Source organism: Papaver somniferum, chromosome 6 (genome assembly GCF_003573695.1).
Source record: "Papaver somniferum cultivar HN1 chromosome 6, ASM357369v1, whole genome shotgun sequence".
Taxonomy (NCBI): Eukaryota; Viridiplantae; Streptophyta; class Magnoliopsida; order Ranunculales; family Papaveraceae; genus Papaver; species Papaver somniferum.
The window spans coordinates 59,491,038-59,563,126 of NC_039363.1; the positions used below are offsets into that span (position 1 = coordinate 59,491,038).

General features: G+C 37.0%; 2 protein-coding genes and 2 pseudogenes across 3 annotated transcripts; 3 read left to right on the forward strand and 1 right to left on the reverse strand.

The window, feature by feature from the left end:
* The first annotated feature begins 24,059 nt into the window (after window positions 1-24,059).
* Window positions 24,060-34,230, forward strand: LOC113290835 (annotated as a pseudogene).
* Window positions 34,231-34,356: 126 nt separating this feature from the next.
* Window positions 34,357-39,260, forward strand: LOC113287694 (MLO-like protein 11). Of its 2 annotated transcripts, XM_026536516.1 has the most exons (16): window positions 34,357-34,788; window positions 34,989-35,046; window positions 35,229-35,461; window positions 35,635-35,751; window positions 35,956-36,016; window positions 36,495-36,589; window positions 36,795-36,869; window positions 37,073-37,158; window positions 37,543-37,592; window positions 37,729-37,769; window positions 37,864-38,034; window positions 38,140-38,175; window positions 38,268-38,335; window positions 38,441-38,501; window positions 38,619-38,781; window positions 38,881-39,260. In XM_026536516.1, the coding sequence occupies exons 1-16, from the start codon at window positions 34,663-34,665 to the stop codon at window positions 39,009-39,011; spliced, it is 1,572 nt and encodes a 523-aa protein (XP_026392301.1). In that variant the 5' UTR covers window positions 34,357-34,662; the 3' UTR covers window positions 39,012-39,260. The 2 variants fall into 2 exon arrangements, with proteins under 2 accessions (XP_026392301.1, XP_026392300.1); XM_026536515.1 differs by having other exon boundaries at window positions 38,619-39,260.
* Window positions 39,261-39,862: 602 nt separating this feature from the next.
* On the reverse strand, window positions 39,863-40,507 carry LOC113290836. Its single transcript, XM_026540428.1, has one exon. It carries the CDS (start codon window positions 40,505-40,507, stop codon window positions 39,863-39,865), a length of 645 nt encoding a protein of 214 aa, XP_026396213.1.
* A 16,339-nt stretch (window positions 40,508-56,846) lies between these two features.
* On the forward strand, window positions 56,847-58,822 carry LOC113290837 (annotated as a pseudogene).
* The last annotated feature ends 13,267 nt before the right edge of the window (window positions 58,823-72,089 follow it).

The window sequence follows — 72,089 nt, forward strand, 5'->3', positions numbered from 1 at the left end:
GGAAAATTACAGAATTAGTAATGTGTATTTACTAATTAGGTTTTCCGAGAGATTTCGGTCGTTATTTTTGGACAGAGCATTTCCAGGAATTATGGAAACTGAATTTGTGCTTTAATGAATATCTTGAGAATATTTTCGGTTTTGTAAATTCCTTGGTGTCCAAACTTCCTTGTCTATAAATACACGAAGTTTGCCTTTCTAGCAAACTAATCCTTCGTAACAACAGATTTACTCTTTTGTTGTTGTTACTGGTGTAGCCGCCTATCAGAGAGGAGAGTAATCTAATTAGGTTAAATCTCTTACGGCCGCTCAGTTTAAAATCTTCTTTGGGATTGATAAGCTCTAGCGCGACCCGTTAGTGGGAAACTAGATAATTGCGGTTTACTTTTGTTTTTGATTGGTTTGATTGACTAACGGTGGTTGAAATCTGATTGCACCTTGTTTGTTTATTCTTGAGAATCTTCTCTTCTGATATAAGATTCACTCAAACTAGTTCAGAGTTTCGACAGGGATCTTTAGACTGTAGTTAGTTCTAAAGACGATCTTGTGATAATCCATCCTTAACAGACTTCGTTCTGTGCGTGATTGATCACAAGAGATTCAAGTGATTGTGTGCAGGTTTTTATTGAAGATTTAAGAAGATTTGAAGACAGAGAAGATATTGAAGATCTGACTTGGGTTTTACAATCTTTGGTGTGCACAATACTTGTTTCGCTAAAAGAGGATCCAATTAACAATCGGTTTATCCTTGTGGTAGATTGGATTAATTGATTGAGTAGATCGGCATCAGCACGGTTCTTCGAATTAAAGGTGTTGTTGGCTTAATCTTAATCGATTACCTTTGGGTGATTGAACATAAGATAGATCTAGACCTGACGAAGGAGTTTATGTTGAGATAAACGGAAGAGCCTTTGTCCGACTCATATCACTTGGTTGAATAGAGTTGATACCAATCATATTTCTTTTTCCTTTACTGTTTGGAATACAAACTAAAGGGATTGATCCAAGTACGTGACTTATTAATAAGTTGGAGGCGTGGGAATACAAACGAAACTAGGTGAACTATAGGGTTATTTACTTAGTCTCAACTATACGAAGTTAGTGTAATTTTGTGTAGCGGCTTAATCCTGAGAGTATTCAATTTTGGACTAGGTCCCGGGGTTTTTCTGCATTTGCAGTTTTCCTCGTCAACAAAATCTTGCTGTGTCATTTACTTTTATTTTCCGCATTATAATTGTTTTATTATAATTAAAGTAAATGACACAAACGTTAATTCATATTTACTTGATAAGAAATCCTATTGTGTTTGGTTAAGTCCAAACCTTTGTATCAAGTAAACATACTTCGTTGTTGTATTGTCTCGATCTGGTATCCATAGACGATCACATGAAGTGTGAACCGATTAGTTGTATTGTCTCGACTCAGTCCATAGAAAATCACTTTTGGAGAAAGGACTTATAGGTAGGAAAAGTTTTAGCTTGAGGTATATTTGGGTACCCTCGCCTTTTCAAATTGAGTTACACACACATCCATACAAAAATAATGGAATAAACATCAATTGTGCCAAACTATTATTTTAAGCAAAAGCAATAGAGATATAAGATAAAAACATGGCTTTTCTTAAACAGGAAAACAATTAACTAACAAGATTGTTACCTCAAATTCCGCTTCCTCATCTCCCCTCAAGATATGTCATTAAGCGCAAGTTCACAAAAAACTCTGCCCCATTGAAGTTGTCATCCTCCCGCTAAAACAAAAGAACAACAACAAGGACCAACCTTTACCAGAGAAAGGTTGAAAACCGGTTTTAACTTTGCAAAGCAAAAGTTAGAACCTCGAAACACATATGCTTTTATGCTAAACCGAAATTCAACATATTATGACTTTTTCACATATTGTTTCTACAGAACCCCTCATGATCCTTTGACAAATCCTACCAACATGGGCTAGAACTTAATCCCTCTTAATCAAAAAGTCACCCAAACCACAAAGGTTAACACAATATGAGATCGAATATCAAGGTAATAAAACCGAAATCAAACATCTCATAAACATACACACCAATAATAAAAAGCATTTAAGGACATGCTATGTAATCGAAAACTATCACAAGAATTTTTTTAAAATAATAATTTTATTCATAATAAAGATAGTTTTATTCATATTAGACTTTACAATTATTGAAAACAATCAAAAACTGAAGTCTATTCTCTTTGGATTAAGTTTTTCAGCATATGACTTAATCTTCAGTGGCGCTCTTATAGTTTACTGAAGTTTCATCAGTATTCATACTATTATAGTATGTGTCAATGACTTTGTTGGCAGCCACTATTTGATTTCCAAGATCTTCAAGTTGAAGCTTTAAGTTGGCTAGCTCTCTTTTTGCTTCTTCTAATCTTTCTCTTAGACTATCTCTTTCTTGGATCCAAGAACAGAGATTTCTTATGAGTTCTTGGAACCCATGCACAGTTTCATGCATACCTTCTGTGGGAAACCACTTTGGAGAATCTGAGTCATCGATCGCAAAGAGACTTATTAAATCTTCAGATCTATCAGAGTTGTGATCAGGCATGATTCGTGAGACAATCTTCCTGATTCTTTGTCTTGAGATAAAACCTTGACAGTTTCTAACTTTTCGAGCTTCACTTTTATTAACTCTTGTAACACTACGAGTTATTGGAGACATGTTTTTCACCCACAAAAACTAGTCTGGGAAGACTTTAAACTTAAGAGAAGATTTTCTTTTTATTATAAGAATCTACTCGGTTCATGAAAACAGGGTTTTTGAAAACTATTTTACCGAACTTCTCCTTTTTAAAAATATATATATATATATATTTCCAAATCATGGAAACTAACACTAGCCTTGTGCTCTTTGTTTTATGTACCTTTCTCATCCAAGATTATGAGCACAAAGATGGATGAGATTGCACAATCTCCATACAACTAGATTGTAATGGAGTAAGCCTTTTCTGGCTTACATTGATCATCAGAAACATAGTTCATGTTTTTCTTTGGGAATTTTTTCCTAATATATTTTTCCTGAGAAGGTGATCCTTCCTTGATCTAAAGTCATGATCAAATGGATAACCTTTGCTGATGTGAGAATCTTCAGAGATAGACCAATCTCTCTTAATTCTATCAATGAGATTTTCATAAGATTTTCTCATTCTAAGGATTTCCTTATCAGCAAGATTATTTGAAACAATTATCGGAAACTCCTGATTGTTTCCTTTGACAGAGAATTTCCCTTCCCCCTTTTTCTAGAATCGTCATTCATCAAAACAGTTGTTTTGATATGGGTGAGGAGGAACCTTTTTCCAGAAATGATTATTAACTCTTGCACTTGATTCCTTTGAATTGATCTTATCGGGGTTAAATAAAATCTGTTTTTCTACTGAGAGTGATTTTGCAGTTTTTTAAGACAAGAAACTTCTTTCAATACTTTTACCATTATTCTTTAAAGAAGTATGAATTTCATGTCATGTGACTGAAAATTATATTCCTTAGGATCACTATTACAGAATCGGTTCAAAGTTTCCTTTGCACATGATTTCGTTTGATCATCAGTAGATTTAGAAGTGGGTTTCTCATCCTCTTCTGACTTGATGTAGTTGGGTAGAGTACCATCATCACGATATATTTCAGTTGTGACAAGATTATCACAATCTATAAAAGTCGAGCTAGGACTTTTTGTTTCCTCATTATCATAAGAAATTAAAACAACACCATTAGTCAGAATCATAGTTAGAGTTTCTTTATCAACAGTAAAAGATTTACCTAACGCTTCCAATTTGACAGTAAGATCCATATTCTCTTTGGATAAGAGATTAAGTTGAATATCTTCATCTCTGATCTCATGTTTAAGAATATCTGACTCTGTCTTTAATATCATCACTTTAGCAGACAGAGATTTTATGGGCTTTAGGAGTTTTATCAACTCTTTATCAACATCTTCTTTTTCATCAGAGATAGATTCAGATGTTCTCTTACTTGTTGTGTCTCCTTGATCACGAGTAACAATATAGGAACATCTTCAACTTTTGAGTATTCATACTCTTGCATAACGTTAACTTAATCAGACATGGATTCAATTTCTTATAGGTCGGATCGCACCAAACACAAATTGTTAGATCTTTTCGGGTTTGCTTGCTCTGATACTAATTGAAAAGACGAGGGTACCTAAATATACCTCAATCTTAAACTTTTACACTTATAAGTCCCTTCTTTCTGAAAGTGATTGTCTAATGGACTGTGTCGAGACAATACAACTAATCGGTTGCACACTTGGTGTGATTGTATATGGATACGGGATCGAGACAATACAACAATGAAGTATTTTACTTGATAATAAGTTCAGACTTAACCAAACACTATAGGATTATCTATAAAGTAAATGGGAATTAACGTTGGTGTATTTTACTTCTATTTATAATAAAGACAATTATAATTGCGATATAGAAAGTAAAAAACACGACAAGATTTTGTTAACGAGAAAACCGCAAATGCAGAAAAACCTCGGGACCTAGTCCAGATTGAATACTCTCAGAGTTAAGCCGCTATAAAAAATCTAAACCAACTTCGTATAGTTGAGACCAAGCAACTAAACCTATAGTTCACCTAGTTTCCTCAGTATCCCTGAGCCTCCAACTTGTAATAAGGCACGCACTTGGAAAAATTCCTTTGGTTCGTATTCCAAACAGTAAAGGAACAACAAATCTATTCGGTAACAACTCTTTTAAAAAAACGTGATATGAGTTTGACAAAGGCTCTCTCGTTTAACTAATAAACACCTTTCTCGGGTCCTTAGATATCATTTTTACCAATCACCAAAGTGATTGTAAGACTTAAGCGATCAATACTATTAATCACAAAGAAGTGTATTGATGCCGATATACACAACTAATCAATCACGATTATCACAGGGATAAATCTGATTATATTTGGATCCCTTTCCAGCCGAAACAAGTATTGTGCACACCAAAGATTATGAACCCAAAAAGTCTTCTTGTCTTCAAATCTTCTTTGATCTTCAATAAATAACTTCACACAATCAACTTGAATCTCTTGTGATCAATCACACACAGAACGGAGTCTGTTAATGTTGGATTATCACAAGACGTATTTAGATCTACAAACAGTCTAAAGATCCCCGCCGAAACTTCGATCTAGTTTGAGTGAATCTTATATCAGAAGAGAAGATTCTCAAGCATAAACAAACTAGGTGCAATCAAAGTTCAACAGCCGTTAGTCAATCAAATCAATCGAAAACTAATAATAAACTGCAATTATCTAGTTTCCCACCAACGGTACTAATAGAGCTTCTCAATCCCAAAGAAGTCTTTAAACTGAGCGGTCGTAAGAGATTTCTCCTAATTAGGGTACTTTCCTCTCCGAATATGCGGCTCCACCACTAACAACACAACTGAGGTAGTTTTGCTGGCTCTGAGGATTAGTTTGCTAGAATTGCAAACTTCGGTATTTATAGACAAGGAAGTTTGGACACCAAGGAATTTCCAAAACCGAATATTCTCAAAGATATGCAATAAATACAAAATCGGTGTTTATAATTCCTGGAAATGCTCTGTCCAAATATTGACCGAAATTCCAATATAAAAACCAAAATCGGTGTTTAAATGCATATTATTAATTATTATTTTCTAAAGATATGTATTTAATTGCTGGAATTTAAATACCATATAAAAACCAAGAAACCTTTAATAAAAACGATTCACAATTAATTTTGATCTTGGGATTCTCCTTAGCTATCAAGGAATATCTTTGAACAATTAATGATAAGAGTTACAACCCGTGTTCAAAGAATGACGACATCCTTACTTTGTAAGTCCTATTTCATACTTACAATCTTGGAAACGAAATGCATTCGAATTCCAAGAACCATGTGATTGATTATCCTATCAAATCACCAATCATGGGTATCACGGTTCTACCAAAACAAGTTTCGGTTCTACCTCCATGTGAGTACTGTGCATAGTCACACTAGTTACAGAACTCGGTTGACTAGGTACTAGGATCTGTTCCCCACATACTTATGGTAACTACCTGTAATTTGGTGCACATGTGCATAGGATCGGTTCCGCTCACTTCTAAGAACTTGTTGCACATGTTTATAGGATCGGTTACCCTCACATTAATAACTTGTGGCACCTCTTACAGGGATCAATTCCCCTCATGCAAATTTACCTGCACCTCTTACTAGGATCCGTTCCCCTTTCACTAATAAAAGTTGTTATTTACAAGGTATCTACCATACCATCTTGAGTGATTGCTTAAGATCAGTTTTACTAATAAAAGTTATACCAATAACTTAAGTCAGGCATCCGTGAATAGTTTTACCATCCACACAAACAAGTTTATGATAGGTTATACACATCACGCATATTGGTAGTTCAAAATAGATTTGCAATGAATAACATTACCAATAAGCCTAGCGATCTCCCTTTCGATCTACAAACAAGTTTGTGAACTTACTTCCTTTAAACTAATGTAAAAACATTGTTTCGTAGGATGAATCTTCACTCACACCCATACATAATCACAATGGAATTTAAATGATTATGTTGATGTCTTATATACAAAGTTTAATGGTTAAGCAATAAACCTCGTATTGTATTCCTTAATACTATGTTTATATAGAGTTTCATATACAGCTTCGCAGTTTCGTTTTCAATATGCACGACTTGAAAGATATGTTAGGGAATGAAACAGTTCAAGTCAAATATTACTAACCTCAAGAGGAAGGATGATTGTTGTCATTGTAGCTCCATATTTCTTCACATCTTCAAGTCTTCATGTCATACTTGTAAGTCTCGAATCCCAATACTTTCAAGCTAACCTATACGAAGTTGACTCTAGTAAATAATCAAGCGACTCTTTAAATGAGTTTTGATTCACTAAAATATGACAACCAAACTTGACATACCAACGCTTGGTGGGTTCAACCGAGCAATGCTCTAACAGTCATTTCATGGTTAAATCAGGAATTGTGTTAGGACACACCGTATCTTCAAAGGGTATAGAGGTATACAAATCAAAGTTGACCTTATTAAGACTTTACAGGTCCCAAAAACCATAAAAGATTTTTGAGTCATTTCTAGGGCATGCAGGTTTTTATCGTCGATTGATTAAGGATTTTAGCTTGATTTCTAGACCTCTTTGCGATTTGCTTGCAAAATATGTTAAGTTTGTCTTTGATGATGCTTGTTTAGAGGCTTTTGAGAATCTTTAGACTTTACTCACTACCGCCACTATAGTCCATGCACCTAACTGTAAACTACACTTTGAGATTATGTGCGATGCTTTAAATTATGCTATAGGCATTTTGTTAGAACAGCGAGAAAACAAATTACTTCATGTGATTTACTATGCTAGCAAAACTCTGAATGATGCCCAACTGAACTATACAACTCCCGAGAAGGAACGGTTAGCCATCGTGTTTGCCTTTGATAAGTTTAGATCCTACCTATTAGGTTCTAAGGCCGTAATCTATACTGATCATGCTGCTTTGAAATACCTTTTGTCTAAGAAGGACACGAAACCTAGATTGATTAGATGGATCTTTTTTTTGCAAGAATTTTCTATAGATATTAGAGACAAAAAGGATGCAAAAAATGTATTAGCAGACCACTTGTCTAGGCTAGTTGTTGATTCCCTTGATGCTTCCCTTCCTATAAGGGATAAATTTCCTGATGAATAATTATTCTTTGTTTCCCAATCACCTTGGTATGTGAATATAGTGAATTATCTTGTTACTGTTCGAATGCCTCAACATTCGGGTAAACAAGATCGTTCTAGGTTTTTAGCCTAGGTTAAGCATTTTTTGGGATGATCCTTATCTGTTTAAGTATTGTCCATACCAAATTATTAGGAGATTTATACCTGAGAGTGACCAGTTCAGTATTATTTCCTTTTGTCATGATCATGCTTATGGGGGTCATTTTAGTGCTAAGAATACTGTTGCTAAGTTATTGCAATGTGGATTCTATTGGCCTTTGTTGTTTAAAGACTCCCATAGTTACTGTGTTTCTTGTGAGCGTTGTCAGAAGTTAGAAACCATTTCCCGTAGAAATATGATTCCTTTGAACCCTATTTTAGTGACTGGGGTCTTTGATATATGGGGCATTGATTTTATGGGTCCATTTCCTAATTCTTTGGGTTATCTTTACATACTTGTCGTTGTAGACTATGTGTATAAGTGGGTTGAGGTGGTTCTGTGTAAAACAAATAACCATAAGGTTGTAGTCCAGTTTTTAAAAGAGAATATACTTACACGTTTTGGTACACCGCAAGCTATAATTATACTTATAGAGGTTCATACTTTTGTAATAAATCGTTTTCTCTTTTAATGAAACAATATGGTATCACCCACAAAGTAGCTACCCCATATCACCCATACACTAGTGGTCAGGTAGAGGTTCCAATAGGGAAATTAAGAGCATTTTAGAGAAAACAGATAATCCCAATAGGAAGAACTGGTCGTCGAGGATTACTGATGCCTTATGGGTTTATCGTACTGCGTTTAAGTCACCCATTAGAATGTCACCTTATTGTTTAGTATTTGGCAAGGCATGACACCTGCATGTTGAGTAGATCCTATGGGGATATTAAGAAGCTAAACTTTTCACTTGACAAGGAAGGAGCTCATAGAAATCTCCAGCTCAATGAGTTGGAAGAGATCTGTAGAGATGCATACGATAGTGCTAAGGAGTATCAGAAAAAAATTAAACTTGTGCATGATGAGAATATTTTACGAAAGTCAATTTTCTCTAGGTCAAAAAGTTCTTCTGTATGACACTCGTTGCATCTATTTCCCGGGAAGTTGCACTCTTGGTGGACCGATCCTTTTGTGGTATGCACTGTTTTTCCTCATGGCGTTGTTGATATTGAGACACCAGATGGTACTAGTTCTTCAAAGGTTAACGGTCAGATATTGAAACCCTTTTTAGAGCCTTTTCCTACAAGTGATGGTGAGAAGGTGGTCAACATCATTGAGAACCATCTCTTATTTCCATATCCATCTTCTTAATCCATTCACATGTGACTGTGATTTGTTGACTCCAGATATTGATGTCCATAGTGTGACTACCTGATTAGAGATCTGTCACTCGAATCAGGGTACTTCCTCCTGCAATCAATGAGAGCATGCCAACCAAGGAGGTTCTTTATGTTCCTTCCAAGGTTCTGCATAGGTAGCTAGGGTCTGAAGTAAAGGTATTGCGGGTACACCTCTTGTAAACCCTCTTGAGACTATAACTCGGCCACTAGGGACACCTAGGGGTTAAAAGGCTTGTTGAACACGCTATATGCAATCGCGATGCCTACGACAGTGAGTTAGGATTTTATTTTCTATATTATATTTGCTTGAGGACTAGCAAATACTAAGTTTGGGGGTATTTGATAGACACATTTTTGTGTCTGATTTGTCTCGATTCTATATATTGATAATGCTCATTTTTGTATTTATTATGGTGTTTTATGTGTGCAGGTATTTTTGGCCAATAAACATTTTTGGAATAATCGACTCGAAAAGTTGTTAAAAGGCACCTGGAAGATTTGTCATTGGCACCCACATTTTGGATAAGGGGCACCCCAAGATAACTGCTATCGGCACCCCTACTCAGGATAGGGGGATCCTCTTCTTCTTCACGCTTTGAATTTAATTTTTGGTGAGCAAATCTGACCTTTCACTAGAAGATTAGAGTTCGAGATTTAAGGGAGATTTAGATAGATTCAACAACAGATTTTTATTGGAATGGACCTGTTAGAGAATAACAGGGTTGTTGTGTGTGTTTCGATCAATCAGATTGGGCTTAATAATCATGTAGGAGCAAAACAGGGAAGAACACCGATGGGATTTGCTAGAGAAGATTTGGTCCATATGTATGGTGATTCCTTATTGGATTTGGTTTGGGATACGCATGTTTTGATAAAATAGGAAAGTTATGCCACTTAGATTCAAAAAAATGGAGTTTCCGTCGAGTTTAGACAAAACAGGGGCTTGGAGAGATTTTGGTTGAATATTTGGAAATTTTCGGATGGATATTAGGGAAGAGTGATTAGGGAAGAGTGGTATCTGTTCGGTTCCATACCATCCTTGAGAATGTCTGGGACGTTAGATTTAACTTGCAGGAGGAGCAAACAAGATTTGGAAGAGAAAATCCAGCACCGTGGAAGCGAAGAAAAGAAGAGGATTTCTCGAGATATTTTAGACCCTGCTGGCTATAAAAGGGTTGCTAGGAGTCACAAAGGGTATCATGTATGCTTTGGGGTAATTGCAGAGAGCTTAGGAACACAACAGAGAAGAGAGAAAATTTTCAGAGAATAAGAAAAGCTAAGCTGCAGTAGAGAGGAAGAAGAAGACCAGAACCGTCACCTTTTCTTTCAAACTTCCAACAGTTTTGCAACAATTATTTTTGCGAGGTTTGTCTATAACCGTGCATTTTGTAACAATGCGTTATGTAACAATTATATCAGCTATAAACACACTGCTTTATATATTTTCTTCGTTTTAATCAACTTTTGAGCGATAAACATGTATTTTGAGCAAGTGATTAATATGATGAGCTAAACCCCATTGCTGAGGCGACAGAGGAAGCTATCTTTTCAACAAAAAGTGGTATATTCTTATTGATTTAATTATTGCAATTATTTTTATGATTATTTGCCTTGATTGAATAATTTTTGTTAATCAGTTGTAATTTCTTTTGATAGAGAATACTTAACCCTAGGTTTTTGATGTTCTGTGCTTTGGATTTACACTTGTTATTTTGAAAATTTACATGTTGCAAAACTTTTAGAATCAAATTAAACGCAAAAATTGCATAAATAGATTCAACCACTTTGAACTCGGAAAATAATTGAATCTTGGCCTCAGTGTTCTTTTAATATTGATATCATCTTTGTCCGAGTTTGCTATATTTTTTAGTGAGTTTTCTATTTTAGTTTTAGAATTTAAGTCTAAAGATCATCCTTCACAAGTCTAGGAAACAAATCTATTATTATCACTTTTTACAACCACATCACTCCACCTTAGTATGGCGTTTAGCTTAGCCGAGAGATTTACTTATGTAGTAGATGGGTTTTTCCTCCTGCTCATGAGTCCGTAATAAGACTGCACTTACAATTTTGTTGGTTGCTGCAAGATATAAGGTCAATATCTCCCCTGGCTACGGTTTTTGTATGATGGGTACAAAGGAAAGGTACTCTTTGATTTTCTGGAAGGAATGTTCGCATTCCGTAGTTCACGGGAATCAACTCTCTAAGTATGTCGAAGAAAGCATTGCATTTGCTGGATGATCTTGAAATGGATTTTCCCATGGAAGTTAATATCCCTTTTACCTTTTGTGCTCCTTTCAAAGTTGTCGGAGAAGGCATCTCCATTGCTGCTACGACCTTCTCTGGATCCACTTTTATCCCTCTCTTAGTTACCAGGTACCTTAAGAACTTTCGAGAGGTTACCCCGAATGTGAATTTCTCAAGTTTGACTTTCATATGACAACTTGTTATTGTTTAAAAAATTTCCCACAGATCTGATAGGTGGTTCTTTGCTTGTTTGCTTTTTACGAGCATGTCGTCTATCTAAACCTCTAAGATTTTACCCATTGCTTGAATATTTTGTCGACTAGTCGTTAGTATGTTTCCCCCACGTTCTTTAACCCAAATGGCATTCTGGTGTAGCAATAAAGGCCGCATGGGGTGAAGAACGCAGTGTGCTCATGATCTTCCTCTGCTAACGCAATTTGGTTATAGACGGAGTAGTCATCCATGGAAGATAGCCGCTCATGCCATTAAGTAGCGTTGACAAGTTGGTCGATGATGGGTAATGGATAGCTATCCTAGGGACATTGTTCAGATTGTTGAAGTCGATGCAGATACGTACCCATCAATTTTTTTGGGGTACTATGACCATGTTATCCACCCAAGTAGGGTACTTCACTTCCTTGACGAATCCTGCTTTTAAAATTTTCTGCAGCTCCTTTACTACCGCATCGTGGTAGACATCTGCAACTTTCCTTATGCGTTGCTTGAAGGGTGTTGTTTCTGGTTTTATGCGAAGGTGATGGGAGGCCACCCAGGATCAATTCCTGACATATCTTCCATAGACCATGCGAAGATATCCACGTATTCCTTGAGTAGCTGTTATAGATTCAGTTCATCTTCCTCTTATATTAATGTACCAATGCTTAATAGCTTTGGTTCTGCTTCGGATCCTATGTTGACCTTTTTTGTTGGCTCTACTGGTGTGAAGGTTGGTGTTGAAGGTTGTATAGGAGTGATCTTCTTTAATTTCTATTCGGCGGAAGCTTCGGGGACTGGGCCAGCTGGGGTTCTGGCTATTTTTGCCGGAGAGACCTCCGTTCCGTTTTCGGACTGAACCTAACTACAAAGAGAGTTTTTAGACGGTACCAAAGACCAATGTCCAAGGATCAATCAAGTATTATCCAACAAATAAGGTCAGACCTATCTACTATCATTGATCAACGCACAACCTGTGATATTTCAATTATAAAGATAATAATATAATGCGGAAAAAGAAATAACATAGATATCAGAAATTTTGTTAACGAGGAAACCGCAAATGCAGAAAACCCCGGGACCTAGTCCAGATTGAACACCAAACTGTATTAAGTCGCTACAAACACTAGCCTACTATCATTTAACTTTGCTATGGAATATAGTTGAGTCCGAACTCAGTCTCTCACTGATTCATGTATAGTCGCGCTCCTTTCGCCTCTTTAATCCTAGCAGGACTCTGTGCAATTGATTCCCTTAGACGGTCTCACACCAACTAAGAGTCGCTTCAGCTCAATTGAAGAATTTAAACCAAATTTGCCTCCCACGGATTAAGCCTGTGATTGATTTCCTGATTTAAGATCTAAACGGATGATGAGATCAAAAGATAAATCAAGGTGATGGAAATCGATAGCAACTTGACAACAGTTTGGCTATCCTCAAAATCTGTACTTATGAAACCTGAAGTGCAGCCTATATTATTATTCACCTCACAAGTATATAACTTGCGGAATCAACAAAGTATGAGACTAAGAGACTTTGTTGAAAACTATCTATCTTGATCGTTGGAGCAAGGCTTAACAAATAATCAAGATCAGGATGCTTGAGTTATCAAGATAAAAGATAACTAATACTGGATTCACGAATCCCAATATCGCTAAAATAAACGGGTTTCCGGAGAGGACGATTCTAGATATAACTAGGATAGGACACACCAAAAGGTAGTGTCGAGATTCAAAAATCCCAGTTGTCAAGAGTTCCCCTTATACAGACTTCAAAGTCTGGGTTGCTTTAGGTTTAAGCTAAGATAGCTTTGGAACCAAGCAAACAATATCCACCGTTAGATGAAAGCTTTGAATCTTGTTCACATATACAAGATACAAATATATACTCTGGTTAGGTAAACCGTAACTGAACCGTGTATAAAGACTATGTTCAACATGGTTAGCCGAACTAGCCAGTTTGAACTTAAAACCTTAACAATCATTTTCGTGTTCATTAAGACATTAATCTTGAGTCACAATTATGTGATCAAATGAGTCTAGTGTTAATTAGAGAATTTATCAAATGCAAATTACTTCATAGAAATAATTTAATCGCAATTGAATCAGAATCGACATAGTTTGTAAATGTATAAGGTACAAATACTTGAATCGTTCGTGAGTCGGATGAGTCACAGTATGCGGACCAGTTTGAAAATCCATATGCAATTACCGAGTTCCGGAGTCTACAGAACTTTTCAGTTCATGTATCGGTTTGCAAACTTATTCAATTAGCGATTTCCATACTATACAGAACTTTTCAGTTCACGTGCCGGTTTGCAAACTTTGAACCAAATCAAAGTTCCGGAGTCTACAGAACTTTTTAGTTCACGTACCGGTTTGCAAACTTAAGACCTTTCTCGGTTCTGAAATTCACAGAACGATTCAGTTTGTGTACCAGGTTTGGGTACTAAACTGGTTCTATAACGTAGAATTGTATTGGCTCGCATACCGGTTTGATCCTTTAACCCGGTTTTCTTACCACAGTTCCAAAATGGTTTGTATACGAATATACGTACCTATCCGGATCACGAAACAATTAGATTTTCCATGATATGAATACGAATATCCTTATCACACAAATCTGAAAATCGATTTATAGCTACTCCACTACATATACAAGTACATGTATTACAACTTCAGACATATAATATTTTTGTAAGACTGATAACACTGTCTTGTATTCCAAATATAGTAATTCTATATTTCTCTAAATCAATTCGAAATATTCTTGAATATCATCAATGACACATATCACTGTTCCATACTATTTTCGAATGATAAGCTTGAATTATGATTTGGTTCAGAATAATAAATTGTTCTCCACCGAAATTTGATCAAGTATGAACAAATGTTCATTAAGCTTAGTCATTATATTTCGAGAAATTCGTAAACTAAATAATTATTTCTCGACTCAAAATTCTTGTCTATGCATGCTAGTCTAATTAGTTATGAAACAATCGTCCCAATGATAGAAAGGTGAATATAACTTGAGAAATAGGTGGTCCAGTCTTTACTTACCTTTTGTTGATGAAGTTCTCCAGAAGCTTCGGTTGATATTCACCTTCAAATTGTAGAACGCAAATGATGACTGGCTCGTTTCTCAACTACCTCTATCCTATACCGAGACTTAACTAATTGTAAACTAGAAATCAAGATATAATTTTGACAACTAAATTTGACAACAAGCTTGATATAGAAACATTTGTGAGTTCGACCGGGCAATGCTCTAATACTCTGGTTGCGGGATAACTCGAAGATATCTTCGGGTAATAAGGCAGGCGTGTTATCCAAATAGGTGATCTTTTTCAGGTATTTGCTATCCTCCGGGAATTGGACCCTTTTTTGTGGTGCTGCCTCCGCACCAGCGGTTGGTATCTGAACATACTCCATTAGTTTTCCTGCATCAATGAGCCGTTGACTGGTGTGCCTTAGGTGTTTGCAGTTGTCGGTGGTATGTCCATAGTACTGGTGATACTCGCAGTTGAAAAAGCGGGGGTCTAACAACACCACCCAATATTTCGCTTAGCAATCTGTATGGACTAACTCCAATATACTTTCTAGAGAATCAACTAGACAGTCAGACTCAATCTAGATAGAAGTATATCGAGGAGTTAATATCTCTCTATTGTTTTGATTTATTCAAGCAAAATCTGCGAGTCCTAATCAAATACAAGGAATAACTTGGATGGTACCAAAGACCAATATCCAAGTGTCAATCAATGTAAATCAACAACCAAAGGTTGAATATTCTAATTGATTGATCTTCAACGCACAACCTGTATTATTTCAATTATAAAGATAAACAATATAATGCGGAAATAGAAATAACACAGACACCAGAATTTTGTTAACGAGGAACCGCAGATGCAGAAAAAACCCCGGGACTTAGTCCAGATTGAACACACATTGTATTAAGCCGCTACAGACACTAGCCTACTCCAAGCTAACTTCGGACTGGACTGTAGTTGAACCCCAATCAGTCTCCCACTGATCCAAGGTACAGTTGTACTCCATAAACCTCTGATCCCAGCAGGATACTGCGCATTTGATTCCCTTAGCTTATCTCACCCACAACTAAGAGTTGCTACGACCCAAAGTCGAAGACCTGGCAATAAACAAATCTGTCTCGCACAGACAAGTCTATCAAAGGATCAATCTGTCTCCCACATATAAACCCTAAAGGTTTTTGTTCCATCTTTTGATAAATCAAGGTGAACATGAACCAATTGATAATCCGGTCTTATATTCCCGAAGAACAGCCTAGAGTTATCAATCACCTCACAACAATCTTAATCGTATGGTAGCGAAACAAGATGTTGCGGAATCACAGACAATGAGACGAAGGTGTTTGTGATTACTTTTTAAATCTTGCCTATAAGAGATATCAATCTCAAGCCAATCAATCTGATTGTACTCGTACGATAGAAGATGCAAGATCAGATCACACAACTACGATAAAAGTAGTATCGGTCTGGCTTCACAATCCCAGTGAAGTCTTTAAGTCGTTAACCTGGTTTTATAATAATTAAAGGACAATCGACTCTAGCAAACAAACTAGTATCACACGTAAGGTTAACTTGGTAACAAAGAAATCAATATCCACCGTTCGATGAAAACCTGATTTAGATTGAAGCTAATATTTCTCAACCGTTAGATCGAAAACTTAGCTTGTTACACACGCTTGACAATGCACGCTTCTAGGTTTGTTAACCGTACCCAAACATATGCACTTGTTGGTTCAACAATAGTTAACCAAAAGGTTAGCCATATGAGAATTCCATATCAACCACGTTCTTCTTCACCATAACTAGTTCAAATGAATTTAAATGAACTAGTTAGAGAGTTGTTCAATTTCAAGAAAATCTCATGTACTACACAAGACACAATTGAAGCAAAGATGATTTGATTCGCTTGAATCGGTTCATGAAATTTTATAGCCACGGTTTGCAAACTGCATTCCTTAGTCTTTTTTAAGTCTAAGTTTAGAATCATCTTCAGATATATAACCTTCTCAAGTTCCCAGACTAGGTTCGCGGACTTAAGTTACCGGGTAGAGTTTACAAACTCCAGCAGAAATTCTCGGGTATGAGAACTTTGCCGGTTCGCGGACTGGGTTCGTGGACTGAGTTCGCAGACTTAGTTTCACGCAAGTAGTTTGTCAACTCCAGCAGAAATTCTCGGGTTTGAGAACTTCGGCAGTTCGCGGACTGAGTTCGCGGACTTGGCTCACCCCATTCTTCCGGTTCTCTTGATCAATAAAGTTCGCAAACTTTGGTTCAAGGAATAGGAATTATACATAAATGTGTTTCCACAACAATGCTTATGTCCACCATTGGTAATGTAATCTAAACTCTTATTTCAATCATTGAAACATTCTTAGAGGACGTTATATAGTTGTTACACCATTTATCGTCAAAGCAATTTTCAAGATGATTGAAAATATCATGACTTTCGTCACATGGTAAATATAAACTTGGTTAAAGAGAAAAGCTTACCAACTCATATTTCGAGATATAGATAGGCGAGGTATACTCGGCTCGAAATACCAGATGTGTATAATCAAAGTCTATATACCTGTCTCAAAGAGTAGGAGATAGAGTAGATAGACTTTTGAGTGATAGATAAGTTCAAGTCTTCACATACCTTTTTTTCGAGAAGTTCCACCGGTTCCTTGAGTAGTTCTTCTACTTGTATGATGAATCTCCATGAAGTCCTTGAGTTTAACTACACATTCTATCCTAGTACGACACTTAGCTATAATAGACTAGAAATCAAGACTTATAGCTTTGATCACTAGCATTGACAAACATGCTTGAGATAGCAACGCATGCGAGTTCGACCGAGCAATGCTCTAACATCAGTATTCTTTCGAGTCTTTTTTTTTCTCCGATTGCTTGCCTCTAGTGCTGGGGTAAGGAAAGTCGAGCTTTGTTCCTTATTGCCTCGGGATTTGAGTCACTGGTGTGTTGAGATTTGTGAAGACTTTTTCTAAGAAGTTCTCTCTTCCCCTTCGCTTTCCATGTCCATCTCCGAACTTTGATATTTTTCCCCTGGAATCTGGTCTGCTCCCACCTTAAATTTGCCTCTTGGTTGATTATAGAATTTGTTCCATCAAATTGGTTCTTTGTGGTGTGGCACCTCCTTTCGCATGCTCCCTTAGATCATCTTTTTTAGATCTCTTCACGTCTGATGAAACGATCTTGAATGACGCGAAGCTCCCCTTCAGATTCTAGGTCATGTTGTGGACTTCTACAAAGATGGTTGATGTTCTGTCGAGGCCATACTTGTAACAGTTGATGCTGATTTCTGGATTGCCTTTCCCGATTGCTTGGAAGACATGTTGCCACCTCTCTCTATATTGCGTTAGTGTTTCCCTTTCTCCGAAAGCTAAAGCGAATAGCCTATCCAACCCAGCCTTTGTAACTTTGTTGTACATGAAAAAAGTAGTTAATATCGTGTATCGGTATCGTATCGGTCGGGTCTGTTACACCTATACAAAATATTATATCGGTTTTTTTCGGTGATACATCATTGAGACTAAAATTTTAAATAGATATAATGTTTCAATATAAAAAAATTGGTGCCATATGATGCATTGATTCTCAAGATCAAAAGCTTCACAGTACAAATTCAATTCCATCTCATTATCTATTCCCAGTAATTTGCCCTTAATTGTCACCATTGTTTCAGCTAATTATAGCCCGCATTGGAATAGCTTGCTGCTGTAAATTACTTCTTACACTTAAATTATACCTTATCAGTTGATATAGACCCACATGATTCACAGTTAGAAAGGTTCTCATGCATAGATAATGGATTCTTGGAGATTAAAGAGTACAAAACACGTAATCTTCCCATTAGGATAAAAAACTTATTAGGAAAAATGAAATAGTTAGAAATTTCTTTAATGAATCGGATTGAGTTTTCAAGGATACAAAAGAAGAAGATGATTAGGAGGAAGGGCTATATCTACAATTTTTGAGATCTAAACAATTTATTTTACCAAATTACCCTTATCGAGATTGTCAGTGTATAGATGAACCCGATATATCGGTTTGTATCGGAAGATATGAGCATTTTATCGTTCAATCCTTGTATCGTTGATACTTTATATATCCTAAAGGTTTTTTCCGATACACGTTAAAAACCCGTAATATCGGTCTATGCAAACGATATTGACTACCTTGTATACATGTAAGTTTCCAAGAACATAGTTGATAGCTGCTCGAATGAGTCTATGGAGTTGGATGGTAAGTTGTCGTACCACGTCAGTGAGGATCCTGCTAAGCTCACAGGAAAGTACATGCATAACACCACCTCATTCGTTTCCCAATGGGCTTGGACACGATTGTAGTACCTTAGGTGCGCATCCGGGTCCGTAGTGCCATTGTACGTTTGAAACGTAGGTACTTGACATTTCAGAGGGATTGGTTTTCTCATAAGGTATGTCGTCAACGAATATGTGGTGGCCTCCTTCAGGACTTCTTCTAATCGCTCCCCTGCGCATCCCGTCTTTAAACGTTGAATTTCTTTCTGCATCTTCTCCATTTGCTCCATTACCAGCTCTACTCTGTTGGTACCCCTTGAGAGTGTCTCCAAATAATAAATTGACTGGGCTTGTATCTGAATTCTTTTTCCCGAGGGTCACGCCCGACGCCCCTCTTTTCTCTTGTCGGATTAAACCTTAGGTTGTGGAGGGTCCTTCTGTGGTTTCTTGAGATGGATTCTTGGTTATCTCTTTCTTGAAGTGGGTTAGCATGGGAACCTTCGATCTGACCATCTAGAAGATCCTTAAGGTTTTGATTTTCCTGATCCACGGCATGCATTTCATCATCATGCTCATTTTTTTTTATTCCAACAGAGCCATTACTTGAGCTATCATTTGATCTTTTTTAGAGGTTTCTCTCCTTGTGGCGTCATATTTGCTGGGTTCTGAGGATCATCAACCTTGTCATATATGATGGGAGAGTCCGGATCCACAGGTAGAGGTGTGAGATTTCCTATCCCTCTTAAGGGATGTGCCAAGGCAAAATTCCGCCCTTTGTTGCGAACAAGAGGACGAGTAACATAAGCTGGTTCATGCAGCGGTATTCCACAAGGTGGTTTTGCTCCTAATGTTTGCTCCGTTCCTTCGACACGAACAGGTGGTCGGTCTCCCGCTAACCTTCTTGATGCTTCGCTTTGAACATCCTCGGCTTCATTCATCTAGTTCATTTGTGTCAGGGTTTGAGATTTTTCCTGTGTGAGGGCAGGTCTCGAGCTGGACGACACATCACTTAGCTTCTTCGTACCTTCGTTTTGGTCATGAAATCAGAGAGTAAATTGGTAGGGTATGTTTTGTAAGCACATTCGTTAAAAACATCAGTTAATGCCATATTCACAAAGGCATATGTGAATTGTTTTTCTGAGGTCAATTTTAATGGAGCTGTCCAATAGTTAGAACTTAGTTCTTAAATAACCCCCAGGTTAAAAAGGCAACAAAATATGTCGGTAATGGTATTAAAATAAAACATGTCAGTTTTAATAAAGACTCTTGGTACATAAATGAGTCAAAGGTTTAATCTTCTTTACTTTTCACTGAAATTCCCTAGTAGTCAGAGATACTCAGATCCAGAGGATACCCGATAAAATGAATATTTATGCTTTTGTGAAAAAGTTTTCAAAGTTTTTTATAGATCTATGGTTTTACGAGCATCTTGAGATTTAAAACTCTAAAAGCTTGGGAAAGGAATGATGAACTTGTCATTAGAAAGTGAGATCCACCATTCTTGAACTTAGATCTGAATTTTTAAAGAAGATTTCTAATAAAGTGAAGTGATTAAATACTGAAAACTCAAGTTGCGAAGCCCATTTATAACGCCAAACGGTGACTAATAATTTTTCTTTAGTCTACGTAATATGTACAGCTCAGGGGATCATATACTAAGTAGTAAATATACCTCAATTGAACTCATATTGCTTAGTAAATAAAATGTATTCAAGAATTAAGTTGCAATAATGATAAATATGATATGAAAGTACGTACAACTAAATTACCATGAACACAAGAGATTTATGTGGTTCAAGAATCGTCTACGTCCACGGGATAATGAGTAGTTGAGTTTATTAAGTTTTGAGTGAGGTTACAAGGTATTCAATGCTCTCAAAGGTATTAAATAGAATTAGAAGTTAAGAAATTGAACTCTAACTCCTTGCATTCAATAAGTATAAGCTCTCTCTACATCTATCTCAGGAATTGTGTACTCCTTCTTTGGAAGTGAAGCTCAGAATTTATAGTGCCTTCCTCATTAGGGACATCTTTGACATCTTCAGGTTTATCGATATCTGATACTCCTCCGTACATATTAGTACCTTCATCGACCGCAGACCTTCCCAAGTCAGACCATGCCACATTGGCTTGCTCCATGTTATCTTCTGGTCCCTCGAGATCTGCGACACCTCTGTACATAATGTACTTTCGCCGACCATGGACCTTCCCCAGTTAGACTATGCCACCTTTATTCCATGTGCTTGGAGACCACGCGCCTTGATAGATAATCTTTGCATTTAATGCTGAGTGGACTCCTTAGATGTCTCTGACTTACTGACAACATCCATGTCCCTAGGATATGGCCTAGTCCTTCATCTCCATTATTGATTTCGACTTCCTCGTGATGAGATAAAGCAATTAGAGGAGAGATCCCCTACTTCTCAGGCACCTAAGCGTCGTTGGGAGCATTGAGTTAACTTGCTCACGCCCATTTGGATGGTTACACATGTAGGGAAGTTAAATGATATCTACAGTTAATGTTCTCACGAGGGATCCATGCAGTAGTAAAAATGGTGTAGATCAATTAAATGTTTGGCCATCAAAAATCAAAATATTTAGTCATTGTGGTATTCATTTTACAGATATCAATGCTGGTTTCCATTAGTATATGGACTTTTCTGGTGGTGATTGTAGTAGTAGAGGTGAAAGTTAAGACGGTTTTGAAGCAAGTGGCGATGATCGACAAAAGCGGCAGCAACAACAGTGGAGGAGGTGAAATTGATAGCAAACTGTAATTGAAAATTTTGAGATCTAAATGTTTGTTACGGTTTCTCTCTCGTGGGCTTCTTAACCGGGTTTACTTATGGACTTATATCCATGGAATATTTGGGTTTTTCACGGTGTTTCTAATTAGTATTTGTTTGAGTTTGGTCTTTCCGAGTTTTCTTAAGGTATGACTTTTGGCTAGGCTTTTATCCGATTTGGTCTTTTGTAACATGTTTTCCATTTTGGACTTTACTTTGAAATGCCATTAATGGGTTTGTAACTTGTACTTGGGTTTCGTACAACACTTTTTTTATATGTTACCAGGCCCGTACCTAATGCTTAGGCGACATAGGAAGCCGACATAGAGAGTGTAAGAGCAATACGATTACAACTTCTTGAAATATGGGAGGCTTTGCTAGAATTGTCGGAATCCATTGATTTCAGTGTGAAAACAAGGCCAGAAGGTGATCCCTTATTGACACGCGAGACAGATAATTTTGAATTTATATATGGGATGGTTATTTGGCATCGTTTTCTGCTTGCAGTTAACTCAATCAGCAAATCGTTACAAAAAGAGGATATGCATATTGTTGTTGCCATGGACTTGAGTAAAAGATCTTCTTTCTTTTTTTGAAAAGTGCAGGGATACTGGATTTAAAGAGTTATTAGAAGAGGCTACCGATTTGGCAGCAACAATTGGAATATAACCTACTTTCTAGGAGTCACTGATCATCAGAAAGAAAAAGACATTTTGACGAGATTGTGATCGAAGAAGAAGCACTATTATCAGGTAAACAATCATTTGAAGTTAACTATTTTAATTATATAATGGACCAAGCTAAATCCTCACCGACAAGTAGGTTCGAAAAATTCCAAGAGTTCGACGAAATTTTCGGGTTCTTGTTTCATGTAAAGAAGTTATATTCTCTTGATGAATAACACTTTAAAGACATCTTGTATCAAGCTTCAAAATTATCTGAAGCATGGCGTGGGTTCTGATATTGATGGACATGACTTGTATGCCGAAATAAAAGTTCCAAAAATTGCCGGAAGAAACTGAAAGGGAAATTAAAGTGTTGAATTTCTTGAAAGATATGGAAGGTTGCTACCAAAATGCAGAAATCGCATACAAGATTTTATTGACAATTCTAGTTTCAGTTGCCTCTGTAGAAAGAAGTTTTTCAAAATTAAAGTTGACCAAGTCTTATCTCCGGTCAACAATATCACAAGAAAGATTGAATGACTTAGAAATGTTATCCATCGAGGTAGATATGATGAACAACGTTGATTACGATGCTATAATTGATGAGTTTGCATCGAGGATGCGAGTAACGTAAATGTTTAGTAAATTTGCTATTTTTTTGTAGTTTCTATTTGAAAATTTTATCTTATTCTACTTATGTTATCATTTTATTTTTAATAATTGGCAAAAAAATTTTAAGGTCCTTTTTCTTGATTTTTCCTAGGACCCTTAAATAGTTTGGTTCGACTGTGTGTGTTTCGTTTCTAATATAAATCTATTTACCGATAAAAAAAAAAGACAAAAAAAAAAAACGTAACTTCATTCTTTTACTGCAGGATCATCACTAATATGAGTCAAGTGCGAAGCAAAGAGATTTTATGCACCAAGTGACCATGTCTAAGACCTCACGTACCCCATATCATGCATGTCACGTTCAGAAAGCATGGAAATATTTACCTTATCCTATGTATCTGACTAGGCGCACATTAAGTTTCTCTTTCGTTTTTTATTCTTTCAAGATCCAGTATAAAAGATTTTCAGATCGTGGCTTACATGGGATTTCCATCAGATGAATTATAAAATTTCCAAAGATATTACTGTACATGCCCTAATTCACTTTGTGCGGTACATCATAATCTGTCTGTATTCACGTGAAGTTCATGAACAAGAAACAAATTGCGTTATTTCCCCCAACTTTCCACCGCAATCGGAATGCTTAACTTTCTGAATCCCCAGTTCCCAAAGAAGCCAATCCAATTACATGGGAGGCTGAACCCCATATTGGCCTCATTGGCTCATTCCGTGTTGGCTGCCTAATGCCATTAGCAATTACTCAATGCTTACACATAGTCGCAGCTCACAGGCCACAGCTCATATGACGTTTTCAGAATATTTCCAACAGCGACAAAGACGAAAATACCCCCAAAATACTTTAATCGCAAAATAAACAAACCGGTCTGGTAAAAAGACCCAATTGGTTGAAAGAATCTGATTGGGAATCTCATTCCTGCAACTCCAACTTTAATATAAAGACAATTTTTCATGAGCTGGAAATGAAAAGACATTATGATTTCCGCATGCACACCATAAACCCTAACTCAATACCGTTAGATCCGTAATACATCAAATACATCGTGCGGAGACTGAACATTCTGGAAACTGGAGTGTACGTGCAGCGGAGTACCGTCCGACCTTAGGTGGTTAAATAAAGAAATTCAACCCCCACCCAGTAACTTACTAGGGACTGCCGTATTCCTATTGGCTTGTTATTTCCCCCGCTTATTCCGGTAAATCAGAAACAGGGGAGAGATAAGAGAGATTCCACAATGTATAGAGAGTACTAGATAGATAGCACTCATAGCAGAGAGGGTACTAGTAGTGTGTGTGTGATAGAGATAGAGAGAGGGAGTGAGTTTCAGGAGACATGGACTTCCTGCTGGGATGGAGAGTATTTCCTCTTCTAACACTTCTCGCATCTTTCTTATTCTTCTTCTACATGAAAACCTCTTCTAAGGTTTCTCCCAATCTTGAGTCTGTTTTGTTATTAGTTCCCAATTCAATTTTTTATATTTTTCTTTTGATCTGGTGAAACTATATCTGTTTTAATTTCTATTTTTCTTAGTTTAATTTTAAAATTTTCTGAAATTCCGTTAATTTTTTTTTTTTGGTAAAAATTCAAATATTTATAAAGTGTTTTAGAATTTTGATATGTTTTTCTATGTATCTATTATGTTTGCATGATTCATGCATGTGTACAGTGCTCACATAATATGCGTTTGTGTTCTAAATTTTGTTATCTTCTGTTGTTTTGCAGCCCTCAAACAGTGAGTGTAGTCTTCTCCCTCATGATCGGTTCTGGATATTAAGTAATAACATAGTTACACCGACTGGTGTAATTTCTGGAGCAGGTTAGTCCAAAATAAGAAATCAATCTTATACGGAAAAGAGTACTAATTTTAGATTTAAATTTCTTCTTCTTCTTTCAGATTAGTAATAATATTCATTGTTTTGGCAATTGACAGTTGAAGTTAGTGGTGGGAACATTATATCCGTAGTTAAAGAAAATCAACAGTGGAAAATCAAAAGCAATGTGGTCGATTATGGGGATGCCGTTGTCATGCCAGGCTTAATAGATGTGTGAGAATGAAAAACCTAATCCGTTATGTTTCACTTGTAAATGATAAATTCATACACCAGGACTTGTTGTTTGTTTGAATTAATGACTTCACTGAGAGTATTTTCTAGATGGAAGTCTCATGAATGAACCATATCTCTAAATAAAAAAAGGACACTGAAAGAGGTGCATGGTTGTACCTTCAAAAACAACTCAACTTCTCACTGTAAGGACAAAATCGGATTTATGTATTGATTTATACTGATTAAAAGTATTTATCCATTGCAGGCATGCACATATTGATGAGCCGGGAAGGACTGAATGGGAAGGATTTTCTTCAGGGACTAAAGCAGCTGCTGCTGGTAAATGTTGAGCCATTTTACCCATATTTTGCTTTGAAAATCCAACTTGGATTGTGGATAATTCCTTATGATGGAGGCAGAAACTGATTAAGTAATATTTTTAATGTCGTGGAATACAGAGTCTTAAGAAGTTACTCTTATGTATGCAGTGTCTCTTCTCTGTTCACCCTAACTAACTTTCAATCTGAATAAAAATTGACTGTGATTTTTGCTTGCACAGGAGGTGTAACAACTTTGATTGACATGCCTCTCAATAGTTATCCCTCAACCGTGTCCGAAGAAACTCTAAAACTCAAGGTTTGGATGCTTAATTTAGCTAATTAATCACCATTTTGTTCCTATTTTCCAATCCGTATTTTTCTGAGCTTTCCTCATCTTTGAAATTGAAATTGATTCTAATGTACTTTTCTTGTTATTTTGGGCAATTTTGAATCAAGTCATATTTTCACTTTCTGCTGTCTCATTGGATTAGGTGGATGCTGCAGAAGACAAAATTTACGTTGATGTTGGTAAGCTCTTCAAAACTGAAAGTTATGCATCATACGTGGCATGCAATAGTGGTAACTAGTTTTAATTTGGTATAAGCAGGTTTCTGGGGTGGTCTAGTTCCCGACAATGCATTTAATAAAAGTGCTCTTGAGGGCCTTTTGAAGGCTGGTGTTCTCGGCTTAAAGGTAACTATGCTAAAGAGTTATCGACATTGTTAAACTTAAATCATATGCTTTGGCTGTAATTTCAGATTGCTGTTCCCTTTGGCACAGAGATTACAGATTTCATATTGGCATGATAAGGCTCATAGATAACCTGCATTTCATATTACTTGCTGGATTCTGAAAAAATTGTTTTTTTATATTCGTTTCAGAATTTCTCCAGATATGTCACTGATCTCTTTTTCTTCTCTGTTGCTGTTTGTGTGCAGTCATTCATGTGCCCATCAGGAATAAATGACTTCCCCATGACAAATGCAAGCCATATCAAGGTAAACCATTTTTACACCGGATTCAATTTCAGTATCTTAAACTTAAAGTGACTTGTTGGTGTTGTATTCTTCCCCTAATAATCATAATCAAACCCATTCTTGATTCTATTACTTCCTGCGTTTTTTCTTCTTTTCAATTTTTGATGTATATCGAACTGATCTTTTTTCTTTCCCTTCGTTTTATGCTTTACTTAATTGTAACTGTAGGAGGGATTGAATGTTCTGGCAAAGTACAAAAGACCTTTACTTGTACATGCTGAGGTTGAGCTGGATTCTGAAAGTGATTCCGAAGCAAGTGATGATATCAATGATGCTCGATCTTATTCCACATATCTTAAAACTAGGCCCCCATCATGGTGAGATACTGCTCAAATTTCAAAGTTCACTATGACAAACATCTAGATACTCAATACAAATAAAAGAATAAAAAGGATTTAGGTTCACGTCAGAGGTAAAGTAGCTCAGTTACCCCCTTGAACGAGCTAGTCATCACATTAACAGAGATGCCGTTTATTATTATTATCTCGTGTTTTACCAAACAAGGGTTATACCACCATCCTCTATTATCTTTCAGAAAAGTGACTCTAATTTAAACAAACTTCGGGCGTATAAGGATTATAGTATTCCAACTTTACCTTACTGTCAGCACTTATCTTCAGACTTCAGTTAATTAAGCATTTATTATTTTTCTGATCAGGGAAGCGGCAGCAATTAGGGAACTATTAGCAGTGACAAAGGACACAAGGACTGGAGGTCCTTCAGAAGGGTCTCACGTTCACATTGTTCATCTCTCAGATACAAGAGCTTCTTTAGATATGATTAAGGTATATGCCGCATCCCTTAAGAATTTAGCTCCTGATTCTATTCACCTATAGAAAGAAGACATTAATCCGAAACTATTACTCTCTGTAAAAAGACATTAATCCCATAGTATTAGATGTGGCCATTAATTTTTCTTCTTCAATCTACAATTTAATGCAGGGGGCAAAAAGCAGTGGTGATAGCTTAAGTGTAGAAACTTGCCCTCATTATTTAGCATTTTCTTCTGAAGAGATTCAAGATGGAGATACCCGTATGAAATGTTCTCCTCCTATTCGTGATTCGGCCAACAGAGAAAGATTATGGGATGCTTTAACGGTACACTTTTCGGTTGGATATGTTAACTGATAAAATTTTTACTTAGTAAAGCCTACTAATACTGATGGATGTTATTTCAGGAAGGGCATATTGACATGTTAAGTTCTGATCACTCACCAACAGTTCCTGAACTGAAACGTTTCGACGAAGGTGACTTTTTGAAAGCATGGGGTGGCATATCATCTTTGCAGGTAAGGAATAAGCAGTACATACATATAATTTTCATTTATTGGATTTGTTGCACAATGAACTTTCATATGTAATTTTATAAGGTACATGATTTATAAAGGGGATACCAGTTCTAGTAAGCGTTAATACCTTTTCATATAGGACAAAAAGATCCCACCGATCCTGGCCGTTGGATCGATGAAATGGTATCAGCACTTAGTAGGACTGGTATCCCCTTTATAAATTATGATTAGGTAAGTCCGACTAGTACAGTCACTAATAATACTAATTATTTTACTGTTGGAGTGAATGCAGTATGTTCTTCCAGTGACATGGTCGTATGGGAGAAAATATGGAATCACTTTGAATCAGCTAGCTTCATGGTGGAGTGAACGACCTGCTAAACTTGCAGGCCAGGACTTGAAGGTAATATTGTCGATTAGGTTTATTGATCAATGTAAAACATAGAGAAAAGCTTTCGAACAATTGCACCAGAAAAATGAATATGCAACACTGTTGTTGCAAACCTCGACAATGTCTTCTTTTTGTGTGACATAAAAAGATTTTTGCATGCTAATTCACCACCATATAATTGAAAATTGTGTGGAAAGCCATATATTTTGTACCAGTTTTATCACCCCAAACTTATTAAGCTGGGTTCGATGCAGGGGTCTATTGTAAGTGGAAATCATGCAGACATTGTCGTGTGGGAACCAGATACAGAATTTGAGCTCGATGACAACCATACTGCATACCATAAGAATCCAGTATGATTTTGTACTTGCTAAGCTTTCCTTAAACTTTGAATTTGATATGGTTCTTGGAGTAGCTTTGGCACTATCTTATCTTTCTCATTTTATCTGGATTCTGAAAATACATATACAGTGCTTCAAAAGCCCACGCCTGTACACTAAAATGGAACTACTTTGGTTTTGCTTGTTTATCTCAAAGATCATACTTATCTTACTTTACCGAACCTCTTTTTGTTGATAAATTTGTGTTTCTTTTTCTTTTTTTCTTTTTCTTCTGTGAATAGAGTATCTCGGCTTATATGGGGAAAAGATTATCAGGAAAAGTTTTGGCAACTTTTGTGAGAGGAAACCTTGTGTATAAAGAAGGGCAACATGCTCCTGTTGCATGTGGTGTTCCAATATTAGCAAAATAAATAAAAGTTTCATTAGGTGAGTCAGAACGCTTTAATTGGTAAATCATTTCTATTGTGGGTTTTGGGATTTATCTTTGTGTTTAATAACAAGATTGTAATTGAGATGTATTGTTTGTTTTGTTATGCAAATAGGTGGGCCGAAGTTTGCATGGATGGAATGTGTGCTAAGTATGCCTCCTTTCTCCAAATGATGTTGCCGTGTCTATGCATATTAGTAACTAGATTTCACAGATTTCTGTAGCACTATATGGATTACACCAATAGGCCAATACTTGTAAACCAGTATTATGATTGTAGTACTGGAAGTGTGCATAAAACTAGGGCATGAGGAGCAGTTGACATCTGGGTCTGTATCATAATTCATTGCCTCCAGAAAGAATTTAGAACTGGCTTCTCAAGCGTTATTGTTGAAACTTATAGATATTACCGATTTCAAAAGATAAATGTGTAAGTGAATAGTTACCGTTATTCTTGAATTACTTCACAGAATAGTTACCGTTATTCTTGATAAATGTGTAATTTAGACCATCCCGGAAGGTTCTAGCGATAAACATCTTGTCACTGGGTTCTGTTGGCAACAAATTTGCAACACGAATAGCATCTAAGCCCTCGTTATCATCAGGCATTCAGGCGGGCCATCTCCTGAAAGTTCCCCAACACCAAATCAAACAAAGAGGACGTTTGACATTGTTGTACCTCAGGGAAGATACGGCATATCGCTCACAAGCTCCGCCCAATTCATCACGCCTACCTCTGCGGTAGTAACACTTTGGTTGGTGTACACACACGCTGTAAAGATATAGTGGCATTGGCAACTCCTTTTCTTCCCTCCAATGGACCGGATAATGATAGAAAAATCAGAAACAAAGTAAACACTAAACAGAGCGAAATTCAAATCCACGAAATGCGTACCAAACCCTGACAAAACCCTAATTTTCATATTTTGCTAATGGAAAACTGCAATTGCTTCATTTCTTTCAAACCATCATTAAATTTCTTCCACTCGAGTCAAATTACTCTCAGAAACTCAAATTTCAGCTTCGAATGCTACCACAAAAATTGGAGTCAAGAAGATATCAGAGGATTTACAGAAAGAATCAGAGAAAATTCTAGAATGGATATCTGTTTGTTCTGAAGTTTCTACTTTCACTTCAACAAGTATGGGTAAATCCGTTGCTCTTAAAGGAGATATTCGTTTTGGTAAAAGTTTAGAAGAGAGCCAAAAACTATTGAATCAAACAACAGCTGCAGTTCTTCTTCCTCAGACATTGGATTTCTCTGGAATTGAATATATAACGGAAATTGTGAAGTCTTCTGTTGAACGTGAACGGAGAACTATCAGTGAACTTTGTTCCGTGAAACGAACTCTTCGTTCTGCCAGAGAGCTATTGGGACAGTTGGAGATAGTTTCATGCGATGAGGATTCTTCTATTAGGTATTTGGCAACTTAATTTATATATTGGATTTTAATGAAGGTTTTGTATTAGGTGGTTCTTGAATTTATTTTTCATTTTTTCATGTAACAATTCACAATGGGTTTTTTGTCAGTAGAATTAGTGGATGGATTAAGATTTTAATCTTGTTATAATGATCAGTTATCATGTCTTGGCAATAGTTTGTAGTGAAATGCATTGTTCGGTTCGATTCGCAATGACTAGTAGTTTATATATTCTTAGCTATTTCTTAAACCAAGAGGTATTTGCTTCTTTCTTGGTATAGGAATTTGAATTGTTAGTGTGTGATTTTCTGTCAGGTACTCTCTGCTTCTTAATATACTTGAGAACTGTAATTTCCTGAATGAATTGGAGCAGAAAATTGAATACTGTATAGATTGTAATCTGTCAGTGATCCTTGATCGAGCTAGTGAAGATTTGGGTAACATTAGGTCAGAAAGGAAGAGGAATATGGACAACCTGGAATCTTTGTTGAAGGATGTATCAAATATGATTTATCGTGCTGGGGCTATTGATAGTCCCTTGGTTACTAAGAGAAGATCAAGAATGTGTGTCGGTATTAGGGCAGCCTACAAGTCCATGCTTCCAGAGGGGTTAGTTTTGAACACTAGTAGCAGTGGAGCAACTTACTTTGTGGAACCCAGAGATGCAGTGGAGTTAAACAACATGGAAGTGCGTCTCTCAAATTCCGAGAGATATGAGGAGCTTGCCATATTGAGCTTTCTTACTTTAGAAATAGCGGAATCAGAATCAGATATCATGTATTTATTGGATAGAGTTCTTGAATTAGATCTTGCTTCTGCTAGAGCAGCATATGCTCGATGGATAAATGGGGTCTGCCCAATATTAGGCCAGACGAGAGAATCAGATAAAACAGGTGATTCGTTTTCAGTAGATATCGAAGGTATACGGCATCCTGTGTTCCTTGAATCTTCTCTTAGAGGTTCTTCTTCGGAAGCATCTAATTTCCCCGTGCCAATAGACATCAAGATTGGGTGTACGAGGAAGGTGGTTGTGATCTCAGGACCCAGTCTGGAGGTAAAACAGCTTCCATGAAGACTCTGGGATTAGCGTCTCTCATGTCCAAGGCCGGAATGTATTTGCCAGCTAGGAACGAGCCGAAGCTTCCTTGGTTTGATCTTGTTCTTGCAGATATCGGAGATCAACAGGTAGTAAATTATATTGTTTGAGGAAGAGAACATATATAACATATTTTGGATTTCTGAGGCTAATTTGGTATTATTCTGAAACTCTTCTTTTTTGGATTGAAGTCATTAGAACAAAGCCTCTCCACCTTTAGCGGACACATTTCACGTATCAGTAATATTTTGGAAGTGGCCTCAAAAGAATCACTGGTTCTTATTGATGAAATTGGTTGTGGCACTGATCCTTCTGAAGGAGTTGCTCTTTCTGCTAGCATCTTGATGTATATCAAAGATCGAGTGAATCTGGCTGTATTGACTACACATTATGCAGACTTAAGTAATCTAAAAGATAAGGATGCCCGGTTTGAGAATGCTGCAATGGAGTTTTGTTTGGAGACATTAAAACCAACTTATCGTGTACTTTGGGGAAGCATTGGAAATTCCAAGGCCTTGAGTATTGCTAAATCTATTGGTTTTGACCGGAAAGTGCTTGAACGTGCAAATATATGGGTTGATAAATTAATGCCGGACAAGCAGAAGAAAAGGAAAGGTTTGTTATACCAGTCATTGGCGGAAGAGAGAAATATATTGGAAGCCGAGGCCACAAAAGCTGCATCTCTTCATTCAGAAGTAATGAAAATTTATCACGAGGTATGCTTTAAAACTGTTGACCACACCCCTAGTATTTCGTCACTTTAGATTCACAAGTCTATAACTGTACCTACAATCAGTTTCGCCCTCCCTTTGTGAATTCTTATCTTTATTTTATTCCTTTAAAACTGTGGGTTGATAAATTAATGCCGGACAAGCAGAAGAAAAGGAAAGGTTTGTTATACCAGTCATTGGCGGAAGAGAGAAATATATTGGAAGCCGAGGCCACAAAAGCTGCATCTCTTCATTCAGAAGTAATGAAAATTTATCACGAGGTATGCTTTAAAACTGTTGACCACACCCCTAGTATTTCGTCACTTTAGATTCACAAGTCTATAACTGTACCTACAATCAGTTTCGCCCTCCCTTTGTGAATTCTTATCTTTATTTTATTCCTTTATTGGTGAAGATCCAAGAAGAAGCACGAGATCTTGTTAGGCGTGAGGCAACTCTAAAAGCAAACGAAATAAAAAAAGCGCAGCACGAGCTAAAAGCAGCTATGTCTCAGATAGAAGCTGTTGTTAGGGACTTCGACAACCAACTAAGTGCTGGCGAACCTGATGAGTTTAACTCAATGATCCGCAAATCAGAAGCTGCAATTGCATCAATTGCTGAAGCTCACCGTCCCACTGGGGATTACTCAATCACTGAAATTGAGGATACTTCTTATGTACCTCAAGTTGGAGAGCAAGTCCATGTAAAGGGACTAGGAAATAAGTTGGCTACTATAATTGAGGCACCCGGACATGATGGGATGGCTTTAGTGCAGTATGGGAAAATTAGAATTCGTGTGAAAAAAAGCAATATAAGAGCTCTTCCATCTGATAAGAGTGAAACGGCTACTGTTGCACTTCCGAAAAGACTAGTAAGTTTTAAAATTGTTCTTGATGAACTTCCTGTTCTCACCGGCTTCTCATTTTCTAGTTTTAGTATCTTAGTTCGTACTTTAACTTCTCTCATTGTCCAAAGGGTTTACTATGTAACCAGTATTTTTTAGCACTACCATTGTAGAACATATAGTGTTGCTGTTTTATAAGTGTATTTACAAGTGTTAGGGTTGTAAGGCCCTATACTCTGGAAAAGGTGGTATATCGAAGTACCATTACCCAAGCAGAAACCTCTTATCTTCAAATTAGTATATGCTGCATAGATTATAATCCATTTGAATTCTAATGCAATTTGCAGGGACAGTTGCATAGAAAATCTGCTCCAATCAAAATCAACCAAAATGGGGAGGTACCTTATGGACCGGCAATACAGACGTCGAAGAACACTGTGGACCTACGTGGTATGAGAGTTGAGGAAGCTTTGAGAGAACTCAGCATGGCATTATCAGCAACTAGGCCAATGGAGGTACTCTTTGTTATTCATGGGATGGGGACTGGGGTCGTTAAGGAACGGGCGCTCGAGTTGATGAGTAAACATCCTCGTGTAGCTAAATTTGAACAGGAAAGTCCTATGAATTATGGCTGTACAGTTGCTTATATAAAATGAAAATGAAAATGAAAATATTGTTTCTTTATGCTTACCAACTTTGGCTGTTGAGTCCATGAACTAGGTTGCTGTCGGAAAAGATTGCATCCTGCAGTTTCACTTTGGCTGTTGAGTCCATCAACTAGTTTGCTATCAGGAAAGATTGCATCCTGCAGTTACCACTTTAGGCAATACTGTCTACAAGGGCAATACTAGAGCAACCACCTTTTCTCTGGTTTATGCTCAGCTGCTTTGTAGGTGGTGATTTGAAGCGAACTGTAAGCAATTTGACCTTTCATTTTCCGGGTGTGAAAGAAGTGTAAGAAAAATTTGGCAGGGGTGTATGAAGAAGAAACTGGGTGGAAGTAAAAACATTCTGTGGAAATAGAAACTAGACAACTACATAAATCTGAGATTTTCCCGGGAAATGAAACATCAAGACAAAAGAAATGCTGCTAAAAGGGAAGAACTGAGGAAGGCAACATTGGATTTTTGTCCTGCCAGGTGACTCTGTCTTTGAGATGAAGAAAAGAGAATCTTCAACGACAAAAATCAAAACCCCAAATTTTTATTATATCCAGAGGCAGAGATCTAGATACTGTTGAGTTTTTATTTGGAAACCATTTTTCTTATTATTATATGCAATTTGTGTTTATATCTCTGTTTTGGTTTCTTAGGTTAAATGTAAAATAGTAGACATGTTTGCACGTGAAGACAATTTCCAAGTTATTTATTTTGTTTTTATGTTTCTTGAAGGTCTAAACTCTAGAATTTGCTCATTTAGATAGAAAAATTTACTGGTTGAAGATGATCTGTATCACCAAGGCGAATAATCTGCAGCAAGGTCGTTCTTTTAAATGGAGATTTCTTTTTAAAGTTTCTCGGATTTGTTCTGGAAAGCCTCATTACTTTGGATATTGAAAATTTCAGAGTAAATGATGGATACAATGTTCAATGACTGAAAACTGGTACTTAGTTCTGTACAGGTTTTGTGAGCGTCAATGTATATTTACTCATTGTGGCCATGTCGAAATAAGGTTTAAGTAACGATTTGAAGGGGTTTTCTATTGTTAAGCAGAAGCTTTATATCTGTACTAGTGGTGTTTCAAAGGTATTTCTGGTTGAATCTTAGAGTAATAGATACTACATCCAATTGGGATTACGAAAATTGTCAGTTCACGATGGACGAAGACAACGAGGAAATGCGATCCTTGTATTTTACACCAACTTGGTCTGTTGCCACCGTATTGACGGTTTTTATAGCTGTTTCATTGCTTTTGGAGCGGGCAATTCACCATTTAAGTTCTGTAAGTAAAAATTTGCTTTTAGCATCATCGTGTGCCTTATCTTTATGTGAAGAGCATCAAACATTTAGTTGTAATGAACCTCTACTGCTGCACTTTCTTAGGTTTTCTGAGTTCAATGTCATTGATCCTTAATGTTTTCATCTTTGAAACTCTAGGATGCTTTAGTATTTGCCATCCTTAACCAATGTTCATGATTTCAGTGGCTGCAGAAAACCAACCGGAAACCTTTATACGAGGCTTTAGAGAAAATGAAAGAAGGTAAGTTATCCAGTGTGGAAATGCATTATTCTCGAGACACTTTATCTTGAGGCATCCCTCAGTGATGCTGTTTTATGTATTACAAGTGCAAATAGATACCATTCATGTGTAATTTCTGTAGATAGGGGTGCTTTTCATCCTAGCGTTCTGCTAGCCTCATTTTTTCAGGTTCTTTCCTACAGAGTTGATGTTGCTCGGATTTATGTCACTCCTCCTTACAGCGACCTCGAGATTGATTTCAAGTATTTGCATTCATACTAAGTACTACGAGGGCACCTTCTCTCCATGCAGCAGAGCTGAAATTGAAAAAGCGGATGGAGATTCTCATGAAGGCCGTAAGCTATTTATGGGTTCTGTTCTTCACCACTCCCTTCGGAGAGGGTTGAGTGAGTCGAAAGGAAATACCTGTGAAAAGGCATGTCATTAGGCCCCTTAAAAGTTATTTTATTGAAGTTCTTTGGTCATCTCAGTGTATTTCGACTTGTTTGTGGCACTGCATATGGCAGAAAACTATTTCTCTCAGTAAGCTTTCTTCTCAGTTCTTCTTTAACCTTTGTTTACTATTTTGGAATGTCATCTTTTATCCAGAACTATGAGCCCTTTGTTTCATACGAAGGTTTGGAGCAGCTGCACCGCTTTATCTTTATCATGGCAGTAACGCATATATTATATAGTTGCTTAACAATGTTGCTAGCAATTGTAAAGGTGAACTCTTAACGTCAAGTAAAGCTATCTACTTTCTAACCCTGCTTTGGATTTGTAGGAACTGTTTTATGTTTTGCTTGGCTTAGGGTACTTGAGTCCTGCACTTAACAGATATGAATATTTTCAATGTGGTCAAGTGCATTATACTGATAAAATGGTTATCTGATTAATAATATACGGTTTTGCTTCTGTAATCTGTACCAGATACATAGCTGGAGGACATGGGAGGATGAGGCCCATCAGTTAGACACTGATGCATTTCCTGGTAAGCTCTTTAGGTATGTTAAGTGTAAAACAATTGCTTCGATAAAGCATAACTACTTATTGTACATAGCTGGCGTAGATTATCGCCCGAAACTCATTAACTCAGCTAATCCCACAATCTCTTGTTTACTTCATGCATTATTTATACAGAAATAATGATTGGCATACGAATAAAAGATCATGTGATATTACAATCCACTTTCCAGTTATGCAAACTTTAATTAGGAAAATTAATGTGAATTTGGTGAATCATACAATTCAAAATATCTTCTTTTAATTTATATATAATTACTGGTTAATATTTTCTTCTTTTCCTATAGTTTGATAAAATTGCGAATTTGCAGCACTCTGTTAGCTAGTAGTTTTTGTTTTCTTCCAATTTATGTTTATGCGCATAAAGTGAATGGGGAATCCACTTAGGCTTCATTGGTGAGTGGGGTTATAAATGACAAGCATTTTCTGTTCCTGTTTCTTTACAGAAACTGCTACAGAATCAACAATGAGAAGGCAATCAAATCTTGTGAAATTTCATTCGTCAAACCCTTGGAGTAGAAATGGACTTCTTGTTTGGTTGGTGAGTAAGCCTTTAGTTGAATACTTCAATCCCGATATTTAGCTGCGCTAGTATTCACATTTCCAAGTTCAGCTAGGGCCTGTTGATTCTGATTTTGCTCATTTCAGTCCCACCTGTAAGCACAACCTTTAGAGATGGCAGTAGTATGTCATAATTAAAGTTATATTGTTCTACAACTTCTTATTTGTGGTTGATTATGGTGCAGGTTTGTTTTTTCCGACTATTTGGCCAATCCGTTCGTCGGACTGATTACCTTACTCTTCGTTCAGGATTCATCGTGGTACGAAATACCTTTTTGCTGGTAGATTTATGTCACCTATCTAGACCATGGGTTCTTTGCAGATGACTTGGTTGCATGTTAAGCACTTGTTACGTAGTCGGATGGGTAGAATTTCATTCCACCGTAGCGCATTTCTATTACTATATTATTTAATGTAATAGACTGTATCCTTTTCTCATTTATTCTGGTTTCTGTAATTGCAGAATCACAATCTTGCATCGAGATATGACTTTCACAGCTATATGGTTCGTTCTATGGAAGAAGAATTCCAAAGGATAGTTGGTGTAAGGTGAGCTACAATTCCATACTATTTCTTGGAAGTATCTGACAATAACTCAAGTGCATCCGTATGACATGATGGGATATGAACTCACTTGGAAAATTGCAGAAATTGTTCTGCTCCAGTTGAATGATTCAACATTGTATTTTGGAGTAGTATCGGTTATTCGTTTTCCTGTCAGGTCAAAGCTGGTAGCTTGTTCTTCTGATAACGCTGGACCACACAGGTCGAGCCACCCAAATACAACAAAACCCTAATGCACTTGTAACCTGCCAGTTTGGGTGCAAGATCCATAGCCGCTTTAAGTCCAACCTACAGGGCACTTGTACTTCATGCCCATTTGTAGTCCTTATAAACTTCTAGCTAGCTAACCTCTTCTTGATTTTATGGCAGTGTACCGCTATGGGGATTTGTTGTTGCTTTCATGCTTTTTGATGTCGATGGTACGCAGTTTTTTGTGGTTTTCTTACTACCACTATTACAAACCTTGGCTGATTTGTTAGTGGCTTTTATGTATTCCAAGATAGATAAAAGTTATAGTTGACGAACAATCCGTCTATTTTTACATCTTCTATGCAGGGGCTGATCTTTATTTCTGGTTAGCCATCATACCCATAGCTGTAAGAACTTATTCCCCTCCAAAGCTTGGCGGTGTACGGCAACATACACTACATATAACTAAATACACAGTACTGAAGGTTTAGTCTTGTGCAGCTTGTTCTGGTGTTGGGTACAAAGCTTCAACAGATTATTGCAACCTTGGTATGGGAAAATGCTGGTGTAACTGGATTCTTCTCAGACACACGGTTGAGGCCTCGGGATGAACTTTTTTGGTTTAAGAAACCAAGGTTTATCTTGTCCTTGATCCATTTTGTTCTATTCCAGGTTGGCTTTTTCAGAATCCACAACTTGACTTTATTATTATAAGTCATTCAAATATAATAAATTGGCAAAATTTGACTGGCTCGATCCTTCTCTTTTTAAATGCAGAATGCGTTTGAGCTGGCTACATTTTTGTGGTTCTGGGTACTTTCTTTTCGCTGTTAAGTAAGTTACATTCCTGTGTGAGACTAGATGTGATTTGTGCTGATATTTTTGTTGCTTGATTGATTGTACAGTGGCAATTTGGATATCACTCCTGCTTCACTGAAAATCAAGGGTTTGTATACACACGCCTCGTTTTGGGGTATGCATTTACCACTGTTATAATGTTGCTTTTATAGGTCTTTTATTTTGTAAGAATTTACTGGAACGTATTGTACACTTACTCTTCTCGTTGGCATCTGGTTAGGTTTGTTGGACAGATCTTTTGTAGCTACAGCACTTTGCCACTATATGCACTAGTTACTCAGGTAATCCTTTCTCTTCAACATGTTATTCTAACCATTTACGTCCTTCAAAAGTTAGCAAAAGTGATATCTTCAGTCACATACGTTACTTTTATTTGTGTTTTTTTTTTTTTTTTGCAGATGGGAACAAATTACAAGGCAGCATTGATTCCGGATAAAATAAGAGAGACAATACATGGATGGAACAAGGAAACAAAGAAGAGAAGGCGGCGTGGTATCCTCCACGATGACAGTACTGTGCACACAGATACTAGCACAGTAATTTCCATTGACGATGTTGATGGTGAGTTTCAGAGTCCTTCCCCTGGAAGACATCACACTATCGAGTTAAAACCTATCTCTACTACTGTTAGAATCAAGCATTCTGCATTTGTTGATGAAGGTTCGAGCAGAGTTGGTACACCTCTTCTTAGAACCTCAACATCTATTTGTTCTCCATCTTACTCTGAGATGCCAAATGAAGAAATTTCAAGGTCCCCGTCAATGCCACATCAAAGAAGAGGATCAATGTAACAGATAGCATTTCAGTAGGATATTTCAATTTGTTGAGTTGTTCTGTCTAGACTCTAGAGAGTTAATTGCGGAAATCCGATAGTACTACCATCGTTAGTTCACAGGTGCAATAGATATTCAAAGTAATTGTTGTATGATGCCTTCAAGTTTTAAGTGGCTATAGAGAATCAAAAATAAACTATTCACAGTCTGATCAGTACGTACAGCAGGAAAAACTGAATATTATAAATTTTTTGATGCCATTAAATCATCCGGAGTTCGGACATCAACAACAGGATTCCCAAAACAAAAACAAAAAAGTTAAAGTTTTGAATGGACTGGTTTTTGAATCGTTATTCTTTTCTTAGCTCATCAATAAAATAAAAGTTGCCCTCTTTCTTATACCAGCAGTGAGTGCTAATGGGTTCCTGAAAACCTTAGTTAATTCGGAGTTGCCTTTTTATACGTTTGATTATTGTTGCTCGAAACATTGAATTACACGCCTTGATAAGATTATATGGGAATTAGATGCCAGGAATGAGCATAGCTGCATAGGTATATTCACCTTGAACACGGTAGGAACTATTTTTTTTTTCTTGCGTTAAAAATGTGTGAAAAGCAGCAAAATTTCTTCTCCCCTCAAAATTTTCCAACATGGAAAAAGAGTCATCCACTGTTTCATCAGCTTTACTGCTAGGTTTGTGTTCGACCTTTTTAATGAATTGGTAAGTTTATACTATTTTATTAGTGGAAATGTTATAAATATCCTCCATTTTGGTCGATCTTATACAAATCCTATCAAGGAGTAAAAAATAATTTTTTTTGAAATCAACTTGAGAAAGTTGCTTCATTTTTTTTTGAAGCAACTTGTACTAGTTTATCTCCTTCCACAACATCCAGCAGATCGCATAGTGAATTATTTTCCAAATCTCTCTAGCTCTACCATTCATAACGCTTGTTTTCCAAGCATCAAAAAGTTGCAGTGACGTGGCTGGCAATGGCCAAGAAATCTTGAAGGTTATGATAAAGTAGTCCCAAATCTCGAAAAAATAGGCACAATGCATGAACATATGCTCAGCTGATTCCTTTTCAGTGTTACATAGAGGACACAGGTCATTCTCGATATCCATATCTCTGTGAATCAACATATCTCTAGTGGGAAGAGAGTTATGAAAGGTTGCCCATAAGATAAAGCTAACCTTGTGTGGAACATTGCTCTTCCAAAGATTTTGCTCAAAATTGCACGCCTCATAATCACCAGCTAAGATCTCGTAGCATCTTTGTGTGTTGAAATTCTCCATGATGGTCATCTCATCTTCTGCATCCACTAGAGTTGGTAGAAAAGAGAGATCTCGTTTGAGCAAATCCCACTCGAGTTGTTCACTCGCATCCAAAGTTTTCTTAAAAGCAGAATTCCAACAAGTTGCACCAAGCATGTCAGAAATAGAAGCATCCTTGTCTTTAACAGCTTGAAACACTATTGGAATAACTCTAGCAAACAACCTCTGTTCAACCATATATATCCTTCCAGACGAATACCCTTCCCGTTTCTAACAGTAAAGCTAGCAATTTTCTGCACTTCTGGAACAAGGTTAACCACATTTTTCAAAGGCTTCTACATTGAGGATGATTATCAACATCTGGAACCGGTAACTCACTATTTCTTTTAAACTTTTGATGAATAATCTTGCTCCATATAGTGTGCTTAGATTTAGAATATCTCTAAATCCATTTGGTATGCAATGCATGGTTTGTTGTTCTTAAATTCCTCACACCCAAACCCCCATTCTCCTTAGGCATGCAAATCTTAGACCAAGCCACCCATACTAGCTTTCTTCTACCTTCTACATCCCCACAGAAGAAATTCCTCATTATCTTGATCATTCTCTTTTCCACACTAATATGAAGGTGAAATAAAGAAAGATAGTAGATTGGAAAACTTTCAAGACAACTTTTGATAAGAGTAATTCTTCCTGCTTTATTTAATTTCCTATTCTTCCATGTAGCAAGCTTTTGCTCCATTCTCACCAAAACATACTCCCAAACATAAGTACTTCTCCAGTGAGCTCCAATTGGCATTCCTAAATAAGTAAAAGGTAATTTCTTAGTTTTGCAACCAAGTTCCTTAGAAAGAGCACCAATAACATTGTCAGCACCAACACTAATCATAGTGCTTTTCTCCAGGTTTAACTTCAAGCCTATGTAGACTCAAAAACAACCAAAATAATGAGAAGTCTTCTAACCTCATCAACACTTGCATATAAGAAGATAAGAGTATCATCTGCAAACTACAAATGAGATATCATAGTTCCATGATCCATGACATTAAAACCAGTTAACTGACCTCTAACAACTGTATCATTAATAAGCTTGGAAATAATCTCCACAACTAGCAAGAAAAGATATGGAGATAAGGAGTCTCCTTGTCTTAAACCTTTGCTAGATTTAAACTTCTCTGAAGAGCTATCATTCACCAAAACATACAAGTGTGTATAAGTAAATACAGTAGAAGAATTTTGGCAAATACAGTAAAAAAAAGTTAAACAAAAAAAAAGATATCCACAAGAAAAGTATGTTAAAAAGGTGAAAATTAAATACCCAAACTCAGTTTCCACAAAATACTTTTTTTTTCCTACAGAAGCTCAGTTTCCATCACTCATCTCTTAGCTATAATGAGGAACACATCTGTTCCACTCGCTCGTCAAGTCAAGCGAATTTGCCATATTTAAACTAAGCTAGTCGTCTTGCGTTATATCAAGCCAAAACACCTAGCATAGTGCTCGATGTTAGAACGCGAATGTAGGTTGTTTTTTTTAATAAGAAAAGATAATTCATTAATAACTTTTAAGAAATGTTTACACTCAGTTCATCTCTAAGAAGAGATTTCAGCCAAGTTGAAAACGTTGTAAGCCAACATTCATCATTCCTAAAAATTCCATCCCTTCTTGCTAGGCTATTAGCCACCTCATTAGATTCTCTATGCACAAATGTGCATTTCCAATCTCTAAAACTGACTAAAAGATTTCTACAATCTTGAATTACATTATTATTAGTCCATTGGACACTTCCTACACTACCATTTATAGCATTAACTACGTTGATGAAATCTCCATCCAGGTGTAACTTCTCAACAGCAGAAGCTTTTGCCGACTTTATGGCTTCCAGTGCTGCTAGAGCTTCCGCATGTTCCTCATCTTGAGCTAACCCCGAGATTGACTGCGCACCTCCACAATGCCTTACATCAGAGAACAACAGTAGTCATATACCCATGTGTTTGTTACCTTTCAAAAATGAAGCATCAAAATTTAATTTGTGAAACCCATTTTCTGATAATTGCCACAGTTCTATTCTGTCTAGAGCTTGGTCTTCCACTCCTAGAATTCATGAAATTTAAATTCCAATCATTTAGCTCCTTAGTTACTTGAGCTACTAGTTGAGATATTTGAACTGATGCATTATCAAAGACAACTGAACATCTAAGCTTACATATCTGCCAAATGGAAAAACTAGCAAACTTTACAAATTTCTCTTGTTCATCTTCTGATTCATTACTACTTTGAAACTAACTTTTAATCCACTCATGCAGATTAACATTTAAAATTCTTCCTGCAATGTTAGTATCAAGAGCAAACCATGTTCTTTTAGTGACTTCACAATCAATGAAAATATGGTTGATTGTTTCATCTTCATGTGCACATAAGGGACAAAGACTACTTATTGAGTTCACATACCTAGCAAGTTTGCTCCTCAAAGTAACATAATCATTCATACATTTCCATAGAAGGTGTTTAATCTTATGTGGAATGTCTAATTTCCATAAAGATTTCCAGGGAAAATTACTAGTTTCACCATTATAAATTTCATGCATAAGACATTTGTATGCTGATTTCACACTAAACTGACCATTATGGGTTGGAGACCACCTTAAGACATCCTTACCAGAGAGAGGAATTCTGACATTACATATGTCATTAACAGTAGCTGTGTCAAAAAGACAATTTAAAGTAGCTACATCCCACTTACCTGTTACCTGCACAATCAGTTGGTTAACAGTTTTCATGTTACTAGAAGCAAAAGAAGCATTAAGTAGAGAATTCTCATTTGGTATCCATTTGTCTTTCCAAATCTCAATAGAACTACTGTCCCCAACTTCCCAACAATAGTGCTTTCTAACCAGTTCTAGACCCCTACATATGCCTTTCAAGAACCAATACATTGACTCAGAGTACTCTGCATGAATATAATTAGAATTTATAAAGTATTTATGTTTGAGGATCTGCACCCATAAGGCACTAGGCTCATTAAACATCCTCCAAGATAAATTAAAGAGCAATGTTGAGATGTTCAGTTTTTCTTATGTTTAAGCCACCTAGTTCTATAGGTTTATTCACAGTGTCCCAACTCCTAGGATAGTAACCCTTGGCAGTACCTTTTTACTCCAAAAGAACTTCATATGGATAGTATCTAATCTATCAGTAATTTTTTTAGGCATAGGGAAAACAGAGAGATGATGAGCAGCAAGAGTTCCTAGAGTAGATTTAATTAAGACAGTTCTACCTAGTTGGTTAAGATATTTACCTTGACAAGTTTCTAGTATACTTTCACAAAATTCCTCAATATGTTTAAAAGTTACCATTTTATCCCTCTGAAGCAGCAAAGGCATACCTGGGTACTTATCAACTAATCCTAAGTTTTTAATTTTAAGAATATCAAGGATTTGAGACTTAACTCTAGGTTCAGTTTTGGGACTAAAAGAAATTCGTGACTTATCAAAATTTATGACTTGGATAGAATGCTTACTGAAATTTTCAAGCATCAACTCTAAGTTTTTAGCACCTTGGACTGAGGCACTGGGAAACACAAGACAATCATCAGCACTGGTAATCCCCTGAATATTGTTTTTATGTTCAACACCAATGAGCAATTTAGATAGCACATCCATACAAATAATGAAGAAATAAGGGGACAATGGGTCGCCCTGTCTAAGACCCCTTGTGGGATAATAAACATCTTCAGGTGCACCATTCAGTAGAATAGAAGTTGACACAGTTGAAACACATTGTTCAATAAGATTACATCAATGATCATGAAATCCCAGTTTTCTTAAAATATCAATTACGAATTTCCATTCTATCCTACCAAAGGCCTTGGAAATGTCAAGTTTAATAGCCATTAACCCAGATTTAGTTCTTTTTTTCCTCATTGTATCAACCATTTCATGAGCTATAAAAATGTTATCTATTATTTTCCTTGAAGAAAGGAAGGAAGATTGGTAAGGAATAATGAACTTATCCATTATAGTTTTAAGTCTACTATCTAAGAGTTTAGTGATTATTCTATAACTCACATTACTTAAACTTATAGGCCTAAAATCTGCAGGTGTCTTAGGAGCATTGTTTTTAGGAATAAAAGACACAAAATTATGATTCATCTGTTTTAGAAGATGTCCCGAATGGAAAAAAGCTCTTAACCATAACTATAGTATCAGCACCAACTGTATCCCATATTTGCTGGTAGAATCCAGGTAGGTATCCATCAGGTCCTGGACTAGTCCAAGGTTGCATTTGCCAAATAATAGCTTTTATCTCTTCATCATAGGGGGTGAATCAAAAACTCATTCTCCTCTGTGGTAATACATGACTCTAAGATATCAAGAAAGCTACTGTCCCTAAGAGGATTTGTAGTTCTACTCATCTTACTAAAATGGTCTCTTAATTCATTAGCTATCATGCTTTTATCAGTCAACCAAATGCCAATGCTACTTTTCGGACAATCAAGTTCTATTTTTTCCTAAATTTGACTTTATCATGAAAACATTTTGTATTTCATCATCAAATGTCAATACATTTTCTTTAGCTCTTTGCATATAATTTTCCTGTCTCACACTATACCGGTATTTTAAAGATTCCTCTAAGCTAGCTTTGAGGTTAACACTAGTAGAGTCTAACATGTTACTAGAAACACCCTCTATATGTTTCTGTATTTCATTTATGTGGGTCTGAAAGATGCCAAAATAATTCAGATTCCAATTCCTAAGTGCCACCTTAACATTAGACAGACATTTAGTATGTTTGTAAGCATTGGACCCATTTTCATTAGTTCTCCAATTTGCAATTATAACATCTTTACAAGTGTGCTATCTTTTGTAAACGAGTTTCTCCTTGAGCTCTGCTCCGTCATTGTGACGTAGAAAAAAAATTCTTTCTCCTGATGCAATTCAACGTTCATATTAGCAAGCTCAAATCTATCATTTTTACCTATCTCTTCTTAACAATATTTGGGATTCTAGTGCCTATCACTAAGAACATCACAGTGTTCATATTTACTCTTCCCATTCTATTGTTACTGAAATCAAAAGAACAATAAAAATAGACAATCAACTTCAAACAAAACAAACCAACACCAAGCACAAGTCTAGTACTACAGAAATTCCAAACATTTACAAGGTCATAACCAGGGTAATTACATTCAAGGAAAGAAAAACAAGCAAAAAATTAATCTCACACATCCTAAAGTCCTTCAATTTCATCACAACCCCCTTTATACAATCAAAAATCAAGGTTGCAACTTTTCCATCTGCTAAGAAAAGTTCTACTATTACTTCTACTTCAACTCTTCAAGCTGCCTTCCGACCCATGCATTTGTCATCAACAGTATCCCAAAATAACAATATGCATTACAAAATAGAAACCCCTAATACCCATCAAACAAAAAACCACAAAAGATCTTTCCACCAAATGATAGCCATTGAAACTCCCTTCTCCAGCACTTCTTTAGCAACAGTAAATACCATCATTTTCCTCACAAATTTTCACGAAGATGTTCAAGAGAATTTTTGACTGATAAGTCTAAATATTCTAGTTCAAGGGGAATTGATAGTACCTTCCGGACAATCATTCAGAATCGTCCTCATCATCCTCACTGTCACTGGTGTAGTTCAACTCATCAAAGACATAATAAAGACCCTTACCATCATCACTGTCTGAAGTTGTATAAGTCCCGTGGATATCTTCATCCTTATCTTCCTCATCATCATTGTCATCAATGCAGGGCTCCACCGCACCAGAAAAAACAGGTTCTCCATCATTATCCAATCCAGGAATTTCATCTCCGTCAGAATCAACATTAAGCGGTTCTGACATGGTCCGAGAAAACCTACGGGGATTGTGTGCCTTTTTTGCAAGATAACGCTTATACATTTCCTCCTCACATTCATGCCTTTTCCTCTTCTTTTTCTCTAATTTCCTTGCTCTCTTTTCCGTTTTCTTGGAATCATCACTACTCTACTCCATTGCTTCTTCCTCGTAGATTTTCTCTCCTTCATCTTCACTGTCACTCTCAGTCATACTTCGAGTTTTTCCGAATGATACCTTCGATTCTACTCTTCGCTGGAGCCTCCTCCTATGTCATCGTGCATCAATAACATCCAATTTCCTTAACTATAGTTGAAACTCCTCATCATTCTATATTCTCTGTCTCTCATATTCTTCTCTCTTTTCTTGCTATTTCTTCTTGGTCTTCTCTATATTCAGATGAGAAATCAATTCCTCCATCTCTAAACTGGTTAAAGCCTTAAATTCTCTCTTTGCATGTCGCATTGCATCTGAATTAGGTGGTAAGCCTGGATTCCCTCCGCTGGTGGAACTGTATGCAACATTGTCCATTTTCTTCTCCCTTAATATCTTCCCCTCTATGGTCCTCTCTTTGCTTAATTTGGAATAATATATTTAAAACTGTTCGCATACTGGTATACAAACTTGGTTTCCGGACCGAATCATACCAACACAGTTTGTACGCTAAGTACGCATACTATGATGTTTTCCAGACATGGGTTTTAGTTCTGAACTCCCATTTCAATCATTGAAACATTCTTAGAATACGACAATGGATGTCTCACACAAACCATTAGCTTATAAGCAATTTTCAAGTGATCGAATGATCAATACGAAACTTTCTAAGTCGACGACTGTCCCACACAAATCATATAAGATGTTTTAAGGCAATTTCCACATGATTATCTTTTGACTTATTATTTAGTTTCCAGCAAATATATTTTTTCCAACTAAACTCGTTAAGAATCATGATGAATGTAGCTAAAGCAAAAAGATATCAACACATATTTCGGGAAATAGATAAGCTAGTTATATACTCAACTCGAAATAACAAATGTGTATGATATGAAAGTCTATATCACTATACGACTTTTGTCTCAATAGAAGATAAAATATAATAGAACACACTTTTGAGTGATAGATAAGTTTTAGTCTCCACATACCTTTTGTTGATGAAGTTCCTCCGAGTTCTTCAGTAGATCTTCGTCTTCAGTTGGAAGCGCCGTGAAGTCTAAAGCTCAACTACACAATCTATCCTAGTCCGAAACTCCTATAAGTAGAGTAGAAATCAAGACTATAGTTTTAATCAACTAAACTTGACAAACAAGCTTGAGATAGCAACGCTTGCGAGTTCAACTGAGCAGTGCTCTGACATTTATAAAATAAATTCTTTAATCAATTCAAATTAGAACATCCAGAGTATACAAGTTTATTAAAAAGCCTTCTCTCAATCATATACAGAGAATTTTTCAAATTCAGTCGTACACAACCATCACACCTTACAAGAGCCTACCATTATGATATTGACACTTACTTTGCTTCCATCTCTAAGACCAACACATCTCCTTCTTTTGTGACCAAATTGAATCTAGAACGACGATTTCTTGGTCCCTTTTGGGTTTGTTTGAGTTCGGAATTAGGGTGTGCCAGATAGGAAAGTTCTAGATGTCGACATGATTTGAACTGTTGCATAGTTATTATCATTGATTGTTCAAAGATATTCCTTGATACTCAAGGTGATCCAAAACCGAAATATTGAAGAATCTTTTAATAAAGATTTTTGAATTTATATGTTTTGATTTTTCAACAATTAAAACATATATCTAGAAAGACTATATTAGTCAAGTGCCAAGCTACTATTGGATATTTTCTAAGAGAGATTCCAGAATTACATGTTGAGTATTAATTGGAAGTATGAATACTTAAAATTAGGTACTTTATTGCATGTCTTGAGAATCTTTCGGTTTTGGAATTTCCTTGTAGATTAAACATCCTTGGTCTATAAATAGTGAACTTTGTTCTTATTACAAACCATCCTTAGCTAGGTAAACTTCATCTTTGTTGTTTCTGATAGAGCCGACTAATAATATTACTTGTAATTCTATTTCGGAGAGGAGAGTACTCTAATTAGGCAAAATCTCTTACGTCCGCTCATTTAAAAGACTTATATGGGATCAAAAAGCTCTAGAAAGTATAGTTGGTGGGAAGAATTGAATAGAACTTAGAGATTTTCCTCTAAATAGGTTTTTCGTGAGAGATCAGTGAAAATTAAGGAGTATCAGAAGACATGGAATACCACTAACAAAGAACCGTCTATTGGGAACCACCCTTTTTTGGTGGGGGACCATCATGTGATAAGAATATCTACCGTATAGTTATAAGGGATGTCCTAATGTGTGGACATGACTAAATTATCCTTTACCCTAATTAAGGTTATAATTAATCTAAACAACTACCTAATTTAATCTAATAATCATTAGAATTCACTGAGCATATTCTCTCTAATTACCGAAAATCCTATAATAGTAATTGATTACTTATAGATTTTTCTCATTTTCCTTCGGAAGAAGATAAAATGCAAAATCAACAAATAAGATTTTACTTTCTCGTTATCTCAAATTTTCGATGTCAATTTATTTTATTTTTGTGAAAATAAGATAAATAAAATTGAAGCTAATATTGCAGTAACATACTTTTCATGCGAAACCTTACATTTTAGCCATCGGTTAGTGCATCCAGGAACGTATAATATCACTGCCTAACACTTTAAAAACCGTCCATTAAAAATTCACAATTAAAATAAAAATGGGAGACGATGATATTTCGTATCTTGTGACACACTAATTTTCGATAGGCATATAAAATCTTCTATCATCAAAACTGTGAACACCATTAATTTGGTAGCACAACCAATTGAAACACATGATAAAGTACTGACTATAACAAGATATAGACTCAAATCATGAACGAAATTAAGTGCAGTGAAATGAAATAGAAATCAACACAAGCATATACGTGGTTCGACAACGGAGTGTCTACATCCACGGGTGAAAAAGAGTTAAGGTGTTTATTAAGATTGTTGGGTTACATTGAAGGAGCTTCGTCAATTTCTCTGTGAGTAATTGATAGCAAGAATAGAAAAGAGAAATGAAAAAGAAACATAAGCCTCCTCTCTCTTCTTCCGACCAATCCCCCTTCTCTAGACCTAATCGTTTTGGTTTATAAAGGGAAAATATCTTCTGGAGAATTACTCTTCTATCCTTAGCTTAGGATTGAAGCTGTGTTGGGGTTGATATGGTGTGTGCTGCTGTAGTCTTGTGTCCAGCTGCAGCTTCTAATCATCCTCCATGTGTCCATACAGATTATGGTATCTACAATTTGCCCCTTTTCTTGAGGGTTGTTGGTGAACGATCCTTGAGAAAAATCACTTCCACCTTGTTTGTCATTGCATCGGTTGTTGTTTTCTTCAAATGCTCCCTGTTGATAAGCGCGCATTCTCTTGAACTATTATCTTCATTACTCGTACTACAGCCCCTACGTAATTCTTATGGCCCATGGAACCTGCAGGGATTAACACCATCGCCGACTTGGTACCCTCGTCACAAGGTTGCACCCTCGTGACATGGCTTCGCATCGTCGTCGGCCATGCCCCTTCGTGACATGGCTTTGCATTGTCGGCGGCCATGCCCCTTTGTGACATGGCTTCGCATTTTCGTGGGCTATGCCCCTTTGTGACATGGTTTTGAATCATCATCGACCATGCCCCTTCGTGACATGGCTTTGTCTTCTTTATGGAAGAACTTCGGTGAAGGATATACTACGACAAAGTATTAATACTTGCCCCTACTCTTCACCGAAGTTCCGGGACACCTTGAGACAAAGAGATTCTTGCATACCTTGATTTAATTTTCATCGGGTTATGATTAGCAGTATTTGGTCGTTTGTTTGCCCCATGCAATCTTCGAGTTAAAAGCACTTTGTAGGCTCTTTGAGCATAAGATTTGGGTATACCTCTACAACCATAGGTATACAACTTTCCAACGCAGTTGGTGTTTGAGACCATAGCGTCACAAAGGGATTACCTTGTGCTATGTTTGGGACCTGTCACCCCGTTGGCCAATCCCGGGCCAGGAGATTACCGAACGGTGGAGTCTAGAGTTTATATATGATGGGTATCTATTTCTGCTGGATGCCTTCCCCTGGTCATACACTCATAGACGCTTACTGGGGAGTCCGGAGAGATTGCACAGAAGTGCTTTCCACGGTATGATGATATGAGACCGGTGGTGCTTGCCCCGGTTCTCCATTGTATGCGTTATTTAGAATGTATGAAATGTAGCATTTTCGAAGTGTATGCAATTTTTATGAAACAATTTTCATTGAAATGTCTGCACTATAAAAATGTATGCATTGGATTTGCAAAACGTATGTCATATAAAAAATTTAAAATTATTATAAGAGTATATAAGCATTTGCAAACTCTTTAGTTGTGTGTATGCCCCTTTTTGGTTTCGGAAGGTGGTTCTTGAAGCTTGCGAAAGAAAAAGTATCTGCTCTAACGTAGGCTGCTTAGGCTGTCGAATTTGAGCTTCCCCTTGAACTGTGGTTTTGAATTGATTGCCCCGACGAAGAATTTATTAACTTCTCCATTGCTGTCACTTTTTCTCTATTGCAGTTGCCAAAAATCATGATTTGCTGGAGATCTGTAACAACCAACACATGCTTCTGTGTGTATTGCCGCCGGGCATCTTTGAGTGAAAAAATTTTCGAGGTTACAGTAGAAGGCTTGTTTACTTGGCAGCCACGTGAGATATTTAATATCATATTGTATTACCCGCTCGTTTTAGGATCGGTCCAGTACAAGAAATTATTTTATTTCTTGTGCTTCAAGATACTCGTTAGTAATACCAACACTATGAAATTATTTAATTTCAATTAGCAACTTGAAAACCGCCAAGAAGACCTCGAGATTGACCTTTGTTCATTGATTGGGTTAAAATTATTAAACCCCAAGGACACCGTAGGAGCTTGTAGAGAATCGTATTGTCATCATCATGCATCATCGGAATTTAACCGAAGCCATATTTTCGGAGTGGGGACGACACCATATTGGCCAAGCTTCTTATGCTTCTCAGTAGTTAACTAGTGCGGTGTCTGGAGCAATAATCGTCGTCTTCAGCAAGCATCATGTCTGCACTACTTCTCATTTATTGTACAGACGCCTTCGTCTTCGAATCGTCGTTGCAAAGCTTTTCACTCTCCATTGGATTATGCATCGTTGATGTCTTTGGAGCATCCCCACCGCATTTTGGATCATCGTTGTGAATGCGAAAGAGATATCTTCCTATCTCTGTGGTAAGGGATATCTTCATTCACGAAGATCATATCTCTTTTTTAAGGGATATCTTCATTCATGAAGATATGAATTTCAGGGAGATTGCTCCGTAAACATTGACCGTCCTGCTCGACCATCATATTTTGGATCATAGTTGTGAGCCTTTGGCTCATTGTTAGTCTTTGGATACTTTAAATAATGCAAAATGGGATGCTGAAGAGACCCTTATCATAAATCATGTGAAAATACGTCATCAAAACAACCGCCTTGTTGTCATTGCATGATATATTAGACTTGTCTTATATAGACAACGAGACAATGAGAGCTTTCTTATATATTAAACATTGATCTTCGTTCCCTAAATGCTGCTAGTGTTTTTCCAACGTATTGTAGATTCTCTAGATCTCCTCGTCCGAGTGGCGTCATCGGAGTAGAGTCTGTATGCATCATAGGGATGAGCTGAGTGCCGTGCGAACTCTTCTCAAGTTTGCTTTCAGCATCGTTATTGGAATGAAGATCGAAGCTGGGAAGAAAACGAAGGTACACCATCGCTGGAGTGGGGGAACGCATGTACATCAGACTCGTGCTTCGTCGTTAGACTTGGCATCTTTATGACATCGTAATGGTGCCATCGATGGCATCCCATTTTGCGTATGAACGAGGTTCGTACTTTGCGTATGAACGGAAGTATAAGAATCATTCTTATAAAGAATGAAGCATCAGCTCTCATATCATCATACTAAGCATTGATTCTTAGTTTAAGGCAAGTCCATCGTACTGATATAAAGGTTTCGTCATTCGCTTCGTAATTTGAAGGTTTTGTCATCAGCTTCGTATTTTGAAGCTTCGTCCTTAGCTTCGTGTTTTGAAGCTTCGTTAATTATGATGATGACGTGTTTTGAAGTTTCGTATTTTGAAGCTTCGTGTTTTGAAGCTTCGTGTTTTAAGGCTTCGTGTTTTAAGGCTTCGTGTTTTGAAGCTTCGTCCTTAGCTTCGTGTTTTGAAGCTTCGTGTTTTAAGGCTTCGTCCTTAACTTCGTGTTTTGAAGCTTCGTTAATTAAGATGACGTGTTTTGAAGCTTCGTGTATTGAACCATAGTGTTCAGTATGAAGCAACGTCATCATATTTGCATATCGTTACCAGGTCCTTGTATTAGGTATGTAGTCCCTGAAACTTTTGATACTTCCATAATTAGTGAATCGAGCCACACTATCGATATTGGACTTAAGATCATCTCTTTAGGCTTCACATCATTGGCTTGCCTTCTTAAGATCAGCGGACTTAAGATCATCTCTTTAGCTTGCCTTCTTCGCTCCTTGAACTACGAGACAGATCATCTCTTTAGCTTGCCTTCTTCGCTCCTTGAACTACGAGACACTTTGTAGTCCGGGTTAACTTGGATTATTAACATCGAGCATCATATGACTTCGAACCTTGGCCCATCGTCTTCAGGCCATGCATCTTTGTCTGTGGATTTTGAATCGACATTGCAGGATTATGACAATCAGTTATGAAACATTGGCGTCAGTCTTCGGTTCTTCAGTTCATCTGTATTCGGCTTCGGGTTTTGGCAAGCACTACTAGCATCAGACTTTGGCTGGTGCTCTGTGTCATCGGGGTAGAAGAAGAGTCATTGGGCTTGAGTTGTACGCTGGTAGACCTTGCATCATCGTCACTAGACTGCAGCAACCTCGTTTATTACGATCGTGCCAGTCATAGACCTCCTTGAAGTATGCTTCGTAATTAACTCTTGTAGAAAGTGGGTTAACCCATCGTCGTCTACATCAGACTTGGAATTTTAATGCCATCGTTGACGTCAGTCTTGGGTTAAACTTGGATTCTAGTTGTATTCCGACACATGCTTTTAACTAAGCTTGAGTCAAACTCTTTTAGTTGCCTCCACTGGTATTTTAGCTTAATTTATAGTCCCTTTTGAGCCGGAGCTGCATTATCTGGATATGGAGCCGAAGATATACCGTCGTGTTGATAGACCGAAGCTGCACCACTGGGGGTAGAATCGTTCTCGTCGATGTACCAAAGAAGGTTATACCTGCAACAACTTATTGTAATCCCTTGAGTCGAACAAGCAACATCACAAAGTATTAATACTTTAGTATTAATACCCTGTGCAATCGTCCCTGTTGGACTTCGTAACTTGAAAATCATACTTTGGTTCACATGCGTCATCTTTGGACCAAAACTGAGCTTTGCATTTTTGCTTCCAGGTTATACGCCGTCGTCATGTACGGGTTTGCATCAGCGGACTTTGGATATTGTAACAAGACTTTAGCTCTTCGTTTCCCAAGACCGTCGTCATCAGATCATGGATCTTCGTTGGTTTTGCATCGTCATTGACTTTCAAAAGCCATCGACTTTTGATTGGCCTGAAGATCACTGCAAATTCTCTTGGTCCTCTTTTGCTTGGTTTTCTAGCTGGCCACTTCGAGGATTAGCATCCTAGCAAGACTTTGGATTGTCATGGGAAAACTTGGGTTCTTGGTTTTTGTTGCACTTTGGCCGTCGGACTTTGATTCATTGTCATCATGGTTTTGTTGTGGTGTGCTTGTTAATCCATAAAAACTGGATAAGAATGCATGAGGAATTCCGAAGCATTCATCGATAAGAATGCATGAAGTATGAGAAATTCCGCAGCAAGTATTCTTTGACAAGAATGCATGAGGAATTCCGAAGCATTCATCGGTAAGAATGCGTGAAGTATGAGAACGAAGAAGTATTAGAATACTTCCTGTTCCCGGTCTCATGACCATTAGTGGTTGGAGATGCATCATCGGAGTGGACTTTGAACTTCATCGTCCACTTAGGTGAACTCTGTTATCACTCAATCGTCGTCGATATCAGTCTTGGCATCTTCATGCCTTTGTCGATATCAAACTTGGCGTCAACATTAGAGGTGGGTTAACTCATCGTCGTCGATGTCGGACTTGGCACCTTCATTCCAACGTCGATATCAGACTTGAGTTAACCGTGACTCTGGCCTATTGTCTGCCGTTGCATTGGAAGCCTACATTGTCATCATTTTGATAACGAAGCATGCTTCGTAATTATACCATCGTATGGCCGGTAGGCTAACTCATCGTCGCCGACATCAGACCTGGCATTTTCATGCCATTGTCGACATCAGACATGAGTTATACCATGAACCTGGTTCAGTGTCTTCCCTTGCATTGGACCACATACTGTCCTTGTGACGATGCATCTTATCATGTCGAGGGAGCCACAACGGTGGTATACATCCCTCCTCCAAGTGAGTCCTTTAACTAAATAAATAAAAGGAAAGACCAGTAGAAAGCAAAATGGTAGAAATTAAGGTGAACCTAGAAATGATTTCAGAGTGTTTCAGTTGTTGGTTATTAGTGGAGTTCCAAACACAGAACTCATTAGAACATTTTGACAAATATTAAAAAAGCTAGCTTAAAAGCAGGATGGTTCGAATCTTGTTTTAAAATGAAAACTAATCAAGAGGAGGTTACGATCCTCATAAACTGGTTAAGTTATTAGCCATGTAAAAACCCATTTGATGAAAATAAGGAAATTCAAAGATCACAAAGGGAAGGAATCAAGCTAATCGATTTGAACCAACATTAGCTTGGACTGCAACTACGGGCAAGTTTTTATAAATCAGCCCCAGGCAAAAACTGCGGGGAATATAAAGCTACCGATGGCAGGGTTAAAAATCAAAGCGAGGCTATGCTCGTTTCAAAACGAAAGCGACAAGAGTTTGTATAAAATGATAAGGCCAAACAATACTGGGTTAGAAACCAACATCTCTATAAAAACAAATCCAAAGATTGGGTAGTGATCAAATCTAAACATGACGGTTCCATGAAAGGTTTGAGGTATACTAAAAAGTTGAATACAAAGCTGGTTTATCATTAGGAAACAAATCTGAAAAGTTTGTGTAACATCTTAGCACCTCAAAAATCATTCAATACGCAGGAACAAAGCAATGTATCAAGAGCAAATATTAGGCCAAAGTTGTGTTTGGGCTGTACTGAAAAGATGAGGACCCCTTATAAAGACCCAGGAAAAAATACTCATCAAGATACTCGAAGAGTTAATAAAGGTCTGCACATATGATAAGCTAAGTAAAATAGATTTTTGAAAAGAACCAAGTCCAGAAAAGAGATTCTTGAACCATTTCCATGAACAGTAAATTGAAAATTTGAAAAATTGAATGCCGATTTTAGAGATAAAAAGTTAAACAGTAACAGATCTGGAACAACAGGTAGGATAAATCCTTTACCCATTGCCTGATTCTAGCGCCAAATTGTGAACACCATTAATTTGGTAGCACAACCAATTGAAACACATGATAAAATACTGACTATAATAAGATATAGACTCAAATCATGAACGAAATTAAGTGCAGTGAAATGAAATAGAAATCAACACAAGCATATACGTGGTTCGACAACGAAGTGTCTACATCCATGGGTGAAAAAGAGTTAAGGTGTTTATTAAGATTGTTGGGTTACATTGAAGGAGCTTCGTCAATTTCTTTGTGAGTAATCTATAGCAAGAATAGAAAAGAGAAATGAAATAGAAACGGAAGCCTCCTCTCTCTTCTGCCGACCAAGCCCCCCTCTCTAGACCTAATCGTTTTGGTTTATAAAGGAAAAATATCTTCTGGAAAATTATTCTTCTATCCTTAGCTTAGGATTGAAGCTGTGTTGAGGTTGATATGGTATGTGCTGCTGTAGTCTTGTGTCCAGCTGCAGCTTCTAATCATCCTCCATGTGTCCATACAGATTATGGTATCTACAAAAACATTAAGGTTATTGTCATTTATATGTATAAAAAGTGACGTTGAAAATGTGAAATAGTATAAAAATGGCATTGTCGATAAATAGAAGCAAGACTAAACAAAACCAAATATGAGGAAAAAGATAATTTTGAAACTACATTTTGTTATGATATTTTATTTATTTATCTCGAGGACAAGAATATATGTATTTTTTTTTGACATTTTAGTAATCCATTAGAATTGTTATTTGGTGCCAATAGTAGCTACGGCGATCAATAATATCGGGTAGAAAATATTGATGACCATCGAATTCCATGAGAAACTTCAGATGTGTAAACGGTTCTAGGTTTTTTTTTTGTTTTGGAAGCATATACTGAAAACGGTTCTAGATGGTCATACTGATTTTATAAATCCTATTAACTCCCTATTGGCTTATTAGTAAACATCAGAAAAAATAAATTTGTTACTACCGACCGGCAAATGCAACGTGACTAAGTTTCAGTGGGAGCTAGATTCAGGGAAAAATAAAACATGAAAAGAAATATAACACAAACATATTCATTGTAAATCCCAAACCCTTTTGTCTATAAAAAGCTACACAGAGTCCGTAGGCTTCTTCAACATTGAAAGTTTCAAACAAACCCATGGCTTCACTTTCTTCTCTTAACTCTTCTTCAACATTCAAAGTTTCCAACAAATCCACGGCTTCTCTTTCTTCAGTAAACTCCATTTCCAGTGCTTCATTAAGGTCTCCATCTGCATGCTTTAGTTCCTCTCAAAAGAAAACCCAAATTTCTGTGGTCGGGAAACCGAAACTTAATCATCTAAGGTTGATCAAATGCAGAGCTAACAAAGATCATGATGATCATGAAAAAGAAACTAGCAGCTTCATTGATAGAAGAAATATGCTTCTTGGTCTAGGAAGTTTATATGGTGCAGCAGCAGCTGGGTTTGGTGCTGACCGATTGGCCATGGCGGCTCCAATACCTCCACCGGACTTATCAAAGTGCAATCCAGCAATTCATCCGACTGGTAAACCAATAAATTGTTGTCCACCACCAAACACAAAGATCATCGACTTTCAGCTACCATCTTCTTCTACTCCTCTTAGGGTTCGCCCAGCTGCTCATTTAGTTGATGAGGCTTATATTGCGAAATATAACAAAGCCTATGAACTCATGAAAGCTCTTCCCGATGACGATCCACGCAGTTTTAAACAGCAAGCCAATGTGCACTGCGCGTATTGTGATGGTGCTTATGATCAAGCTTTAGCTGGTTTTCCTAAGATGGAAATTCAAGTTCATGGCTCATGGCTTTTCTTTCCATTCCACAGATATTATCTTTACTTCCATGAGAAAATCTTCGGTAGTTTAATTGGTGATTCAACTTTTGCTTTACCTTTTTGGAATTGGGATGCTCCTGCAGGGATGCAAATGCCATCTATGTATGCAAAGCCAGATTCATCTCTTTACGACAAGCTTCGTGACGCTAAGCATCAACCACCCTTTCTACTCGATCTTCAATACCAAGGTCTCGATTCTAATCTCGATGCACAACAGCAATATACTAGAAATCTCACCACAATGTATCGTCAAATGGTATCTGGAGCAAAGACAGCAACACTATTCCTAGGATCTCCATACCGAGCCGGAGATGTAGCAAATCCTGCTGGTGCAGGAACACTTGAAACTGTTCCACATGGTCCGGCTCATACGTGGTCTGGAGATAGAACTCAACCTGGGAATGAAGACATGGGGAATTTCTATTCTGCAGTAAGGGATCCAATCTTTTTCGCTCACCATTCGAATGTTGACAGAATGTGGACTGTATGGAAGAGTAACAAGAGTTTAGGAGGAAAAAGAAAGGACTACACTGATCCTTATTTCTTAAATGCTGCTTTCCTTGTCTACGATGAGAAAAAAACAGCTAGTGAGACTCACGGTACGTTGAACTCTAACCTCTGCTTGAATTTTTACACCAATCTAGAAGTATTTTTCCGCTTTTGAATTGCTAGAGAATATAAACCACTGGGCTACTTGTTAAAGTTCTTTCAACAGAGAAGAAAAAATTCACTCAAAGTGGAACTGTGTTGCTAAATATCAATTGTAAACGTGCAGATTAAAGACTGTTTAGAACAAGAGAATCTAAGGTACAAGTACCAAGACGTGAAAATTCCATGGTTGAAAACAAAACCCACAACACCTCCTAAGGCAAGGAATATCGAAAAGAAAATAGCTAAGAAGAAAGCCGCCAGCACACCAGAATTCTCTATCTTATCACTTGATAAGACAATTCAAATTTTGGTTAAAAGAAAGAAAAAGAAGAGATACTGATTATAAGTGGGATTGAGTTGGAAAGTGGTGCTCTTGTGAAATTCGATGTTCTTATCAACGATGAAGCAGGCAAAGCTGGCCCAGAATCAAGTGCATTTGCAGGTAGTTTTACCAATGTACCACACAAACATGGAGTGAAAGACAAGAAAATCAAGACTTCTTTGAAGTTGGGAATAACTGATATTCTTGAAGATTTAGATGTTGAAGATGATGAAGATGTTCTTGTTATTATAGTACCAAGAGATTCAGGAAGAGGGAAAGAGGTTGTTACAATTGAAGGTATTTGATTAATCATTATCGATCTTGATTTATTTATCATTTGATGGTTGTGCTTTTTATGTTTATTAGTTGGTTTATTTTCCCTTCCGTTTAAATGATCGATCAGTTGTTCATGCCTCTGTTTCGGTATCAATAGAACAAAAATTGTGAAATGTTGCATCAGGTGTTTCGGATTTCAGCTTAGTATTTTGTTCCTTCTATTGAACAGTATTCAATTCCGAGTATTATTTCGAAATTTTAATCATACGAACTGCACATTGATTTGTCACGTACTGCCAATATAAAAATTTACACTTGAGATCTCTTTCTAGAATCTGCTATAAACTGAAGTTTGCAAACTTGGAAGTTGGAAAAATGTCGATGAAAATCAGTAAGCCAATATCCGAAATCGAAATCGGGAAGCTTTCTGCGATATAGTTTTTGGCCTAATGGTTGCGCGTATTTGTGCCTGTTAGTTGATGCTTATGAAATGTATGATATTTACATAGGCATTTTTAAAACCAAGTAACAATACAACTGCAAATCTACATAAATTAAGATCGACTAAAGGTCGTCTAAAGCAACCTGCAATGCTCAACAAATTGAATGATTTCTGAAAAGTTTATAAGCCCAGTTCACTGTTTTTTACAGTAAAGAGCCCCAACTGAAAAGAATATGAGCAGAGTTATAGTTGTTGGATATAGGTCGGTGAGGTGATTTTAGTTTTTTTTGGATAACTCACGCCAAAACAAAGTCGGTGGAGGAAGTTGGTTTTATCCCAACTTTTAGTCGTCACCAAGTTAAATTAGGATTAAGAGTTAAGATAACTCTTAATTAGCTTTCTTGATCCTAAAGACTAGGAACTTGTTAGCTAAGTTATGGAACCCTAATCCCTACCTATGTGTATATAAATAGCCTAGTAGAGAACCTAGAAAAATACACACCAAAATTTATTCTTTCTCTCTTAGGAAATATATGTTTTTCTCATAAACGATAATATATAAATCTCTTATTTTTCCCGAGGATTTAGCCTCGTTAAATTCTCGTCTCTTTTCTTCTTTAGTTTGTGTTCTTGGCAATATTTGGAGTATCGTTTGTCGTTGTGCTAATCGCTTCCACGGGGTTTTAGCGCAACAATTGGTATCAGAGCTCGGGTACGTTCTTGGATTTTTTGGGTATTCGTAATATTGCAGCGGAGGTATTTTTCTGAAGTTGTTTGAGGTAATTTTGATCTCAAAGATTAGTTTTTTTTTTTTTATCTTTTTTTGTGATTATTTATTTTCATAAATAATGGTTGATACGGATGAATTGCCTGAGTCATCAAATAAAGATAAAGAAACAAAAGAAGAAATACTGCATTCTCATAGATCACAACTGAAGGTTGAAAAGTTCACCGAAACCAATAACTTTGGTTTATGGAGAACAGACGTAATGGATGCTCTTGTTCATCTTGACCTTGAAGAAGTTTTAGAAGGTCAGCCGGTGGAGATGTCTGAAAAGCAGTGGAACAAGATGAATAAATTATGTCTGGGTTCGATTCGAGGGTGTTTAGCAACGTCAGTAAGAGTTAATTATCAGCACGAGACTTCAGATAAGGATCTCTGGGAAAAAGCTAGAGAAGGAGTACCTTGTGAAGAACGTGGCTAATAGGATACATCTTAAGAGAAATTTGTATCGCTATAACATGAAGAAAGGTGCAACTCTAACAGAGCACCTGGATTCATATAATAAACTTCTTGATGAGTTGGTTAACTATGATGAAATAATCGAGGACGAGGAACAAGCTTTGTGTCTGATAAACTCTCTTCCTGAAAGGTATGAACCCGTGATTAAGGCTTTAATGCACGGAAATGATAAGATGACATACGCAGAGGTCACTACATCATTGCGTAGTGAGGAGTTCAGGAAGATGGACCGTGAAGACCTGTCAAGTGAAGCTAACAGTGACTTGCTTCTTGCAAGAGGTCGTTCGACAGACAGGAGAAAGAAGAATGGTGATCGTGGCAAAGGTAAAGGGCGTTCAAAGTCAAGAGTGCGTCTGCAGAAGGATGAATGTACATGGTGTCATGACTTTGGCCATTGGGCTAAGGATTGTACCAAGTGTAAGGATCGAGAAAGGGATAACACCGAGGTGAACATTGCTAAGGAAAGTGAAGATTCAGATGAAGCTTCAGATTTCTCGCTGACTGTGATACCATCAATTTTTATCGTAACTGACGTACGTGGGTATTAGATTCTGGTGCTACTTATCATATTTTTCCTCATCGGGACTGGTTCTCAAACTTCGAAAAGTTTGATGGAGAAGTGCATATGGGGAATAATCACACCTGCAGGGTAATTGGGATTGGTAGTATTCGAATCAAGATGCATGATGGTATAGTTCGGGAGCTAAAGGAAGTAAGGTTCATACCTGCTGTGAAGAAGAATCTAATTTCGCTCGGAACTTTGGAAGCTAAGGGCTACAAGTTAGTCGCTGAAAATGGCGTTCTAAAGGTAATATCTGGATCGTTGGTAATCATGAAGGGCACAAGGCATCATAACTTGTACTACTTAACTGGGAGTATAGTAGCGGGAGATGTGTCTATTTCTGAACACATCGAGACTGCAGCGATGGAGACCACGAAGTTATGGCATATGCGACTCGCACATCCAGGTGATAAGTCGTTACATTCTTTAATTCGTCAAGATTTATTGAAAGGTTCTATTGCCTGCAAATTAGAGTTTTGTGAACATTGTGTGAAAGGAAAGAAGACAAGAACAAGCTTTGGCACATCAATCCACAACACTAGTGGAGTTCTTGATTATGTTCACTCAGATGTTTGGGGTCCCTCCATGATTGCATCATTGGGAGGGAAACATTGGTTTGTGTCTTTTATTGATGACTATTCTAGGCGCGTATGGGTGTATACCATGAGGCATAAGGATGAAGTCCTAGAAGTCTTTGTGAGGTGGAAAAAAGGAAACTGAGACTCAAACTGGCAGAAAGATCAAGGTACTACGTTAGGACAATGGTGGAGAGTACAAAAGTGATCCATTATTGCAAGTATGTCAGGATGAGGGAATACAGAGGCACTTCACAGTTAAGAAGACACCGCAACAAAATGGGGTAGCTGAACGCATGAATCGTACTTTGATGGAAAAGGTACGATGTATGTTATCTAATGTTGGATTAGGTAAAGCGTTTTGGGGCTGAGGCAGTGACATATGCGTGCTTCCTCATTAATAGGTTGCCATCAGCTGTGTTAGAAGGTAAAAATCTGATGGAGAAGTGGTATGGTAAACCAACTTATGACTATGACTCAATTCATATCTTTGGTTTCCCTGCTTGGTATCATGTTAGTGAAAACAAGCTTGATAGCCGTGTTGTTAAAGGGATTTTTATGGGTGTGAAGAAAGGAGTTAAAGGGTTCAAAATTTGGAATCCAGTTGAGAAGAAGATAGTCATGAGTAGAGACGTTACATTTGATGAAGCGTCTATGGTAAAGTCTTGGGGTTCTCAGCAGGTGGAGAACAGAAGCACCATCACTAGTGATCCTTTGCAGCAGGTGGGGATTGATGCAACTCCACTAATTCCATCTAAGTCTGTATCTGTTACGAATACTTCCGAAGGCGTGGCGTCTACAAGGGAGGTAAATACTGAAGTTCCAAATGATTGTGACGATCTGAATGAAGAGGAACATGAAGCAGTGGAAGATACAGAAGCTACGGTCAATGAGACCATAGCAACCAGCAAACTAAGAAAACAAACAAGGAAACCTGGTTGGATGGATGATTTTATAGCTTATGCATTACCATTTAGTGAAGAAGGCATTCCAAATAACTATTTTGAAGCTATACACAGTGTAGAGCGTCAATAATGAGAAGCTGCTATGCAAGATGAGATGGAGTCTCTTTACAAGAATGGCACATGGGTTCTTATGAAGCTTCTGAACGGTAAGAAGGCCATTGGGTGCAAATGGGTATATGCTAAGAAAGAAGGATCTCAGGTGAATCAAGTACGCTACAAGGCAAGGTTAGTTGCAAAAGGTTATGCCCAAAGAGAAGGGATTGACTACAATGAGGTGTTCTCTCCAGTTGTGAAACACTCATCAATCCGAATTTTGTTGGCCTTGGTAGCACAATATGATTTAGACCTAGTTCAGCTAGATGTCAAGACGACGTTCTTACATGGTGATCTAGAAGAAGAGATCTATATGACTCAACCGAGTGGGTTCAAAGTTGCTGGAAAAGAAGATTGTTTATGCAAGCTGAAAAATCGTTGTATGGGCTAAAGCAGTCTCCATGACAGTGGTACAAGCGATTTGATCAGTTTATGATTGGCCAGACATGCACAAGAAGTCACTATGACCATTGTGTATACTTCAAGAAGCTACATGATGGATCTTTCATATATTTGCTCTTGTATGTCGATGATATGCTGATAGCATCGAATAACAAGAAAGATATTGATAATCTGAAGCAGAAATTGTCAACTGAGTTCGATATGAAAGATCTAGGAGAAGATAAGAAGATTCTTGGCATGGAGATTCAACGTGACAGAGAGAAGGGTAAAGTTTGTTTGTCTCAAAAGGCATACTTGAAGAAAGTGTTACAAAAATTTGTATCTGTGAAGGAACTAAATCTGTAAGTCATCCCCTTGGTCCTCATTTTAAGTTGAGTTCTGATATGTCTTATACTACTGACGAAGAGCATGAGTATATGGCCCAAGTCCCATATTCTAGTGTTGTTGGTAGCTTGATGTATGCAATGGTATGCACGAGGCCATACATTTCACATGCAGTAAGTATGATCAGCCGTTATATGCATAATTCTGGTAAAGGACATTGGCAAGCTGTAAAATGGATTTTGAGGTATCTTTATGGTACTGTTGATGTTGGCTTGGAGTTTGTGAAGGAATATGGGAATAATCAGATATGTGTTGGTTATGTGGATTCTGAATATGCTGGTGATTTGGACAAGAGGCATTCAACTACAGGATATGTATTTACCTTGGCTGGAGCACCGGTTAGTTGGAGATCTATTTTGCAGTATACTGTGGCTCTCTTAACTACTGAAACGGAGTATATGGAAGTGATAAAGGCATTTAAGGAGGCTATATGGTTACAGGGTTTGCTCGATGACTTGGGTGTTGTGCAGGAACAACTGCCTGTGCATTGTGATAGTCTTGGTGCAATTTACTTGGCTAAGAATCAAGTGCATCATACCAGAACCAAACATACAGATGTTCGAGTTTACTTTGTTAGAGAAATTCTGGACAAAGAAGACATTTTACTTGTGAATATCGATACCAAAGACAATCCATCTGATATGTTAATGAAAGTAGTATCTGGGGTCAAGTTTCGTCATTGCTCGAAATTGATCCACATTCTTCCGGTTTGGTGAGACCCTTTGGGGTAGAGGTTCTTAGGAACCTGGTGGATGTCTTCTAGTAAGGCCATTAAGTGAACTACGGTCGGTTTGATTCCTTGAGGAGGATACGTAGGCAGCCTATGGCGCAATCGACGTTGGAAGACAAAGGTGATTTTGTTATCGATCGTCTCATGCATGAATGCATGATCCGAGGTGGAGAATTGTTGGATATAGGTCGGTGAGGTGATTTGAGTTTTTTGGATAACTCACACCAAAACTAAGTCGGTGGAGGAAGTTGGTTTTATCCCAACTTTTAGTCGGTCACCAAGTTAGATTAGGATTAAGAGTTAAGATAACTCTTAATTAGATTTCTTGATCCTAAAGACTAGGAACTTATTAGCTAAGTTATGGAACCCCAATCTCTACCTATGTGTATATAAATAGCCTAGTAGAGAACCTAGAAAAATACACACCAAAATTTATTCTTTCTCTCTTAGGAAATATATGTTTTTCTCATAAACGATAATATATTAATCTCTTATTTTTCCTGAGGATTCAACCTCGTTAAATTCTCGTCTCTTTTCTTCTTTAGTTTGTGTTTTTGGAAATATTTAGAGTATCGTTTGTCGCTGTGCAAATCGCTTCCGCAGGTTTTAACGCAACAATAGTTTCATACATGTTCAGTGACAAACCTATTACTTCAACCCATGTTTAAAGAAATGGAAACATGTCGCTCTTGAGCTTTTTGTATAGACATTTTTTTTGAACCATCATTTGGGGCATACCCAAAGATTTCGGGGCCTCTTGAATAAGACAAAAACACAAGTGGAAATAATGTTTCTAAACTGCCCCTTATCTAGCCATTTTAAATAATGGCAAAAGTGCCCTTATTATTTATATTTTTTAATTACAAAAAAAAAATTAAAAAAAAATTATTTTATTTTTTAATTTTATTTTTTAATTTTATTTTTAAGTTTTTTTTTATGGGTTGGAGACCACCTTAAGACATCCTTACCAGAGAGAGGAAATCTGACATTACATATGTCACTAACAGTAGCTGTGTCAAAAAGACAATTTAAAGTAGCTACATTCCACTTACCTGTTTCCTGCACAATCAGTTGGTTAACAGTTTTCATGTTATGAGAAGCAAAAGAAGCATTAAGTAGAGAATTCCTATTTGGTATCCATTTGTCTTTCCAAATCTCAATAGAACTACCGTCCCCACCTTCCCAACAATAGTGCTTTCTAACCAGTTCTAGACCCTTACATATGCCTTTCCAGACCCAATACATTGACTGAGAGTACTCTGCATGAATAGGATTAGAATTTAGAAAGTATTTATGTTTGAGTATCTGCACCCACAAGGCATCACGCTCATTCAACATCCTCCAATCTAACTTAGACAAAAGAGCAGTGTTGAGATGTTCAGTTTTTCTTATGTTTAAGCCACCTAGTTCTATAGGTTTATTCACAGTGTCCCAACTCCTAGGATAGTAACCCTTGGCAGTATCCTTTTTATTCCAAAAGAAATTCATATGGATAGTATCTAATCTATCAGTAATTTTTTTAGGCATAGGGAAAACAGAGAGATGATGAGCAGCAAGAGTTCTTAGAGTAGATTTAATTAAGACAGTTCTACCTGGTTGGTTAAGATATTTACTTTGCCAAGTTTCTAGTCTACTTTCACATGAATCCTCAAGATGTCTAAAAGTTGCCATGTTATCTATCTAAACCAGCAAAGGCACACCTAGGTACTCTCAACTAATCCTAAGTTTTTAATTTTAAGAATAACAAGGATTGTGACTTAACTCTAGGTTCAGTTTTGGGACTAAAAGCAATTCCTGACTTATCAAAATTTATGACTTGGCCAGAATACTTACTGAACTTTTCAAGCATCAACTCTAAGTTCTTAGCATCTTGGACTGAGGCCCTGGTAAACACAAGACAATCATCGGAAAAAAAAATAGGTGACCCACATAAGGGCTAGTTGTAGTTACCTTAATCCCCTGAATATTATTTTTATGTTCTACATCAATGAGAAGTTTAGATAGCACATCCATACAAATAATGAAGAGATAAGGGGACAAGGGGTCTCCCTGTCTAAGACCCCTTGTGGGATAATAAACATCTTCAGGTGCACCATTCAGTAGAATAGAAATTGACACAGTTGAAACATATTGTTTAATAAGATTACACCAATGATCATGAAAGCCCAGTTTTCTTAAAATATCAATTAAGAATTTCCATTCTATCCTATCAAAGACCTTGGACATGTCAATTTTAATAGCCATTAACCCAGATTTAGTTCTTTTTTTCCTCATTGTATCAACCAGTTCATGAGCTATAACAATGTTATATGTTATTTTCCTTGAAGAAAAGAAGGAAGATTGGTAAGGACTAATGAACTTATCCATTATATTTTTAAGTCTACTAGCTAAGAGTTTTTTTGATTATTCTATAACTCACATTACTTAAACTTATAGGCCTAAAATCTGCAGTTGTCTTAGGAGCATTGTTTTTAGAATCAAAGACACAAAATTATGATTCATTTGTTTTAGGAGATGGCCAGAATGGAAAAATACTCTTAACCATAGCTATAGTATCAGCACCAACTGTATCCTATATTTGCTGTTAGAAGCCAGGTAGGTAGCCATCAGGCCCTGGACTAGTCCAAGGTTGCATTTGCCAAACAATAAATTTTATCTCTTCATCAGTAGGGGTGAATCAAAAACTCATTCTCCTCTGTGGTAATGCATAGATCTAAGATATCAAGAAAGCTACTGTCCCTATGAGGATTTATAGTTCTACTCATCTTACTAAAATCGTCTCTTAATTCATTTGCTAGCATGCTTTTATCAGTCAACCAAATGCCAATGCTACTTTTCGGACAATCAATTTGAGTTCTCTTTTTTCCAAATTTGACTTTATCATGAAAATATTTTGTATTTTTATCATCAAATGTCGATACATTTTCTTTAGCTCTTTGCATATAATTGTCCTGTCTCGCACTATACCAGTATTTTAAAGATTCCTTTAAGCTAGCTTTGAGGTTAACACTAGTATATTTCTAACATGTTACTGGAGACATCCTCTATCTCTTTCTCTATTTCATTTATGTGGGTCTGAAAGTTTCCAAAAGAATTCAGATTCCAATTCCTAAATGCCACCTTAACATTAGATAGACATTTAGTATGTTTGTAAGCATTGGACCCATTTTCATTAGTTCTCCAATTTGCAATTATAACATCTTTACAAGTGTGCTATCTTTTGTAAACGAGTTTCTCCTTGAGCTCTTCTCTGTCATTGTGACGTAGGAAAAAATTATTTCTCCTGATGCAATTCAGTGTTCATCTTAGCAAGATCAAATCTATCATTTTTACCTATCTCTTCTTAACAATCTTTGGTATTCTAGTGCATTTCACTAAGAACATCACAGTATTCATATTTACTCTTCCCATTCTATTACTACTGAAATCAAAAGAACAATAAAAATAGATAATCAACTTCAAACAAAACAAACCAACACCAAGCACAAGTCTAGTACTACAGAAATTCCAAACATTTACAAGGTCATAACCAGGGTAATCACATTAAAGGAAAGAGAAAAAAAGCAAAAGATTAATCCCACACATCCTAAAGTCCTTCAGTTTCATCACAACCCCCTTTATACAATCAAAAATCAAGGTTGCAACTTTTCCATCTGCTAAGAAAAGTTCTACTATTACTTCTACTGCAACTCTTCAAGCTTCCTTCCGACCCATGCATTTTTCATCAACAGTATCCCAAAATAACAATATGCATAACAAAACAGAAACCCTAATACCCATCAAACAAGTAACCACAAAAGATCTTACCACCAAATGATAGCCATTGAAACTCCCTTTTCCAAGCACTTCTTTAGCAATAGTAAATACCATCAATTTCCTCACAAATTTTCACGAAGATGTTCAAGAGTATTTTTGACTTATAAGTCTAAATATTATATTTCAAGGGGAATTGATAGTACCTTCCGGACAATCATTCAGAATCGTCCTCATCATCCTCACTGTCACTGGTGTAGTTCAACTCATCAAAGACATAATAAGGACCCATATCATCATCACTGTCTGAAGTTGTATAAGTCCCCTGAAAATCTTCATCCTCATCTTACTCATCATCATTATCATCAATGCAGGGCTCCATCGCACCAGAAAAAACAGGTTCTCCATCATTATCCAATCTAGGATTTTCCTCTCCGTCAGAATCAACATTTAGCGGTTCTGACATGTTCCGAGCAAACCTACGGGGATTGTGTTCCATTTTTGCAAGATAACGCTTATACATTTCCTCCTCATATTCATGCCTTTTCCTCTTCTTTTTCTCTAATTTCCTTTCTCTCTTTTCTGTTTTCTTGGACTCATCACTACTCTACTCCATTGCTTCTTCCTCGTAGATTTTCTCTTCTTCATGTTCACTGTCACTCTCAGTCATACTTGTAGTTTTTCCGATGAAACCTTCCATTCTCCTCTTCGCTGGAACCTCCTCCTATGTCGTCGTGCATCAACAACATCCAATTTCCTTAACCATAGTTGAAACTCCTCATTATTCTCTATTCTCTTTCTCTCATATTCTTCTCTCTCCTCTTTCTCTTTCTTCTTGGTCTTATCCAGATTTAGATGAGCAATCAATTCCTCCATCTCTAAACTGGTTAAAGCCTCAACTGCTCTCTTTGCATGTCGCATTGCATCTAAATCAGGTGGTAAGCCTGGATTCCCTCCACCGGTGGAACTGTATGCAACATTGGGCATTTTCTTCTCCCTTAATCTATTTCTCTCTATGGTCCTCTCTTTGCTTAATTTGGAATAATATTAGGCTAATTACCTTGCATCTCTTAAATAAAGGTGGTAGATTAGCCATAAATGGTCTTTTATGGTGTTTGGTCAAGCATCTTGTCACTTGGCTATTCACTCCACTTCAATGCCATGCACAACCCTTCAAATACCATCATTACCCTATTAAATCCTATTTTCAAAGTCTAATTGTAGACGCTTCTTTTTCCTTCTATTCTGTTTGAATTACCTTTAAGAGGAGTGTAGTTAGGCTACCTAACTTTGAAAAGTTTATTTGGGTTTTAATTAAAACTATTGGTTTTATGCAGATTTGGAGCAAGCAACACCTGTTGGGAGGCATTGTTTTTAATTGGGGTATTAGCAGTAGTTAGATTATTTCTTTCATGTCCCAGGAAAACACACCCTTTCCAAACATAAAAAAAAACTTATTCTTTCAACCAGTAAATCCAATTTTAACCCTAAAAAACCTCACCCTTTCTATCTGCAGATCTCATTTTTACCACCCATATATATGTTTATGGCAGTTGGAAGGTTGTGCAAAGATACTCAGTGTCACTATCTAGTCCAAGACAAAGCTCTTAAATACTCACCAACCTTCATATCCATCATGCTTATGTATAATCTTGACGTACAAAGAATAATGTTAAGGAATCTGGTGAAGTATACCTCTTGCTTATTTCCTGGTCATAAGAACCACGTGATATCTAAGCCCACGTCTTTTTCTGCTGCTCCAATAAAAGATACCAGGTTATCTAGTACGCCTGACTCGAGATCTTTGCTTAAAAACAAAATTTGGGAACCTTAAAACCATACCATTATATTCCTCCACATTTCCCAGATTGTATTCAACTTTCTCAGAGTTTTCATTTCAAGGATCAGTCTGCTTTTGATGACCCAAACTGGATGTATCTTCAAATTTACTTGATAGGACCTTATCACTATCTTGGCACTGCTACAAGAATCTCTTGCTTTCATTTTCTATTTTAATACCCATCCAACCTCTCTCCTCTATAAAATCATTATTCTCACTATCTCTATTATTTTCTATATGGAATCCATTCCACCTCAAAACTTTACTTCATCTGAAAATCTTGAAATTCAAAATCTCAGTAATCAAATGGCAGAAAAGCTCACCCTACCTTCTTCCCTAGCTGATCCAGTCTTCATAGATAAAACTGCTATCTTAGCTGAGGATGATAATAGTTGGAAATGGTGTATGATTGGATACATTTGTTGTGAAACTCTTATCCTCACCTGTTCTATTCGCTATTATATCTGCAATCAATGACCTTTAGCTCAAACGCCTTATGTCACTACCTTCAATGGTTTGAAAAACAAGGTGCTTATAAGGTTCTTAGCTGAGAGTGATTTCATCAGGGTTAACACTTAGATACCTTGGTATGCTTGTGGGCAGTTAATGATTCTTAAAGTTGTTCCACCAACTGGCTGGCCTGCAAATCATCAAATCTCCTTTGCTGAAGAGGTGTTTTGGCTCATTTTATGTAACATTCCAAAGGAATGTACCGAATTTGATGATCTTAGGAAACTTACTCTCAAGATGGGTGAATTGGTAGAAGCTCAACCACCTTATGGTAATCATACCTTAAAGAAGAACGTTAAGGTCTGCGTCAGAGTGTGTGTTCAAAAAGATTTACCAAATGGAATCCCCCTCTTCACTGCAGGAAGAGAGCACCCCTTTCTAATTGAATGCAGATACTATAAAGTCCCCAAGTATTTATGTACTTCTTGTCGAGTTCTAGATCATAAAGATGTTATCTTTCTAGCTTGGAAATCTAAACAGAAACTCATTCAAGAATCAGCTACTTCAAGCTCCAAATATGTTCTCCCAGCTGTTTCAAAATTAATGATGCCAAAAAAACCTGAGATTCAACATCTTCTACCAACTACCAATCTGGTAATTCAAGATACCATCATGCCTCCCGCTGAAGTTGTACAAGAAACTCAAACTGAGATGCTTAATGGTCATGTTATCTCTAAAGGAAAAGCTAAAGATTTAGCTCAAGGCACGAAAAATTTTGTTCAAGAAGGTTTATCTAATAATCTCCAGATGGGTCCTTTTGTTAATAGATCTACTGCGCTAAAAATCTTCGATGTCGGGCCAATCCAGCAAAGCTCCTCTCACCTGAAAAATAACCTTCCAGTTATTTTAAAGCAAGTTACTACACAGAACGTCACAGTCGAAACTTCAAGCAATCCCTCTGAATTGTTGAATCGGGTCCCGATTCGAACAACCAACTCTTCTAGAAGATTCAAAACGGTTGTTGTTCTGACAAATCAACCTGCCATAACTAGAGAAGATACCACAACTGTTGCTGCTGCTGAGCGTGATGCCCTGTCTAATCTTAAAAGGAAGATAAACCCAAGAGCTGATCTGAGAAAACGTACCAGAGCTAGTAATTCGACTCTATCTAGTATTGTGGTCATCCCAAATCAATCTGATACATCTGAACCTGATTACTCAAAACTTTGTCCCCCCCCCCCCCCCCCATTTCCAAATTAGGAGATCTCCCTGTTGTTGATCTTTCTAATTGTTCTCTCAATACCCATTCTCTGGTTGACCCCTATGGTAGTTATAATGTACCTGCTGATGCTACCCCAAACAACGATGATGTCCGCAATAATTCCTTTCATGAGGCTGCTTCTCTGAATCTCGGTTCTACCCAGGAGACTAATCAAATGGATGGTTCTAATAATTCTAATTTTGAAGGTGGTTCTGCTTCCACCAATCAGGTAAACTCTAATCCTTCTCCCTTTATCATTGATCCCGCTAATGTTGCCTAAAATACCAACCTTTTCCCTGTCAATAATATTAATGTACTTGGCTGGAATATTAGAGGATTGGGAAAGAAGACAGCTAATAAAGAGCTTAGCCTTCTATGAAGAAATCTTAACCCTGATATTATTTTTTTGTCGTAAACTAAAATGAATAATAATCTGGCCGCTAGAAGACTGGAACTTTTTGGTTACCCTTGTACCTTTAATGTCCCAAGTATTGGTAGAAGTGGTGGTCTTGTTCTGTCCTGGAAAAAGGAAATTCACCTTAATGTTTTATCTTCTAGTTTAAGGGGCATCTATGTTACCACTACTGACATTATCC

Excerpts from the sequence above, each read along its gene's own strand:
- LOC113290836 (XM_026540428.1), bottom strand. The coding sequence starts at position 40,507 with ATGGTTGAACAGAGGTTGTTTGCTAGAGTTATTCCAATAGTGTTTCAA.
- LOC113287694 (XM_026536515.1), top strand. The coding sequence starts at position 34,663 with ATGGACGAAGACAACGAGGAAATGCGATCCTTGTATTTTACACCAACT. Across the intron at positions 34,789-34,988 it reads CAATTCACCATTTAAGTTCT|TGGCTGCAGAAAACCAACCG; the intron begins GTAAGTAAAAAT and ends TCATGATTTCAG. Across the intron at positions 38,336-38,440 it reads TACACACGCCTCGTTTTGGG|GTTTGTTGGACAGATCTTTT; the intron begins GTATGCATTTAC and ends GCATCTGGTTAG.